Below are 72089 nucleotides of genomic sequence, written 5' to 3'. Positions count from 1 at the left end.
AAGAAAGAAAATTATATGTCAATATTCCTAGTGAACATAGATGCAAACATCCTCAACAAGATATTAATTAGCAAACTGAATTCAGCAATACATTGAAAAAGATCATACACCACGATCAAGTGAGATTTATTCTTAAGATACAAGGTTGATTCAATACCCACAAATCAATTAATGTGATACACCACAAAAACAAAATGAAGGATAAGAATCATATGATCATACAAATTAATGGAGGAAAAGCACTTGATAAAATCCATTACCTACTTATGATAAAATCTTTCACTAAAATGTGAATAGAAGAAACATAATCCAAGATAATAAAGGCCATATGTGACAAACCCACAGCAAACATCATACTCAATAGGGAAAAACTAATAGTATTTTCCTTAAGATTATGAACAAGACAGGGATGGCCACTTTCACCACTCTTATTCAACATGATATTGGAAGTCCTAGCCATGGCAATCAAACAAGAAGAAATAAGAGAAATTTAAATTGTAAAAGAAGTGGTAAAATTGTCATTATCTGCAGCTGACATGATACTACATAAAGGGAACTCTAAGTATTCCACACAAAAAACTACTAGAACTGGTAAATGAATTCAGTAAAGTAGCAGGACACAGATATTCACAAATTCTTGCACTGTTATACACCAATAACGTGAACTATCAGAAAGAGAAACTAAGAAAACAATCTCACTTATAGCTGTATCAAAAAATAAAATACCTAGAAATAAATTTAACCAAGGAAATGAAAACCTGTACTTGGAAAATTATAAGACATTGAAGAGAGAATCTAAAGAAGATACAAATAAATGGAAGCATATATTGTGCTCATGGATAGGAAGAACATTATTAAAATGTCCATACTACCCAAATTATTCTATATATTCAACTGAGTCCCTATCAAAATACCAACAGCATTTTTCACAAAACTAGAACCAATAATCCAAAATTTTATATGGAACCACAAAAGACCCTGAATAGCCAGAACAATCTTGAGAAAGAAGAACAAAATTGGAGGTATCACATTACCTAATATCAAACTATACTATAAGGCTACAGTAATCAAAAAAGCATGGTACTGGCATAAAAACAGACACACAGATCAAGGGAACAGAATAGAGAGCCTAGAAATAAGCCCACGCCTATCAGGCCAATTAGTATATGACAAAGGAGGCAAGAACATACAACTGGGTAAAGAAAGTCTCTTCAATAAATGGGGTTGGGAAAATTAGATACTTGCAAAAAAAATGAAACCAGACCACCTTCTTACACCATAAATAAGAATAAACTCAAAGTAGATAAAAAAAAACTTAAATATAAGACTTGAACCATAAAACTCCTAGAAGAAAACATAGGCAGTAAACTCTGTGACATTTGTTAGCAATATATTTTTCTGATATATGTCCTGGGACAAGGGAAACAAAAGAAAAATAAGAGAATGGAACTACATCAAACTAGTAAGTCTTTTAAAGCAAAGGCAACCAACAACAAAATGAAAAAACAACTGATAACCCACTGAACGGAAGAAGATATCTACCAATGATACATCCAATAAGGGGTTAATACCCAAAATTTATTAAAACAAACTCATACAACTCAACACACACACACACACACACCCCAAAAAACAAAACCCCCAACAATCTAACTAAAAAGGGGGCTGAGGATGTAAATAGACATTTCTCCAAAGACATACAGATGGCCAATAGACATCTGAAAAGATGTTCAATGTCACTAATCATCAGAGAAATGCAAATCAAAACCACAATGAGGTATCACCTCATACTTGCCAGAATGGCTATCATCAATAAATTAACAAACAACAAGTGTTGGTGAGGATGCCAAGAAAAGGGAACCCTAGTGCACTTTTGGTGGGAATGTAGACTGGTACAACCACTATGGAACACAGCATGGAGTTTCCCCCCCAAAAAAAAAACAAAACAGGAACTGCCTTTTGACCCCTCATTCCCACTTCTGGAAATATACCCTAAGAATCCCAAAACACCAATTTGAAAGAATTTATACACCCCAATGTTCACAGCAGCATTATTTACAATAGCCCGAGTGCCCATCAGTAGGTAGATAAGTGAATAAAAAGCTGTGGTCCATATATACAATGGAATGTTACTAGGCCTTAGAAGGAAGGAAATCTTACCATTTGCAACAGCATGGATGGTCCTAGACAGTATTATGCTAAGTGAAATAAGTCAGACAAAGAAAGACAAATACCACATGATTTCACTTATATGCAAAATCTGAAGAACAAAATAAACAAAACAGAAACAGACTCATAGATACAGAGAACAGACTGATGGTAATCCGAGGGGAGGGGGTTTGGGGATTGGGTGAAGATGGTGAAGTAATTAAGAAGTACAAATTGGGAGTTATAAAATAGTCATAAGGATGTAAGGTACATCATAGGGAATACAGTCAATAATATTGTAATAATTGTTTACAGTACAAGCTGGGTACAGGAAATATTGAGGACAACTTTGTAAAGTATATGATTGTCTAACCAATGCACTGTACACCAAGTCTAATATAAATAATATTGAATGACAACTGTTAATTGAAAAAATTTTTAAATAATAAATATTTAAAAAACAGAAAAAGTTAGGACTTGTCAGACTGGATAAAATACAAAGATCCAACAATATTGCTGCCTACCAGAAATACACTTTAAATATAAAGCAGAAATATGTTAAAAGGAAAAGGATAGAATGTCTGATTGTCTTTCTGCAGGTAGTATACAAAATGTTTTAACTTAACAAATATTTACTGAGCACATACTATGAACCAAGAATATGTAAGAAAAACTGTTAAGAGAACAAAAGAATTGTGAATATGTATTTGCACATGGTGTACATGTGCAAATACATATTCACACACACACATGTACACCCTGAAATCCAAGTTTAGGTTGTGAGCAAAATTTGAATTTATATTGATCCTTACCTTGATTTTATAAGTACATACTACCATAACTTTTAAATTAAAAAGTAGAAAAAGATATAAACTGTGCTTCTGCTATTAAAAAGAAAGCTCAAGTGGCTACAATGATATCATACTAAGTAAATTTCAAAGCAAAGAATATTACCATGAATGAAGACGGTTAATCAATAATATAAAGTCATCAATTCATCAAGAGGATATAATAATTATAATCATTTTTACTCCTGATAACATAACTATTAGAAGTACAAGGAGAAATAAACAAATCCATAATTACAGTCTGAGATTTTTAACACTTCTCTCTCACTAAATGACAGAACAAGTAGACAGAAAGTCAGTAAGACTATATAATATTATAACAACACTATCAATTAACTTGACCTAACTGACATTTGTTAAATATTCTACCCAACAATGAAACTAACACGTCGTTTTGAAGCACACGTGGAACATTTAGCAACACACCCCATATTCTGGCCCGTACAGCAAGTGTCAGGTTTAACAGCATTCGAGTCATACAAGTTCATTCTCCATCTACACTTCACATCACTTACAAGAAGTAACTCAACATCAAATACGAAACTGTATGTTTTACTGTGTTATGTAAGACCTAAAACAATAAAACTTCTAGAAGAAAACATAGGTTTAGGCAAAGCCTTCTTACATGTGATATGATTCATAAAATAATCCAAATTGATAAGCCATACTGCAAAATTACAATGTTCTGCTCTTCAAAAAGACACTATTTAAAAAATAAAGACAAGCTACAAACTAGGAGAAAATATTTTCAAATCATACATCTGAAAAAGATCTGGTTTCCAGAATATATGAACTCTTAAAAGTCAGAAAATAAATGACCTAATGAAAAAATATGGATAAAAACTTGAACAGATTTGCATCAGCAAATATGGCAAAAGATATGCCAGATAAGCACATGAAAAGATACTTAACATCATTAGTCTTTATTCCTAACATAGTAGAATTCCATCCCCAAACTATCAATTAAGTATGAAAGTAAAATAAGGGCATTGCCAGGTATGTAAAATCTTGAAAAGCATTTAGCCCCAATATACTTTTCTCAGGAAGCTACCAATATAAACACATCACCTAACGATGAAATAAAAGAATAAGCCAAGAAAGAGAAAAATGTGCTCAGGACATAAGAGACCTGACATTGAAAGGGAGACGAGACCAATACGATGGTGAAGGAAAGTGCCAGGGTAGCAGCTGTGCAAACCGACTGAAGTCAGAGTCTGAAGGTTCCAGGAAAGACATTTCCAAGGACAAAAATGCAACCAATAGAATAGATGATGAATTTGGCTCTACCGAGTGAAATTTTATGGTTCTGTCAAAATGAAGTCAAGTGACTTACAGACACGTCATTTTCTTAGGATTTTATTTATTTATCTCTAGAGGGGAAGGGAAGGAGAGAGGGAGAGAAATATCAATGTATGGTTGCCTCTCATGTGTCCCCTGCTGGGAACTGGCCTGCAACCCAGGCATGTGCCCTGACTGGGAATCGAACCACAATCTTTTGGTTAGCAAGCCCGCACTCAATCCACTGAGCTACACCAGCCAGGGCTAGACATGTCATTTTAAGGAAAGAGAAGAATCATTATTTCTGAGGAAAATAAAAAAGTGTGATTTACAAAATGTATTTGTAATAAATGACTCAGCAGTGAACTACACTATACAATGTGGAATTTTACAATTCCACAACTCACTGATGCTCTAAACGTGAACTCATTAAACTAGGTCTCTGCCCTTTAAAAAGTGATGAAGGGTGGCAGCAGGGTGTGTCCTAGAAATGAAGCTGTTTAACCACAATGTTCATGACACCATATTCGGACTGCCTAAAGGTAACATGGAAGTCTACAAAGAAATGGCCATGGTCGTGCCTTTTATGTGACTTGTTTCACCTTAAACATCTGTCTGCCTTGTCTCTAAGATAATACATTTTATTTTTGCAGATACTCTCCCCAACAACGGTAATAAATTCTTCTCAATGAAAGAATCTCTACTTCATTTAAATCAAAACCCAATGCAAAGCTTGGTGGTAGGGGGAGAGGAAGAATTTATGTGTGTGTGGCATGTAGGTATATAGAGGGTAGGTATTTTAGAATTAAACTTTCATTTTTCATTACAAGAAAGTCATTGGATAATAGGTAGAATAGAAAGTCAAGAAACCGTAGGTACATATCTAAAGATGTATCTTGTAGGCCTCAGTTCCACAGCTTAGAGCATGCCTGAAAAAGCTATATATTAGAAAATATAGTCTCTGTAATTCTCTGGAATAGAAAGTAACTATAGTCAATGCATATTATGACCTGAGTATGAGAGGTGAAGAGAAGATTATAGCAGTAGAAGGTTTGACATGTAATATACACACCATTCTTCCATTCATAGGAAGAGAACTTCTAAGGAACAAGTATGATCCTATTATGTTCTAATGCATGGTAGCACCTTTATCTCAGTGGCAGCATTCAATCTTTAAATACAAAATTTAGAATCACAACAGGACTTAACCACTAGAGGCACTTGAAACAGCTACTGAATATAATGGCAAAGAGAGGTGCTACCTAAAATAAGGTTTCCCTACCTCCCCACTTATAGCCATGGCTATAACTCCTTGAAAACACTTATTACAATTAAATTCTTTTATATAAAAATGAGATTATAAATGGTAATACATGCTAGTGATGATTTTTGTTGCTTTTCAATATTGTAAGTGTTTATTTTCAGGTGACTAAAAAACTGCCTAGAACATAATTGTTTTCTGCATTCTGTATCAGGTGATACAACTCACAGTTTAACATTTATAAAATATTGATAGTTTTCCCTCAACTATGGATTGGTCAACACAACCCAGCCTTGTATGTACTTAGGAAGAATTCAGATTTTCAGGTCAGATGGACTAGATTTTTAACTGTGCTTTGCCACTTTGTGCCGTGTAACCACAGACGGTGTAATATCACTGTTCTAATTAACATGAGACTCATCTGCTGAATGGGAGATCAGGATTCTGAAGGAGAAGTTAGGTCATGTATGCAAAACACCTTGGTGCATTACTGGACCTAAAAATAAAAAATAGCTTTCCTAGCAGACAGACATTGCAATACACGTATAAAGCTACTGACTAAGAATTTTAAAATTTTTCCTCCCAAGTTTATTTCAACATCACAGCATATAAATACTGAAGCAAATCAAAGGGAAAACACATAACCAAAGGGCAAGTCATGAGTTATTTCTGCAGCCAGCCTTAGGGAAGGGCACAAGACTTCACTCAGAAAGCAACAGCAAGGAGTCCACATTACTTTCCAGGCCCCTATTCATCTTTTAATAAGGATATTATTCAAAAGTCACAGAGGTGACCAACTATCACCATTACTCAATTTTAGATCATTTTTATCACCTCCAAAACAAATCTAGTACCCACTGGCAGTTGCTCTCCAATCTCCTCTGCCCTCCGGCCCCTGGCAACTACTAATATACTTTTTGTCTGTATAGATTTGCCACTTCTGAGCATTTAATACAAAAGGGATCATATAATATGTGTTTTTTTTGTGGTTAGGCACTTTCACTTAGCATGTTTTAAAAATTCATCCACGTTGTAGCATGTACCAGTGCGTCATGCCTTTTTTTGAGTAATATTCCATTGCATTATTATATCACATTTTGTTTATCCATTCATCCATTGATGAACATTTGTATTGTTTCCTCCTTTTGGCTATTATGAAAAATGATGCTACGAACATTAGTCTACAAATTTTTATGTGGACATATTTTCATTTCTCTTGGGTATATATCTAGGAGTGGAATTGCAAGCTGATAAGGTAACTTTATATTTAACTTTTTGAGGAACTGCCAAACTATTTTGCAAAGCATTTGCACTGTATGAGGAGGGTTCCAATTTTTCCACAAAATCACCAGTATTTGTTATTGTCTGTCTTTTAGATAACAACCATCCTGCTAGGTGTGAAGTAGTATCTCAATTTAGTTTTGATTCACATTTTCCTAATGACCAATGATGTTAAGCATCTTTGAGTTTATTGGCCATTTGTAGCTCTTGTCAGAGAAATGCCTATTCAAATCCTTTGCCCACATTTAATTGGGTTATTTGTCTTTACATTGTTATGAGTTCTTTATATATCCTGGATAAAAATTCCTCATCAGATCTATAATCTGACAATATTTTCTCCCATTCTATAGACTGTATTTTCACTTTCTTGAAGGTGTTATTTGAAATACAAACTTTTAACATACTTTTAATTGAATTTATTGGGATGACATTGGCTAATAAAATTATATGAAGCACAAACTTTTTAATTTTAATAAAGTGCAATCTATCTATTTTTCTTTTGTTACTTGTTCTTTTAATGTTATATTTAAGAAACCACTGCCTAATTTAAAGTCATGAAGATTTACTTCTATGTTTTTTTAAGAGTTCTATAGTTTTTAGTTCTTACTCTTTGGTCTATGATTCATTTTCAGTTAATTTTTGTATGTGGTATGTAGAAGGGGTCCAACTTCATTCTTTTGCATGTGGAGAAAATCAACTGCTGAAAGAATTTCCACTAAAGTTACAATAAGACATGCATACATACATAAAGATATTCATTCAGCAAATACAGCAAAAACAATTATTTTGAGATATGAACTGGTCATTTTTCTGTCTCATTTCCCCCTTTCCTTCCCAACATTCAAGCACATAGCAGGCGCCAGTCTTCCTTGCCTAGGGGAAGTTTATGGCAAGGTAGCTTCCGGACTTTGTTTTCTCAAACACCTAAATTATAGGACCACAGATTCTCGGAGGAATTGACCAATTATATTGTGCAGAAAAACAAGGAAGAGGTGGTTTTCCTCTCTGCCAGGATAGGGAACCCTCAGAAATGGAAGCAGTAGGAGAAGGAAAAAAAAGTCCTGAGAAAGAGGGGATCTGCACCCAATTTCCCAGACACACTGCTGAGAGGAATGGCTGGGGGTATAGCTAAGCATAGGCACCTCGGCCCAGATTCTCAACCCTAAGTCTGGTATGAGGCAGCTAAGACTCACTAAACCATCATAGCTTATAAGGACAGGAACAATACAGCTAACAACTGACAAAACATCAGATGGGATCCCTCCTCCTACCCCGAGACTGGCATATCCTGAATGTCTGTGTATCACGCAGTTTAGGCACTACCCTGGAATTATGTTATATTCTGAAGAAGCAAGGGGCCATGAGGAAACCCAAGAACCACTAAGGTTATATTTTTTACCCACCAGAAAGATGAAATGGCAACTCAGAGTGAGAAACTAGGTATCTAAGAAGCAGTTATATTTCTTGTGAGCTTGATTTAGGGACTGACATTCATACCGGCCACACAAATACTAAGAACCCACTATGTACAGGACATCCTGCCAGGCTACTTTGGAGTGGGAAATATAACAGTCATGATTAGCCAAGGTATTTGCAGTCTGATGAGAGTAAATGTGAATGATGGTAGCTGCTATGAAATACACACTATTTGATTACACAGCTTATGCTACACTCTGGTTCACATTTAATGGAATCTTTCTCCCAATAAGCCTCTAACACTCAGAGTAGGCAAGGGATTTGGGTGAGGATTGGTAGTAACTGGTAGGACTCAGATACGTACCAAGGTATACCTAGCTCCAAGCCCATTTTCATTCCTGAAGTAATGACTCATATTGACTCTCTTCCAAGGAGAGGCCAATTTGAGTGCTGTCCTTTGGTAACCCAGAACCCACTGGGCCTTTGATTCATTTTTCTGAGTTGGGAGGGGCTTAAGTCAAACCAATCTTCTCTAAGTTGGTATACAATGCACCCATTGGCAGATGACTGGACAGGAAGCTGAGGTTGAGCAGGAGACACTGGCCCAATTGGCTCCCATGATGTTGAGGCTCATGGTCTTGCTATATCAAGGTATGTCAACTAGTACCTCTGAACAGCCTGGATTTTTATTACCACTCATATCATTTTTATGTCCAGCAAAGAAGTGTCATATCTAGCTTGGGAAAAAAAACCTCAACTTTTCTATTTATGTGCCAAAGGAAAAGTTTGGTTATATGCAAAATGAAAATTTCTCTTATAAGGAAAAAAAAATCTCATTAAGCTGTTTTGCTTTCAGGTGCAGGCACTTAACTGGGTGCCTAAGAAACTATTTAAAATTCTTATCTGAAGCTTCCTAGAAACAATAAAAGGAAAATAATTTGATTCTGGCAATAAAATGTTAATAGTTTTTCCTTAAGTACTAATCTACTGAACAAATGTTGAGCATGAAAGAACAGGCATATAAATGTTGTAGAGCCATAATTTATGCATTTTCTACTGCTGTTTTTGCTATTTGATCTTGGATAAATGACTAAACCAAATTTCAAATCTCAAAGAGAAACACAATGAACCACAGACCGAAGTAAAAAGCACAGAGAAACCTAACATACTACTGTCTATTCTTTTGTATCCTTGTCTTAGAAATAAATCTCTCCCCATTTGGGACTGGAAAACCATTTTTTGGGAACTTACCTGCCTGGTTTCAGAAGCTGTAATTCCCCAGTGGCTAAGGCTGAGTAAAGGACCTTGAGATCATAAGCCACTTAGGAAACAAAGCTTATCTTCCCTGTAGGGGCAGCACCTCTGCTCCCTTTCTCTTCACCCTGCTTGGGCCCTGGTGGATGACTGATTAGCCAATGACAAGTAATATTCCTCCAAAGAGCCAAACAGGAACGACCTAAGACAGGCATGGTCAAAAAGGGGCCCTCAGGGAAAGACTTGAGGAACTATGGAAAAAGAGGGTAATGGACCCTCACCCCTCGGCACTGACATAGCCTGAGTCATCATTCTGTTTGCAAGAAGTCTCTTAATCTCTTAGCTGCCTTATTTCCCCTGCCTGACTTAAGCCTGAAACAATGCTAGAGGTGGGTATGGCCCTGTGCTAGAAAGGGTGGGTTCCCTAGGAAGATTCTGGCCTAAGAAAGAATGCATAAAATCCTATGAAATCTACTTTGCTAATACCTTCAATTTAAATGATAAGGGCCCAAGCAGGAAGTGAGTCTGTTCCCCAAAGTTTTATGGCCATAACTACCTGACCCTGACTCAAAATAAGCCCTCAGAGTTCTTTGAATATTATCCATCGTTTGATCATTACTCCCTGACAATGACTGATGAGCTTTACATATACACCTGGTATTCCTGTGCAGACTGAACCCAATAAAAGTCTGTCAAAGCGAGGGTTGAGGTGCTTTCCTCTTGAGAGAGTGGTTAAGGTGCTCTGAGGCACTCTCCCATTGAGAGAGAAGCCACACTGTCCCTTTTCCTCCACAAGACTCAGTATTCCACATGAATTTGTCTTGTTTCATCAATAACACCACAGACCCCAGGAGCCAGGGTCCCCGACAACCATTTAACTTGCATTTTCCCATATACAAACTGGACTTCAGAGCTGAGGAAATAAGTTAGTCCAATGTCCCATTTTGTAAATGGGATTCCAAGAGGTTAAGTGACTTGAAGTTCCAAAAGGTTAAGTGACTTGTTCGATGTCATGTGTTCATTAGCACAAATAATATTATTATTTCAACTAAGTAGGAAGGATACTGACCTAGGAGTGAGAAGACCTACTTTATATTTCCCACTCAGTCATTAATGTCACTCTGTTTATAAAACTAAAGTGTTAGATAAGATGGTTTTTGAAATTCCTTCCCTGTCTGAAGGGATGGACTATAATGCTGTGAACATGAACATCAGCAGTTTTTGTTTGTTTTTTGACACTTAATAACTTTCTTTGCAGTTATGATAAAGAATCAATATGTATGGAGTTATGAATGTGAGCTCTAGGGCCAGATATCTGCCTTGTAATCCCAGTTCTCATTTACTTGTGATGAAAGTCTCAATAAAGTACTTAACATAATCATCTCATCTGCAAAATGGAGATTGTACCTACACACTACACATGGCCCTTAAAATGATTAAATAACACATGTCAAGGATTCAACACAGTGCATAGCGCATAGGAAGTGCTCAGTAAATGGAGACTGCCATTAGTATTATCATAAAGGAACCAGAGTCAGTGTCTTTGTGTGGATTATAAGAAGGCACCCCTTCCTTTGTGCAGAAGCAACCTAAGTGCTAAGGTCCACATCAAGGCAGAATCTCATATTCTATGACTATGTGTCAGAGAAACCATTTCCCAACCCCCCTTTCTGAATGGTAGCCAATGTCGTGTAAGTGTTTGTTATAATGCAGGACTTCTTAAAAGCTCTCCAGAGGATGCCTACTTGGATGGCAGGAATACTTTTCCCTTCTTTTCCTTCTTTCTGCCTGGAATGCAGAAGCAATGGCTGGGGCGCCAGTAGCCTACTTACTCATCATGTGGGAAGGGCTACAGATTTTCGGAGACTCAGTCCCGAAACCCAACAGTTTCAAGCCAGCAATCACTGACCTCCAGATTTCTATTTCATGAGAAAGTAAACTGATGTACATTTTTAGCTATTATCCAAGTGCTATCTTAACCAAAATGCCCTCCAAATGGATTCCTCTTTTCTGTCAATAAATATTTACAGACCTGCCTAATCAGCCACTGCCCCTAGCCACTTAGGGGTGCTAAGTCAGATTACTATTGGCTGTCACCTACATTTCTGCAAAATGTCCACTCTGCTCTTGAGGTTCTTGCTATTCAAAGTATGGCCTATGGACTAGCAACATTAGTGTCACTGAGGAACTAGTTAGAAACAAAGAAATATCTGTCCCCATTCCACACCTACAGAACCAGAATCTGCATTTCCAGGTAGTGGTTTCTGTGCACTTTGAAGCTGGCGCCTCTAGACGACACTTTCAGGCTCTGCTGCCATTCCTCTTAAAGAGCACTGCCAAGATCTTCCTGTAGCACAGCTCTAATCACGTCACTCTCCTAAAAAAGCCTTCAGGGCTCCTATCTACACACTAAAGTTTAGATTCCTTAAGCCTGATGACCCAGGCCTTCTATGATCTTGTGTTGTCCTGGAAATGCCCATCAAAGTGCTTGCCCTGAGAATAGTAGGTAGACAATAAATACTGTTCTAGTCCTTAATTCTGGCTTTACTATGCTAGAAATTTGGGATACAATGGTACCCCCCCCCCCAAAAAAAAAAGACATGGTCCCTCACCTTCATGGAGCTTGGAGACTAGTGGAAAGAATATGTTTGAAAAGAAATCAAAATATGTGATGGTAAATTATAAGTGCTATGAAGAAAATGAATGGGCAGTGCTACGTTCTGGTCAGAATGGCCAGAACGGGAGCTGTGGGGCTGGACCAGGCAGAGGGAGCCACACCTGCAGAGACTTAAGAGAACTTAGTTTGTCTAAAGCCCAGAATAAGGGCTGCCCTTTCAGGCTTACCCAGAAAACAGATATCTTGGGAGGAAGCTGTCATGGGGTTCACTTTCCAAGTCACTTAGGAAAAAAGGCTGAATTTCCCCCCCCTGACTTACGTCTTCACTGGGACCACAGGTGAGGCAGAGATCTCGGCCTGCTGCACAATCACTGTGAGTCCAGCCCTGGAACTGACACCTAGCGAATTAATCCCAGCTCCAGTGCTCACTCGTTCCCAATTCCCTTGACCTACAAGCTTCTGCTTCCTCCGTACAAAGTGGGGTTAAGATTAGAACCAACTTTGTAGTTACGGTGAACACTGAGCAAGTCGACGCCGCCGATAAAGCTCCCAGAACACTGCCACACATATCAAGGCTCACCTGAACGTTAGCGGTTATATGATTATGATTAGTACTACTGTTAATTATTATTAACTTTCGGACAGAAAGCTCATCCCAGGTATTCCTGCCTCGCTGAGGCCTCCCGACCCCGCCATTCCAAGCAGCAGCCCCTTGCCCCGCGTGACCCCGCAGCGCGGGCGCCGACCGCTGCCGCAGGACCCCCGTTACCTACGGCCAAACACGGCTTATCATCACCTCGCGTCCCGAGCCCTGCCTCCCTACCCGATGCGCAGGTTCCACGGCATCCGCAGCCTAGCCTGGCCAGGGTGGCGGCCACGCGGCGCGCTCCGGCGGAGGGGAGGGGGCTCCACGGCGGCGGCGGCGGCGGGGGGCAGAGCCAAGAGGCGCGCTGCAGCAGCGGAGGAGGAGGAAAAGGATGCTGGGGACTGCGGGCAGCCGGGCGGCGGAGAGGCCCTGCTCCTAGAGAAGCCCACGGCGCCCTAGGTGCAGGGAGTGGCCCTTGCCTCCTGTGCGCGTTATTGCCGAGATGGCGGCGGCGGCAGCGGCTGCGGCGCGTTGGCACGGGGAGCCCCAGAGGCGCCAACCCGGCGCAGGCTGAGCCGCGCCGGCCCGGGAGCTCGTGCACGTCCCACGCCGCGGTGGAGCCAAGGCCAGGCGGCCTGAGGAGCGGCGAGGCCGGGAGCGGCCCTTGAACGGAGCGTCGGGCTGGGGAGGCCACGATGGCTAACGCCAGCGAGCCGGGCGGCGGTGGCGGGGAGGCGGCCGCCTTGGGCATTAAGCTGGCTACACTAAGCCTGCTGTTGTGCGTGAGCCTGGCGGGCAACGTGCTGTTCGCGCTGCTCATAGTGCGGGAGCGCAGCCTGCACCGCGCCCCGTACTACCTGCTGCTCGACCTGTGCCTGGCCGACGGGCTGCGCGCACTCGCCTGCCTCCCGGCCGTGATGCTGGCGGCGCGGCGCGCGGCGGCTGCGGCCGGAACCCCGCCAGGCGCGCTGGGCTGCAAGCTGCTCGCCTTCCTGGCCGCGCTCTTCTGCTTCCACGCCGCCTTCCTGCTGCTCGGCGTGGGCGTCACCCGCTACCTGGCCATCGCGCACCACCGATTCTATGCCGAGCGCCTGGCCGGCTGGCCGTGTGCCGCCATGCTGGTGTGCGCCGCCTGGGCGCTGGCACTAGCTGCGGCCTTCCCGCCGGTGCTGGACGGCGGCGGCGGTGAGGAGGAGGACGCGCCTTGCGCCCTGGAGCAACGGCCCGACGGCGCCCCCGGCGCGCTCGGCTTCCTTCTGCTCCTGGCCGCGGTCGTTGGTGCCACGCACCTCGTCTACCTCCGCCTGCTCTTTTTCATCCACGACCGCCGCAAGATGAGGCCCGCGCGCCTCGTCCCGGCAGTCAGCCACGACTGGACTTTCCACGGCCCTGGTGCCACTGGCCAGGCGGCCGCCAACTGGACGGCTGGCTTTGGCCGCGGCCCCACGCCTCCTGCTCTCGTGGGCATCCGGCCCGCGGGGCCCGGCCGCGGCGCGCGCCGTCTACTCGTGCTCGAGGAGTTCAAGACAGAGAAGAGGCTGTGCAAGATGTTCTACGCCATCACGCTTCTCTTCCTGCTGCTCTGGGGGCCCTACGTCGTAGCCAGTTACCTGCGGGTCTTAGTGCGGCCCGGCGCCGTACCCCAGGCCTACCTGACGGCTTCCGTGTGGCTGACCTTCGCGCAGGCCGGCATCAACCCTGTAGTGTGCTTCCTCTTCAACAGGGAGCTAAGGGACTGCTTCAGGGCCCAGTTTCCCTGCTGCCAGAGCACCCAGGCCACCCAGGCCACTCTCCCTTGCGACTTGAAAGGCATTGGTTTGTAAGGGCTCTCCCGCCGTGTGCACCCCAATCCAGCCTTTCCCTTTGGCTTGGACACTGACGTTGTTTCTTCCCCTCTGCCCCTCTTTTAATGGTCTAAGCTGCCTTCAAAATGACTCATAGCGGATTAGCACTTGAATTGTATAGACTCCCTTTAGGGAGAGGAGAGGGGTTTCCAGTTCCATCCCCGCTCGAGCTCCAGGCATTGTCCTCTTAAATATATTTTCATCCCGAAAATAGGTCCTGGAGTCTTTGTATTGGTACTGCTGTCTTTTATTCCATGTTATTACTTTTGAAAATAAAGACTAAACTAATTTTCTTCATGCAACGTTTCCTAAAGACTATGGCCAATTTTCTAACAGAAGCTATTTTTGACAACCTCAAGTGGCATTACATTTTGCAGTGAAATAGAGGAACTCCGGGGGACTTCACAAGTTTGATTTCTTGGCGGTCTTCTGTTGGAAGCAGGAGAAAGGGGAAGGGAGGATTTTCTTAACTTCTCTCTGAATTGCCAGCCGTGGGGTCAGTTGTGCTGCTCTCCTTCTCCTTCGAAAGTGTTGAACACTTTGCTCAGTTTTGAGATTGAATTTAAAGAGCAACTAGCGAGGCAGTCGATTTTTTAAGCAGCAACAAGATTTGTTTCCTATGTTACTTTAATACCACTACACAATACAGGTCAGTGACAACCGCTGTCTGCATTATACCAATCTTGACTGGAAACATTTCTATAAAACTGTAACTTAAAAGTTAGAAGGTGTTTTGGTTATTAATGGTGTGGAGGAAATACAGTATTGCATGTTTTTTGTATGTACTGATTGCTGTTCACTGGGGGTCTCTGGAAATCAGAGTACTGAATCAAAATTGTTTAGCTGTTTTTTGCCAATAAAAATTAAAATAATTTTATGGAGACAGCTTGTGCTTTGAGGAGCCCAGTTATATTCTGGCTCACGAAACTAACTTCCACTTTGAAAATTGTTCTTTTGTTTATGGTATTAGTGAATGGCAAATAATGATACTCTACTTCTAGGAGACAACGTGTTTCCTTAAAATGTTTGCTAGTTTAAGCTGTGCTGTTCTATGATGGTTATTTTAAATTAATGAGAACTATCATTTTAAATAATGTTTCTTCGTTAGACACATTGTAATCTTACATTGAGAGACTAAATTCTGCAAGTACTGTGTAATTTTTGCTTATAATGCTACATTTTTATTAATGTACCTTCTGTTTTGAGGATTTATATCTGTATTTCTCTTTGCATTATACAAATATACCAGTATTTTCGCTCTGGAGTATTTTATTATTGTTGTGTGAGGCAGTCAGTGATTGGTTCTAATAGGCACCTAACTATGGTACTCCCGTTCTGCTAGCCTTTAAGTGTGTGTTCTTTAGTTGACCATCAGCATATCTAAGGTATTCGTAGGCTTGCCAACTTAAAATGCAAGATAAAACTCTTCAAATTATTTTAAGGGGAAGGGCTGCATTAAAACTGGTTTTAGTGAACATAGAAACACAAAGTAATCATTTTATTTAAAACAAAAGTAGGTGTAGTAAATATGTTGAAATTTATTTTACTTGAGCATCACATAAACTATTAATAATGTTCAGTCCAAGAGGGATGTTATAAGAGGGTATAGCCAATTTATTTATTTTAAGTTAAATTTTATTTATTTTTTGTTGTTCAAGTACAGTTGCCTTCATTTTTCTCCTATCACTCCCACCCACCCCAGCCATCCTCATCTCCCAAACTTGATCCTACCCCTTTGACTTTGTCCATGTTCCCTCTGTACATGTTCCTTAGCGACCCTTCCTCATTCACGCCCCCCCCACCCCGTTATCCCTGCCCCAACTACCCTCTGGTTACTGTCAGTTCTCTCTTTATTCAATGTCTCTGGTTATATTTTGTTTGCTTGTTTTTGTTATTGTTGTTGATTAGGATCCACTTATAGGTGAGATCATATGGTATTTGTCTTTTACCAACTGGCTTATTTCACTCAGCATAATGCTCTCCAGATTCACCCAGGCCGTTGTGAAGGGTTGTAGTTCCTTCCTTCTTTCTGCTGCATAGAATTCCATTTTGTAAATGTACCATAACTTTTTGATCCACTCATTATTGATGGGCACTTAGGTTGCTTCCAACACTTGGCTATTGTGAATTGTGCTGCTATGAACATTGGGGTGCATAGGTTCTTTTGAGCTTGTGTTTAATGACTCTTAGGGTATAACCGCAGTAGTGAAATAGCCAGGTCTAAAGGCAGTGTCATTTTTAGTTTTGTGAGGAAATTCTATACTGTTTTCCAGGGTGGCTACACCAGTCTGCATTCCCACCAAGAATGCACTAGGGTTCCCTTTTCTCCACAACCTTGCTAGCACTTGTTGTTTGTTGTTTTGTATATGATGGCCATACTCCATAGTGTGAAGTGGTATCTCATTGGGGTCTTAATTTGCATCTCTCCGGTAACTAGTGATGCTGAACATCCTTTTATATGTCTTTGGGCCCTCTGTATGTCCTTCTTGGAGAAGTGTCTGTTCAGGTCCTTTGCCCATTTTTTAACTGGATTAGTTGTCTTCCTGGAGTGAAGTTGTGTGAGTTCTTTATATATTTTAGAGATCAATCCCTTGTCCAAGGTATCATTGGCAAATATATTTTCCCATATGGTTGGTTCTCTTTTTATTTTACTGCTGTTTTCTTTAGCTGTTCAGAAGCTTTTTATTATGATGAGATTCCATTTGTTTATTCTTTCCTTTATGTCCCTTGCTCTAGGGGACATATTTTGGTGAAAATATTGCTGCATGGAATATCTGAGGTTTTCCTGCCTATGTTATCCTATAGATATTTAAGTCTTTTATCCATCTTGAGTATATTTTTGTGTGTGGTGTAAGTTGGTGATGGAGATTCATTTTTTGGCATGTAGCTATCCAGATCTCCCAACACCATTTGTTGAAGAGGCTATTTTTACCCCATTTTATGTTTCTGCCCCCTTCTTTGAATAATAATTGACCCTAAAGACTTGTATTTATTTCTGGGCACTTTACTCTGTTCCATTGATCCATGTGTCTGTTCTTATACCAGTACCACACCGTTTTGATTACTGTGGTCTTGTAATATTGTTCCATATCAGGTATTGTGATCCCTCCTACTTTGTTCTTCTTCTCAAAATTGCTGAAGCTATTCCGGGTCATATATGGTTCCATATAAATTTCTGAAGTGTTTGTTCTATATCTGTGAAATATGTCATGGGTACTTTAATAGGAATTGTGTTGAATCTATACATTGCTTGGGGTATTATGGACATTTTGATGATGTTAATTATTCCAGTGCATGAACACAGTATATGCTTCTATTTGTTTGTGTCTTCCTTAATTCCTTTCTTCAGTGTTGTGTAGTTTTCTGAATACCGGTCTTTTACCTCCTTGGTTAGGTTTATTTCTAGCTACTTTATTTTTCATGTTGCTATAGCAAATGGATTTTTTTCCTGATTTCTGTTTCTGATATTTCATCATTGGTGTACAAAAATGCCTTTGGTTTCTGAATATTGATTTCGTATCCCACTGTTTTGCCAAAATCATTTGTTAGGTCAGGTAGGTTTTTGGTGGAGTCTATAGGATTTTCTGTGTACACTGTCATGTCATCTGCGAACAATGACAGTTTTGCTTCCTCCAATTTGTATGCCTTTTATTTCTTTTTGTCTAGCTGTTCCTAGGACTTCCAATACTGTGTTGAATAGAAGTGGCGAAAGAGGACACCCTTGTCTTGATCCTGATCTTAGTGGGAAAGTTTTTAGTTTTTGTCTGAGTTTATGTTGGCTGTGGGTTTCTCATATGTGTCCTTTATTATATTGAGGCATTAATGCTCCCTCTATTTCCACTTTGCTGAGCGTTTTTATCATAAATGGGTGCTGTACCTTATCAAAAGATTTCTCTGCATCTATTGATATGATCATGTGATTTTTGTGTTTTGTTTTGTTTATGTGATGTATTAGGTTTATTGATTCGCAAATATTATACCATCCTTGCATCTTTGGAATAAATCCAACTTGATCACGGTATATATGATCTTTTTAATCTATTGCTAGATGTGGTTTGCCGATATTTTGTTGAGAATTTTAGTGTCTTTGCTCATTAGTGATATTTGCCTGCAGTTTTCTTTGTTTGTTGTGTGTTTATCTGGTTTTTGGATTAGGATGACACTGGCTTCATAACAGGAGTTTAGGGGTCTTCCATCTTCTTGGATTTTTTGGAATAGTCTGTGAAGGGTAGAGGTTAGCTCTTTCTTAAATGCTGTGTAAAATTCTCCTGTGAAACTGTCCAGTCCAGGGCTTTTATTTGCTGGGAGTTTTTTTTATTACTCCTTCAATTTTGTCAGCTATTATTGGTCTGTTCAGGCTTCCTGCTTCTTCATTCCATTTGAGGAGATTATATTTTTCTAGAAATTTGTCGATTTCATCCAGGTTTTCAAATTTCTTAGCATATCATTGTTCATAGTAATTTCTTACAACCCTTTGTATTTCAGTGGTGTCAGTTGTAATCTGTCCTCTTTCATCTCTGATTTTGTTTATCTTTTCAGAGAGCCAGCTCCTGGATTTATTGATGGTTAGAATTGTTCTTTTACTCTCTACATAGTTTAATTCTTCTCTGATCTTGGTTATCTCCTTCCATCTACTCACTCTGGGCTTTGTTTGTAGTTGTTTCCTCCAGTTCTTCTAGATGTAGGATTAGGTTGTTTATTTTAAATATTTCTCTTTTTTAGGTAGGCCTATATTGCTATGACTTCTATCCCAGGAGTACCTTCACTGTGTCCCATAAGTTTTGGACTTTTGTAAGTTCATCTTTATTTGTTTCCAGAAACTTTTTTATTTCTTCCTTGATCTCATTCTTAACTCATTCATTACTTAATAGCATGCTATTCAATCTCCATGAATTTGAGCATTTTTTAGTTTTTTCCTTGAGGTTGAGGTTGGTTTCTAGCTTCAGGCCCTTGTGGTCCAAGAAAATGATTACTTAGAATTCAATTTTCTTGATTTGGTGGAGGCTTATTTTGTATCTTGTCATGTGGTCTGTCTTTAAAAGTGTTCCATGTACATTTGAAAAGAATGTGTATTTTACTTCTTTGGGATAAAAGGCTCTCTCTATATATATATATCAGTTAAGTCCACTTGATGTAGGACATTGTTCAATGCCACAATATCTTTTTTGACATTTTGTTTGGAAGATCTATCCATTTCTGACAGTGGGATGTTAAAATCCTCTAGTTTAAGTATGTCGATGTCTATATCTTTCTTGAAGTCCTCCAAGATTTTAGTTATATATTTGGGTGCTCATTATATTTAGTTATATATGTTGTGTGCATATATGTTTTCATAATGGATTCTTCCCTTGAGCATTATAAAGTGTCCTTCTGGGTCTCTTTTTATGGCCTTTGTTTTGAAATCTGTTTTGTCTGTTGTAAGTATTGCTTCCCTGGCTTTTTTTTTCCCCTGTCCCTTAGCTTGGAATATTTGTTTCTAGCTCTTCACTTTAGTCTTCATTCTAGTCTGTGTAGATCTTTTGTCCTGAGGTGGGTCTCTCAGGCAGCACATGTATAAGTCATGATTCCTTATCCATTCAACTATCCTATGTCTTTTGATTGGAGCAATTAATCCTCTTACATTTAAGGTCATTATTGATAGGTACTTATTCATTGCCATATTACTTCCTTCTTACCTGTGTTTTTCTCTCTCACTCTTTTTCTTCCTTTTCTTAAAGTAGACATGTTAGCATCTCTTGTACCACTGGTTTGGAGGAGGTATGAGGCTTTTTTTCTAGGAAGTTCCTTAATTTGCCTTCCATTTTAATTGAGAGCTTTGTTGGTAGAGTAGTCTTGTTTGCAGGCCTTTGATTTTCATTATTTGCAATATTCCTTGCCTTTCCCTTCTGGCTTGTAGCGTTTCCACTGAGAAGTCAGCTGCTAGTCTTATTGGAGTCCCCGTGTCTGTCACTTTCAGTTTCTCCCCTGCTGCCTTTTATTCTCTCTTTTTCTTGGAATTTTGCCATTTTAATTATGATGTGTCTTGAAGTGGGCCTCTTTGGGTTCCTCTTGATTGGGACTCTCTGTGTTTCCTGGATTTGTGTGACTTTTTCTTTCATCAAATTAGGGAAGTTTTCTATCATTACTTTTTCAAACAGTTTCCTATCCCTTGCTCTTCTTCTGCTTCTGGTACCCCTATTATATGGATACTGCTATGTTTCACATTGTCCTGCCATCCCCTTAACACCTCTTTGTTCTTCCTGAGTCTCTTTTCTCATTTCTTGCTCTTTCTGGGTGTTTTTTCCTACTTTATCCTCCAGCTCATTGATCCGATCCTCTGCTTCATCTAGCCTGCTTTTGATTCCTTCCACTGTGTTCTTCAATTCAGAAATTGTATTCTTCATTTGCTCTTGTCTCAGGTTGATTGTTTCTGTCATTTTTCATGCTGGTGTAATTTGTAGTAAGTTCTTGTAGCTTCCCTGTAGTTTTTGGTAATTCTCAGTGAGCTCTTTGAGCTTCCTTATTACCATTGCTTTGAACTCAGTATTTGATAGTTGACTTGCCTCTGTTTCATTTACCATTGTTTCTGAGGATTCCTCCTCTGCTTCTTAAATTGATCTGTTCTGACTCTATGTTTTTATGGTGTGAACTACTATGGTAGGGGGCCTGTGAGATTCAGTGGTGCAATCTCCTTGATCTTCTGAACTTGTTGCTCTTGGGCTGTCATTTATATTGGCTCTCTGGATGTTTTGGGATTTTGATTTTTGTTGGGTCTTTCTTTTGTGGGTCCTTCCGTCCAACCGGTTGACTGAGGGTCACTCCACTTACCATGTCTTGTGTGCTGTTGTGCAAGTTCTGCAAGAACAAAACCACAGAGTCCAAAAAACAAGCCCACATCCACAAAAATATCTCTCCCGCTGTAATCCCACTGTCAACATCAAAATTAACCAGTATTAGTAAGGGTGTAGAGATTAAGACTATTTTAAGAAAAGAGGGAAATAAACTATAGTGTAAATTCTAGTAACTTAATATGCACAAACTTGATGGACAAGAAATGAATGTTAAAAAACTATGCAGGAAAGAAAATATCACTAATCATGGAGAAAGCCACAGTGGATTTTGTATTGGTAGCCTCTAGTATTTACCACTGTTTTTCCTTTCTGGATCTGCCTCTGGTGATGTCAGATGTTGACCTGGTCTGACCTTAAGCTGCCTGCTGCCAGACTGGCCGGGATCTACTCTCTGTGGCCATCACCTTCAGTTATTAATTTAGGCACTCTGCTCTTAGCAGTCAGGCTTCATAGGCTTAGCAGAGAGGGTGGGGCAGAATCACTCCTGGCATTGCGGCTATTGTTTCTCTTCAGGCCGATGCCTCTTTGTAGGGGAGTGGTCTGCCTGAGCAGGATGGCTGCTGCTGTATGGGGGAATACTCAGCCCCTGGATCCAGCTGCTACTCTCTCAGCTCTTTCTCCAAAGCTTCCTTCTCCAGCCCACTCTGCCCCTGCCTTTGCCGGTGCCCTGGATAAATGGCTGCAAATGAAAATTTGTGTGTTGGCCCTTTAAATGTCTCTGAGTCTCCAGCCATCTTTGGCAGAAAGAAACCCTGCCACTTTTTGCTGCCTGTTTTCAGTGTGCTGTTCGGAGTCTGGTGCTCTAGGCTGGGGGTAGGGTTTAGACTCCACACTTCTGAGGGTGATCCAACCAGTTGCTTAATTATCCCTCTGGCATCACCACCTATGGGCACTCAGCCAGCCCCCTTGAGTCTCCACTGTACTCCTCATCAGTCAGTTAGTGCTGGAGATGATTGTTCTGTCTGTCCAAGGTTATAAGACTTCTCTTTTGTTATTGTTCAGTTGTTTGTTCTGGGTGATTCCTCCACACTTTAGTTGTAATTCCAGATTGGTCCTGGGAGGAGGTTAATGTGGTTCCCATTTACTCCTCTGCTATCTTGCCTCTCTTAGCCAATTTAATTTATCTCTGGTAAATGGTCAGCATTATTTTACTTTTTAAAAGTCAATCAGTCTTTTCAGACAGTCTCATATTTGGAAAATTTATGAATAACAATGACCCTATTTCTCCCAGGGTCATAGGACAGGTAGATGTTAATTAATTATTCAAGAGCCATTCATCAGAAGTCTCAGCTAATCTAGAAACAGAGAGGCACAGGATATACATCTCTCATCATCTAACACCCAACCCCCCCCCACACACACACCTCCACCGAGTGAGCCCAGTTCAAAAACTAGAAGTCAGTCAGCCCATGTGGTATGCAGGTTATTTAGTACCTGGCCTGGTACAGGAAACAAGCCACCAGGGCCTAGTTCTGACAACTCCGGCCTTAAGCAGCAGCTTGGTGGCCCAGAGACAGCCTGTTGGCTGTATGTGGCCTTAAGTTTATGGGTATATTATCAGAGGACACTCCATAAGCCAGTGAGTCTCAAATTTTAACAGTATTACCTTATGTGCTCATGAAGTTGAGAGATTCTTATTAGGAAGAATTAGGGTGGAACCCAGGAAAGAGCATTTTTAACAGACTCCCCAGATGGTTGGAGGTATACCTCCAGGCCTTTGTTCAGACATAATTTACTTCAGACAACATGTGAACACACTTGGTTATCTGGTTTTGTTTTGTTTTGTTTTATTGTGATTAGATGGGAAATTTCTAATGAGGGTTGAGTTGAAGAGTAATGAGAAATGACAGTCAATAGTGAAGGAAAAGGAAAGGAAAGAAGAACCAGGAGAGGCAGAGGAAATGAGCTATCCACGGGAAAAAAACCCTCACATCTTAACAGCTTCTTGGATCAACGAATCTATTAAGATGTACTTTGATTGTTAATTATATTGATAAAAACCATCAAGAAAAGGTTAGTTGTGCTTCAGAATACTCTATCTGTTGTACCAGGACAAATATAATTTTCATGGGGAAGATTTCCATGAAAAGAGTTTTTTGTTTATTAAAGGAGTTAATTAGCATTCCTCCACCTATAACCAGGGTGAAAAAAGTCACTATACTTGAGGCAATTAAAGTAGATTTCTTGCAAATTAATTAATGCATGTTCTCAAATGAAGCTATTGGGTCTAAAATGAGCATTTTGGGATCTTTTGATACCTTACATTAAATATCTTTTCAAAAAAGATCATATCTGTATACATTTCCACCTGACCATGTTTATTTTTTTAGAAAATGAAATAGCTCAAGCAAAGTGGGGAAGCATATAACAAATCAGTAACCACAGTGATAAGTAAGATCTTTGTACCCACTATTCAGTCCTGCCAAATTTTGTCACTTTGCCATATTGGTTTATACTTTTTCCCTTTCTCATTTTTTCTTTCCTTTTTTTCTTAGCTCCCTCCTCTATTCTCTCCCTTCTTCATTGTTCTTTCTTCATTTCTTCCCCATGCCCTTTTTTTTCCCTTGAAGAAATAAAAGTTATGAATATTGGTGTGTGCCATGGACTCCTGGCTCTCTCTCTAATCTTACTTTCTCCCACTCCCTTCTTAACCCTGTACTCTAGCCACTCCCAGTCACTGGAATTTTCCTGAACAGGTTATACTGTGGCACCCAAACATACCTTTGCATTTATTGTTTCAAGTGCCCCAAGTCTTCACTCCCTTTTTACCAGCTCAACTGCAGTTAAGCTTTCAGGGAGTGAACTCCTAGACAAAAATGTGAACTAGCCCCTACAGATAAGGGAAGATTTTTCCAGGGCAGTCCCTGTAAAATTTTTAAGGCTTCAAATTTAGCCATTAAGTTTGAGTGCCATGGTGGACTGAGTAGCAGATTTAATGTTTTTGTGTTTTTTTAAGTTGTCTGTGCACCGAAGTGGCTGGGGTTATCATGCAGTGGATCCAAAATAGTGTTCTTTATTCACCATGAATGTTACTCTGTGTTACTCTGTGCTATCTGCCTCAAGATGAGTGGCCTTCAGGACTCCCTCTGTGAGGGGCAAAGTAGGTAAACTTCCCACCTTTTAGGCCCATATCAATATCCTTCACATGGTTTATTAGCTGCTTCTGGGGTAAATAGAAGTAAAAGCAAACTTGTTCTGAGTCCACTGGGTTCTTTATGCTTTCTTCCCCAACCTGGACAAGATTTTGGGGGTCTAACCCCGTCCATAAAGAAAGCCCTTTTGCCTTGCCTCTTCCTTCCTTTGGGGATGTTTTTGGTGAGGATGTGGTACTTGGAATCACAGCAGCTGTCTTGCAACTATGAGAAGAGGTACTGTCAATACAGTAAAGATAGCAGACAGGAAAGATGAAAGAACAGACATCTATTTTAATTAATATTATTGAACTGTTTAATCAAGCAGGCAAACCCATATCTTTAGCCTTCTGGTTTTAAAATAAAAACTACTATTGCTTCAGGAACTAATATTCAGGGAACCTGTCATTTGAAGCAACAATTAACCACAACACTACTTAAAACTATTCTATCCTCTCCATTCCTTTGATAGGTATGCTTGATATTCCAGAACTGTACTCACAGATTTTTAAAAATCAGACTTAATTTACTTTTTTCCACCTATCAAATCATTCAGCCTGCCATTAACCATTAAATTAACCTGGCTCTAGAAACATAGGAGAGATATGACTTAATTTCTTAGACTGAACTAAATCTAGAAGATTAAAAAGATACCCATTACTAGGCCAGTACTGTTTAATTAATTATACTTTATAAAACTTCTTACATCATAAATCTAGTTATAGTATTCTGGAAAACTACTTGAATGAATCTGTCCATTCAATAGGTATTATAAGCTAAGAAGCAGCCAGTGTCTCTATTAAGCAATGCAGGGAGACACAGCAATAAGAAAGATCCAGTTATCTTGCTAGTAAGTTTAGCAAGCTACTTGGAGAAACTTGGCAAACGTGCCCCAAACTGTAAAGCGAGGCAGATGTGGCAAATGATAGGAAAAGGAGCTACATATACAGCTGGGAACAATGAGATCAGACATCACAACAGATAGTCTGAAAAGTGCCCAGCATTCGCTCTGCTGACCCACCTGACTTGAGAAAAGCAGGAGAAACCAGAAGACCAAACCTGGTCTCCCTCCTGCTTCTCATGTCTCTTTCTGACTCCCCTGATCTCCTCATTCTCAAGTCTGTTTTTTTAATGAATTCTTCTAAGTGCAATAAAAGCTATATTTTTCCATCCAAAGTTTTCTGTTCCAGTTCTATCTGAGTGTTCAAGTGTCAGCAACAAATGTGTTCATATGTTTAATGGAGGAAATTAGTTACACAAAGTCTTGTTCAAGGAGAGCCAGCAAAGATGCTGTTGGGTAGAAATGTCAGAACATCATAGAAATCAAACAGGTAGCCTTCAAGAAAAGCACTGCCCTCCTTTACCCTCCCAAAGGAAGGCAGTGTCATTTTCTGACACTGCAGAAAATGGTATTTTGTGCTTTAGTTGAAGGGAAAAGAGGGAGGGCAGTCTTAATAGGTACTCAACCCACCCTGTATCCTTGATTGGAGGCATTTAAGGTAAATAAACAGCTTGAAATTTATATCCAAAAGCCTGAAGTCTTGAAGTTACTTCCAATTACAGAGGGAGAACATGAAAAAATGTTTTAAATTGCAATGTCAGGCATAAGAACAATCCTCTTATTTTACAGTAACATTAAAGAAACAGGTAAATTAAAGTTGTTACTACAATACTTGGCTTCTAGGGGGAATAATTTAGTCATTTCTGAATTAAGTTCTAAGTGGTCAGCCTTCTCCACATGGAGCACATGAAAATTGTTGGATATATTTAAAAGCTTCCCCAGTGCATTTATGTTATCTGAATTATGCCAATCTGAGTAGGTTTCTAGGATGGAACTCTTTTCTCCCAGGATGTGATATCTGAGAAGCATACATTGTTTTTGGTTAGAACTTATAATACAGTAAATAGTTTTATTATCATTTTCTTGATAATATAGAGGTGCTGTAATTTCAAAAGGCCTTGAAAATTTGTTAACATTCAAATGCTGACTTAATACCTGCCTTATTAAAATATTCTCTAGAGATCACAAAGTTTAAAATGCACAAGATGAAAATTTTCTTTGTCTTTTTCACTTAACATATTTTTCCTTTTATTTCTTCATATATTTTCTCAATATATTTCTAGAGTATTGACCAATTTGTGTGGCAGTGTGCTTGATAGAACGAGATGGAGAAGAGAGAGTGGAGAACCTCTGTCATTGGTATTCATTCTGCAGCGTGACATAAAGAGTACAACTGTACAGTGTGTAATTCTTTTAACCCATACTCATGATCAATTTACTTTGCATATTTATCTTAAGGAATTATGGGATATTCTGAGCTATTTCTAGAATTTGATTTGCATAACTATTCTAATCCTTTATGAGAGTGGTGACAGGTGGTCTAACAAAAGATTTTTTTAAATTTGTAAGTTACCTTGTAAGTTTTATGAGAATGTTAGAATTAAACACCTTTAGAAATATATTTAAAACTTGTCTCTATTGAAAGGAACACAATTATAGAAAGGCATGATTTGTCTGCTGGTAATAGCATAGTACTTTACTTTTTGCTAGTCTGAAAAGCACCTTTGTTCACTGAAACTTTGTCATTGAAAGTTTTTTTTTCTCTTTGTTTAGTTTCTCTTGGTGAGATTAAAATTCATTTAATCAGGTTCTGGTCAAGATGGAGGCGTAGGTAGAAACACTTACTTCCTTGAACAACCAAAAGAAGGATACGACTAATCTAAAAATAATAAACAACCAGAAGTGCCAGAAGACCAAACTGCATGGAACTCCAACAACCAAGGCATTAAAGAAACATTCATCCAGACTGGTAGGAGGGTAAGAGGGGGGCGGAGGTGAGCAGCCAAGCGCAAAGGACACTCGGAAAGGCAGCGGACTTTGGGGGTGGAAGAAGGCGGGGGCTGGCTGAACAGGAAACTAAAGACTCAAGCTAGCTGTAAACTACTGTGGGGGTTGCCACAGTGGGAGAAACCCCTAGTCTCACACAAGAGAGTTTGTTGGAAAGTGAGTGTACAGAGGAGCAAGTGAGCCTTATTGTTCCCTCTCTGACCCCTCCTCTACAGACAGTGCCACAGCGCAGCAAATAGGGTTGCCTGCTCTAGGTTAATACCTAAGGCCTCGCACCCCTACAACATAACAGGTGTGCTGAGACAACAGGCTCAAGTAAAAGAACAAGTCAAAACTCCAGAAAAAGAGCTAAGTGACAAGGAGATAGCCAACCTATTTGATGCAGAGTTCAAACACTGGTAATCATGATGCTCACAGAACAGATTGAGCTCGGTCCCAAGATGAACGAACAAATGAAGTCTACCCAAAGTGAAATAAAGCAAAATATACAGGGAACCAACAGTGAAGGGAAGGAAACTGAGACTCAAATCAACAATTTGGAGGAAAAAGAAGAAATAAATATCTAACCAGAACAGAATGAAGAAACAAGAATTTTAAAACATGAGGAGAGGCTTAGGAAACTCTGGGACAACTTTAAATGCTCTAACATCAGAATTAATAGCGGTGCCAGAAGGAGAAGAAGAAGCACAAGAAGCCAAAAACTTATTTGAACAAATAATGAAGAAAAAATTCCCTAATCTGGCCAAGGAAATAGATTTCTAGGAAGTGCAGGAGGCCCAGAGATTCCCAAAGAAGTTGAATCCAAAGAGGAATACACCAAGGTATATCATAAAGTTACCCAAGAATAAAGATAAAGAGAGAATCTTAAAAGCAGTAAGAGGAAAGGAGAGATTTACCTACAAAGGAGTGCCCATAAGACAATCATATGATTTTTCAAAAGAAACCCTGCAGGCAAGAAGGGGCTGGAAAGAAATATTTGAAGTCATGAAAAGCAAGGAAGGACCTACATCTGAGATTGCTCTATCCAGCAAAGCTATCATTTAGAATGAATGGGCAGATAAAGTGCTTCCCAGATAAGGTCAAGTCAAAGGAGTTCATCATCACCAAGCCTTTATTATATGAAATGTTAAAGGGTCTTATCTAAGGAATAGAAGAAGATCAAAAACTATTAACAGTAAATGACAACAAACTCACAGCTATTAACAATTGAAACTAGAAAAAAAACAACAGAAACTAAGCAAACAACTAGAACAGGAACAGAATCAGAAAAATGGACATCACATGGGGGGTTTTCAGTGGGGAGGGGAAGGGGATGAATGGGAAGGGAAAGGTACAGGGAATAAGAAGCATAATTGATAGGCATAAAATAGATGGGGAGAGGTGGAGAATGGTATAGGAAACAGAATTCGTAGAACTTATATGTACAACCACAGACATGAACTAAGGGAGGGGGAATGCTGAAGGGTTGGGGGGTGTAGGGCAGAGGGAGAATAAGGGAAGGAAAGTGGAAAACTATAATAGCATAATCAATAAAATGTACCTAAAATAAATTAAAAGTTCATTGAATCATTATAAATATCATAAGAGAAATTTACTATTGTCATGGGTCTCAGTGACCTTTCTGTCTCCAAAACTTCTGAATCTGTGGGTGGGTGACGTTTTTCAGATTTTGAAACACTGGCAGCAAGAAATGGATTTAAACATTTTCTTAGTATTTGGAACACTAATCTCTCGTGATGAAAGCTGAACCATTTTATTTTTCAAGATTATACTTCCCTCCATTTTGTTACCAGTTTCTCATTAAGACCTTACTTCAGGACTGTGACAAAAAGGAAAACTCCACTTTGGGTGTTGGAACACTGATAGCGCTCAAGCCTCACCTCCCCTTTCCTTTTTGCCCCACACCTGGGCTAGCCGGCCCCAGCAGCTAGGAATTCCCAACCAAGGCCCTGCTTCCTGGCCACGAAAATGCTAAAACCAATCAAAATGCCTTATTATCGCCACTCAGACTTACTTGTATCTGCTCTCTTCTTGCCAGAAAATCTGACGATGTGACTAATCATTTTTGTCATATCCTCTTGGTGTGTGTGGTATTGTCAGTCCCAATATCCAAACAAATTTCAGGTGGCGGTTTGATCTCACCCTTTGCAGAAACAACCACTAAACAAGAACACAAAAACAATGTTTTAAAGATGTGAGAATGAAGTACAAAGTATAACAAAATGATGCACTTTTGAAAATAAGCATTTTGTTTTCATTGGGTAGGGTAGAGTTGGAAGTTTTAACAGAGACCAAAAATGAGAGTGGCTTGTTCCTGTAGGGTTTAGGTGACTGCTTCAGGGGATTATCGAGAGCAACTCAGCTGGTAAATCAGCTCCATAATCTTTCCCAAGTCCCTTTACGCTATGGGTGTAAAGTAGCCAGTTTCCTTGTTGCCTCTCCCCATTGGAGAGGAAGTGGAGTACAATTTTCTTTTTTTTTAAATTATTTTATTGTTGTTCAGTTACAGTTGTCTGTATTTACCCACCACCAATCCCCACCAACCCCAGCCAAACCCACCTCCCTCCCTTGATTCCACCCTCCTTGGTTTTGTCCATGTGTTCTTTATAGTTGTTCCTTGGAGTGCAATTTTCTTTTCAGCAAGTGGGGCACATCGCTTCTGATCACATTTCATTGCTAAAAAGTTAGTTGCTTGGCCATACATAGCCAAGAGCTTCTGGCAAACATAGTGTCTGGATGTCTAGATGGGTGGCCATGTGTCCCGCTAAACTACTGAGAGAGGTGGAGAGGGAGGAGAGGTGGGGGGAGAATATGAGAATATGAGTGAATGAATTGTGAAAAATGATTAAAGTCCACTAGCCATTTCTTCCCCTCAATGATTTTCTCTCTCCCAGCTGAATCCAGCAAAATCGATAGAGAATATTAGTAGTTGTTGCCCAAAGGTCCAATGGTTGTAGACTTCTCTGCCTGGGTCTAGGAATTGTATCTCGACCCCTTGTGGCTAAGGGCGAAGGACAACCTTTGGAGTGCCAGCCACAGGAGACAAAGCTTGTCTCTGGTAGCAGACGCTGCCTCAGTTTCCTTTCCCTGCCCCCAAAGCTTGGTCAGAAGTCAATGATGAGCAAGACCCCTCACAGTGGGAGGCAACCTAAGCCAGACTTGATCATGTGGGAGGACTTCATGGAAGGACTCCGGGGGCTGCAACAAAGAGGGAGCAATGGACTCTCACCCCCCGGCTTTGACAAAGCCAGAGTCCCCAAGTTCTCTGGGAGAATCACTTCCTGGCTCTAATCCTCTTAAGCCTGAATACCTGTTGGGGAGGGGTGCACCTCCTTGCCTTGCTAGAGTGTGTCCTGGGGAAAAATATGGCACCACAAAGACTTCCTGATAAACCTGTGAAATCTGCTCTGCTAAGAGTGCTTTCATTCATATGGTAAGGGTTTAAGCAGGAAACCCTAAAACTCTGTTCCTGATGGACTGATTCATTGTAAGCCCTCAGATTTCTGTGAAATGTTATCTACTGTTTGATCCTTGCCACCCTGTATTCCTGCATATTACAACCCAATAAAAGGCCCTGGAGGAGGGGGCTCAAGGCCTTTTTCTCCTCAAAGAAACTGGCTGCTGCTGGCCTTTTTTCCCAAGAAACTCGCCACTGCTTACTTCTCCTCCCCAAGCAGATCACATCATGTCTCAGTCATGATTACTCTCAATCCGTGGCACTCGGGGGGACTTGTGAGGAAAGTTGCCCCCACAGCAGACAATATTTGGCTCCCCAGAAACCAATCACAATATCATAGTTTAACAACATTCTTCCGTAAGTATTTTGAGTAGCAAATATTTTCTTTTAAAAATTTATACAGGAGCAAACATTCAGTCATATGAACATTCAGGTCCTGCAATGCTTTGCTTCTCCATTCAAACCCATCTTGAGATTTCAAAAATGTATCTTAAGAATAAATGTTTAAGAATTCAGGTTGATGAGTGAAAGGACTATGGTAACATTTAAGCAGGGAGCCATCATTGAAAGGAAAAGTGGGTTGACATCATTGCTCACAAAAAAGAATGTGGCTGTCTTTCTCAGAGTGGATAGTGATTAGTGGATGCTACCTAGAAGAGACCAAACTGATTTGCTTCAACATGATAACACAACATACCAGTGATGTATCATAGAACTGTACACCTGAAACCTAGAAAATTTTATTAACCAATGGCATCCCAATAAATTCAATAAAATTATAAAAGACAATAAGGAGAGGGGAGGTTGGGGTGGAATTGTAATTTGGTAGAGGTGCAGTAAGACTGGCACTGAGTTGATAAAATACTGGATGATGAGGACTTCTGCCAAGACGGAGGCATAGGTGGAAACGCTGTACCTTCTCGCACAACCAAGTTTAAAGACAACAAAGTTTTAGTAACAAAAAACGCAGCCAAAACACAGAAAATTGAACTAACGGAAGTCTGACAACAACAAACCGTTCAGCCAGACGGGTAAGATGGGGGGAGTCAGCAGCAGAGCAGGGTTGGGCAGGAAAGATCCCCCGACTCAGGCGCACAGGCAGCTGTGGGCGGATCCCAGGCATGGAGTGGCGACAAATGGACCCAGTGAGGGCACAAAGCCGCAGGCTGACTGCGGTCACACATTTTCGGGCAGATAAACCAGCGAAGGAGCAAGCAGTGAGACAGACCGAGCAGGCCCCAGTGGCAGGAAGCAGCAGAGGAGACCACTATTGCCCCTCTTTGACCCCGCCCCCACATACAGCGTCATAAACCAGCGACCTGGGTGGCCCCACCCTGGTGAACACCTAAGGCTCTGCTCCACATAAGTAACAGGTGCAAGGAGACCAAAACATAGCTCAAGAAGAACTCAAAGCCCAGGAGCCAATAACTCTAAGCTACAAAGAAATAGCAAAACTTTCAGATGCACAGTTCAAAACACTGGTGATCAGGATCCTCACGGAACTGGTTGATTTTAGTAACAAATTAGAGGAACAAATGAAGGCTAAACTAATTGAAATGAAGGGAAATGCACAGGAAACCAATAGTGATGGAAAGGAAAGTAGGACTCAAATCAAGGGAGTAGACCAGAAGGAAGAAAAAATGACCAAACAGAAAAATATGAAGAAACAAAAATTCAAAAAAATGAGGAGAGGCTTAGGAACCTCCAGGATGTCTTTAAGTGCTCCAACATCCGAATTATAGGGGTACCAGAAGGGGAAGAGAAGGGGTGACAAGTGGAAAACTTATTTGACAAATAATAAAAGAGAACATCCCCAATCTGGCACAGGCATTAGACTTCCAGGAAATCCAGGAAGCTCAGAGAGTCCCAAAGAAGTTGAACCCAACAAGGAACACACCAAGGCACATCATAATTATATTAGCCAAAATTAAAATGAAAGAGAGAATCCTAGAAGCAGCAAGAGAGAAGGGGACAGTCACCTACAAAGGAGTTCCCATCAGACTGTCAGCTGATTTCTCAGAAGAGACCTTACAGGCAAGAAAGGGCTGGAAAGAGGTATTCCAAGTCATGAAATCCAAAGACCTACAACCAAGATTGATCTATCGAGCAAAGCTTTCATTTAGAATGGAAGGGCATATAAAGTGCTTCTCAGATAAGATCAAATTCAAGGAGTTCATCATCACCAAGCCCTTATTATATGAAATGTTAAAGGAACTTATCTAAGAAAAAGAAGATAAAAAATATAAACAGTGAAAGGACAGCAAACTCACAGTTATTAACAACCATACCTAAAAGAAAAGCAAACTAAGAGGACAGCTAGATCAGGAGCATAACCATAGAAATGAAGTTCACGTGGAGGGTTAGCAACAGGGGAGTGGGAGGAGGAGAAGGGGGGAGAAGGTACAGAGAATAAGTAGCATAGATGGTAGGTAGAAAATAGGGGGAAAGCAAGAATAGTAGGGGAAATATAGAATCTAAAGAACTTGAGACATGTGGTCATAAACTAAAGGGGGCAATGGTGGGGCAGGGGATGTGCAGGGTGGAGGGGAATGAAGGGGGGAAATAGAACAACTGTAATGGCATAATCAGTAAATATATATTTAAAAAAGATACTGAATGATGAGTATATGAGGTTTCTTATACTACTTCACTTTTATGTCTAAAATTTTCCATGATAAAAGTTTTATTGTTTTGCTTTATAAAAGAATGAACCAAATAGGCTCATGCTAGCATCAAGCTTGTCTATAGGGAACAGGTCTGTTCACAGATACACTGACAAAACTCAATGTGTGAAACTTCTCAACAGTTATTAAAATCTAAGTTAATGAAACACATTATCTCTAACTTTTCCTGTAAAGCATTTGGGTTACTGCAACAAAAATATTTTTCATTTATCATATTTTAATCAACATGAGAAAATTTTTGATTTAAATAATGTGAAAATTTGCCCAGAAATACACTCTAAAATTGTGGAATCTTTCATTCATGATTGAAGTTATTTTATATGAGCCTTTTTCCCCCCAGTTTTAAACAGTGACTTACTATAATTTTTTCCTTGAAAGACAGTAAACTACAGAGCTGACATATAACTCATATTTCTTTGATTGACCATAGGTTTACTATCAAATGTTTACCTGGCAACTACTTCAGATACAAAATGATAGTTTAAATGTTTTTTTTTAGGATACTGATATTCTAAAACCTCATTTGAATTCTTTTTTAAATCCTGTCATTTCTAAGTTTGTTTGATACTGAAAAAATGTATCATCAAATAATGTAAGCAGGCACAAAATATCTTTAGACTGAAACAATGGTTCTCACAGGGGTATAATTTACCCTCATTTGTACCTCCAAAGGGCATTTGACAGTTTCTAGAGACATTTCTGGTTGTCACAACTTGGGGGAAATTCTTGCATCTACTGGATAGGGTCAGCAGCTGTTTTGCTAAGCATCGTCTAATGCATAATGCAGTGCCCCACGCCCAATGCAATTATCCAGAAAATCAGCAGTGTTGAGATTAAGAAAGCCTGAACCACAGGGAGAGATTGCCTGGAGGTAGTCTCCACGCCACAGTTACCATTCCATGGAGGAGGCCATCCATCTCCTTGCTTAGCCAGCACAGCCACACTTGTGAGGAAAGTCTACATGGACACCAGGATGTCCACTCAGGATGTACATAATCGAAGTTAGCCTGTGCATTTTACTGGCAGAAATCATGCTCCACCATGATATTCTTCTCTCTTGCTTTCCATCTTTTGTGACATACATATTTTATTGAAATGCTTGCCACTCTTGAGTTATTCAGTTTTAGTCTGCTGAAGTATTGGGTTTTCCGAAGTATTCTGATGATTTGTGAGCCCAGTAAAGCAGAATGCAATTCTGAGGTGTAGGGGAAAGAGGGGTTGGAAGAGGGAAGCATTTACCTGGATGTTTGGAAGATGAGTCACTTGGCAGGAGGCACCTAGAAGACGTGAGAGGTCGTGGAACAAGGACCCACTCGTCCTTGAATAGGCTCCTCACCTGGGCATGTAACTGCCACTAAAATTCTCAAGTGGGACTCTGCTGCAAGCTTCCACCTAGGAATAGTGGTGGGACAAAGAGAAAGCATCAATTTATGCTTGAGGGTCATAGGAACTTTTGAGAGTGGCAAGAAAAGAAAGACGTTTATTTAGCTGCTCTCTTGACTTCTAACTTAATCAGAAAGGTGTTTATAATTTCGCAGGAAAACAGTAGCCTGTCAGTGGCTCTCAGCTGTGGGTGCACCTTGTGACTTCAAAAAGCCCCAACACCCAGGCTTCACCCCAGGCAAGTCATGGCAGACCCTCTGAGGGCAGGGGATGGTGGAGAAATGTAAACAAGATTTAAGAACGGCATATTAATGGCATCTCTAAATTTGGGAAATGTGTACACTGAAAGTACCCTAACTTTCTTTGGGGGTGGGCAGTACAGGATACTAAACTTTACTTAAGGATTATGTTGTTAAGGATTGTCATCTCTGGGTTATGTTAAAAATACTAGAATATGGTTCTCTTTAATGTAGGGAGTACTGAGAATTAACAAATTAGGGGGAAGATATCAGAATGTAAAAGAAATATTTATTCTGAGGATATTACCTGAAATACATGGTATCATGTTGAAACAGAAACATCATAAAATGTTACCAGGGAATTTTAGACAGTGACCCTCATTGTAGCAGTGGAAAATTGTAACCATGGGAAATTATAACCCACCCCACCACTCTTTTGACACTGTTTGTTTGTTTGTTTGTTTGGACTTCAGATAAGTGCTGACTCTAATATGTAGCTTGTAGATGAACGACACATTTGTATAAGAATCCTAGGAACTAACTTCAAAAGACACAAGGTCTGACCATCAGGCACCCCAGCTCCAGAAGATTTGCTGACCTTCAATGGTGGAGTCAGGATGACGTAAAACAAGGATGACGTGAATACAAGATGACTAAACCAGGATGATGCACACTGGATGATGATGCACATCATTTGCCTTATCTCGATGTGCTCACCTGCACATGGAGAACTTTTCAACCCCCTTCCTTGAGCTCTCTCTTCCTTGTTCTGTTTCCCTCCCCCTCCTTCTAAAAACCTCTGCCTCCACTGAGAGGTAGAGATGGACTTTGTGACAAGAGTACCCCCTCTTCCCAGGAGATGGGGCTTTGAGATGTGAGTCCCTCCCATCTTCATAGGAGATGGGCTTTGAGACATGAACCCCCCACCATCTTCCAGATGGCTGGCATCTGAATAAACCACTTTCCTTTAGTCCAGCACTTGCCTCTTGAGTATTTGCTTTTGTAGCAGCAGGCAGACAGACCGCCTCTGGTTATGTCGCTGAATGCCAAAAAATGTCCTTTTTAAAATCAGAATTGTCCCCAAGTTCAACCTTCTAAGAAATAAAGTTAGAAACAAGTGGATGAGATTTCTGATATTAAAACCAATGAAGAAAACTGGTTTATGTGTTTGATCTACCACTGGACTTTGCCATCTTCCAACAAGACAACTATTTTGAAATGTTGGGAAGAAGGTCTTCAGTTACATAGAGAGGCACAAACTTTTCTATGGCTTAATTTTTTTTTATTTTTAAAAAAGTTGAAGTCAGAAACGACAGTTTTCATGAAAGTCAATGTTTGCAATGAAATCTAAAGGTAGACTTGAGTTTGGTCAGTAGCTTCTGGATTAGATTCATTTCTATATTAAAATAGATTCTATCCTTTCACAATACTACATCAAAGTACATTGTTGCCTTAGTTTTTCTTGTGTAAATTCTCGTTTTGTCTTATCTTGTAGAAATTCTGGCCTATGAAGTCCCAACTTCAGTGAGAGACCATCCTAGGGTCTAGAAGAAAGAGCCTGGCATAGAATTATTTGAAAGAATCTCCATGAAGTACAATTACAATGTTTAAAAAGATTTTATTTATTTTTAGAGAGAAGAAGAGGGAAGGAGGAAAGACAGTGAGAGAAACATCAATGTGAGAGAGAAACATGGATCAGTTACCTCTTATATGTGCCCATACTGGGGACAGAACCCACAGCCTAGGCATGTGCCCTGACCAGAAATTGAACAAGTGACTTTTCTGTTTCTTGGATGACACCCAACCTACTGAGACACACTGATAAGGGCTGAATACAAGTTTTTTGGAAAGATTTGAAAGGTGCTAGCTTTGGTAAGAGGTTAAAATAATAGCCAAACAGAACTATACAATAAAAAGGGAATATTATTCTTTAATAAAAATAATAACCAAAAGGAGAGGTAACAAATGACAAAGTTCTGTTTTTCTTTGCATGATAGTGAGTCAGTAGGTACCAGTGCTAAGTTTTCTACACAAACTTCACCTCATTCTTTTAACTATGTACATTCAGTCTACCACTTAAAAAAAACTGAGTTGGTATTTGTAAAAACAAAGTTTTAAAAAAAGGTGATTACATGTTTTCTAAGTTAGATGAAAAAGAATGATTGATCCAATTCAGTTTTGACCACTTATTTAAAAGGATATATTGAACATTATGTGAAAATAACATTTAGCAAAATTGCTGAAGTACCTGATCCTTTGCAGATAATTGCACTTGCTAAAGTCTAATATTTTTTCCAACGACCTAGCAGGGGTGTCCAAACTTTAAGTGCCTCAGGACCATGCTGGAAGAAGAAGAGTTGTCTTAGGCCACATTTTAAATGCACAAACATTAATGAAAACTTATGAGCAAAAAAATTTAAAGGTTTTAAGTAAATTTACAATTTTGCATTAGGCCATATTCATAGCCACCCTGTGCTGCATGCAGCCTGTCGTGGGCTTTGGGTTGGACACCCCTGCTAAGGAATGCTTCTTGAACACAGACTAAACTGAACCAAAAATACTTCTGTGACCAAGTATGGTCATCAGTACAGCAAAATTCCATACATTATGAGCATGTTAGCTCAGGGGTGAAGTTACACACAATGTACAATTCTGAACCCTGGCTAAGTAAATAAATACAAAATGAACACTTTTTAAAAAACAGTTCATAGATTGGCATGGTCATAGTTAGTCAGTGAAACACAGTTCATAAATTGTTTATTTGTGATGCTGACTCCATTTATACCTGGTGGGTTATTCAAGGTCAGGCTACATTAGCATCACTGGACGGCTAGCACCCAGCACCCTGCCTATGCACCCATGATGAACACTCCATCACGTTGGCTGAGTCAAACAGTGAAATCTCATGAGTCCATTTCTGATTGTAATCAGTTTTGTATGTCATAATTTCCCCTCGTGTTCCAAAACTTTACTGATTTACACAGTTTTTTGGCACTACCTCAAAATTCATACAAACAGAACTTTCCTATATGTAAAATAAAAATGCACCATACTACTAGTGCTATATTTATTTTACTAACTGAAGGGTCTTTGCCAATTGTTGGCTATATGAAAATATGCTTGTGATAAAAACTGAAGACAACAGTGACAAAAATAGGGATATAATGTTAAAATCAAATAATATACAATACTGTCATTATTCTGATACAGAATTTGCACACAGCAATATTGATACAGGTACAAATGGCAGGATGTTAGGCAATCCATTATAACAGAACTTTAGATTACAAATGAAGTTTAAATTCAACTTAATACCAACTTAAAAGTGATAACTAGTGTTATGCCAGGTAAAAATCAATATTTCCTCTCCAAGTGACATTTTAGGGAACATCTCTAACTCTGAGACTTTTCTAACAAAATGAACTTCATAAAAAGAAATAAATGTAATACTGTATTGTAGAGATTTTCAACCTTTTTTATTTCATGGCACACATAAACTACTAAAATTCTGTAGCATGCCAAAAATATATTATTGTTTTGCTGATCTGACAAAAATAGATATAATTTTGATTCATTCACACAAGATAGCTATTGTTGTGTTGGCTGTTGTCATTTTTTTTTTATTTGACAGTCTAAGGGGAAAAAGGTCAGGGTCCTTGACTCAATAGCTAGGTACTGCATATTTTTAAAATTCTTACAGCACACTGGTTGAAAATTGTTATTGTACTGGAAACTCTTTAAAAAAAACCCAAGTCTACAAATCTGAACTAAATTAATTTGACTTTCCATTACTTCTGTCCTCATATAGTCATACAGCAGACCTGAGGTCCCCTTTGCATAGACTGGTTCAGTGGAATGTTTAGCAGCACCCCAACCTCCATTCCATGTAAGTTTGGAGTGTCTAGTTCAACTATACACTCTTCACTGTTTAAGTATCAGTAAAAAACTTGATTCCCATCAGTGACTCTGCCAGCAAGCTGAAGGATATGGACAAGACTCCCACCCCTTCTCAATTACATTTTTAAATGCCAGAGGGGCAGGGAGAGAAATGGCAAAGAATAAACTGAGGTCCTTAAAATTCTTTGATGAGTGAGAGACAAGGGACCGAAGGGTAAACAAGGATGTGTGTATGTGTAGTGGGGCAGGATTGGGAGAAAGAGAGTTTAAAAAAAAAAAAAAGGTTTCTGTAACAAGATATCAAATTCTTATTCTCCTCATTTTTGTGAAAATAGATTGTTGGCATTTTAAAAAGCAAAACCAAATCAAAACAAACAGGGAAATGAGAACCAATTCTCTAACATCTTGCATGTTACATTCTATCCAAAATTTAAATTTTTTCAATAAAAAGAGGTCATTTAAAAATCAAAGCTAGAGGGGGGTGGGCTGGGTTGGGAGTAAAAGACAGAAAACTGTACTTGAACAACAATTAAAATAAACTAAAAATAAAAAATAAAAGCAAAAAAATAAAGTAGAATAAGCTTCTGCAAAAGAAATCAAAGCTAGAAAGGTTACTTGAAAAGTTGAGGAAGTAATAGCATTTCTTTCTGGCATACCAATTTTTGGTACAATCACAAAAAAAATAGACTTTACAGAAATCACGTGGCTGTTTACATTTAAAATTTCTACTCTAAAGTGATTACTTTTGGGCTAAACAGACAAATCGGTTGAATGAAGCCCGTAAACAGGCTAAGCCAGGCATACATGGACACATATGATGCATTCTCCGCCCAAAATATGGAACCTAAAATAAAAAAGAAAACCGAGTCAGAGCAGAAAACATTAAAAAAATGTCAAACTATTCTTGAGAAATTTCTTTTACTAACAGCTAGCATTTATTGAGTGCTAATGATTCATCAGGCAATATGCTTAACACTTGTATGTATTATCCTTTTCCATCCTTACAACCACTATGAAGATGGCAACTAATTATACCCATTTATAGATGAGAGACTGAGACACAGAGACATTAGTAAGACATTGCCAAATACCCAGAACTTGAAGCTTTGCTGGCAGCTGGACTAGAGGCTAAGCTTTTAACCATCAAGCTATACTGTCTTTTACTTTTTCTCATTTTAATTCTTTTTATCGTGTCCTGCTACTGAAGCTCCTTAGGAAGAGCATTACACTATGGCATGACTTCACCTATAAATTTGCTTATATAATAAGCAAAGATAAATTCACTGACAATGAGCAATATATAACTTCACATGTTTGCACATGGTGTCAGAGGAATCAAAATTCTGGGGGTGGGGGGAAGGAGGAGGAACAAGAGGAAAGTTAGAGAAGGAGGCAAGCTCCATTTGCTGAAATGGAACTAACTAAACCCTGCCTAGGGACAGCCTGCAGTAAAAGGCTGGCTTCAACCCAAGAGTCATTCAGCTAATGATCTGCGAGCCCTGACCATGTCACCAATGAAGCTGGTTGAGAAGGGTCAACCAACAACTGGTGTGATGGCTTTCTGTGCTAGGAGCAAGTGGAGCACCCTCCAAATATGTATGCTTTCTAGAGGCAGAGTGCAAAAATTATCCTTCCTCCCCTAGGAATGGTGCCTCACGGGAATCTGCCTGCTTTGCAAGTTATACAAAGAAAATTTAACGTCAAGCTTAGAACAGGTGAATCAATGAATTGGGATGGCAAATTAATCAGATTCAGGCTAAAGTGAGAGAGGCAAGCTAGTAGAGACTCATGCCTCAGGTCGTTCTATAGTTTACACATGGCAGGAAAATGCATCCTTCCTGTTTTCCAACTCAAATGCTTTTATTTGGTGCAATGCTAGTGTGTTTTTTATTCTATTTCATCAAAAGGCCATCTTGCACCAATTACATGTCCTTATGAGAAATCTGAGATGCATTTTCCTGATGCCTCCTAGATAATTTTACATATAAAAAGAAAAGAAAGAATAACTGTCTATAGACAGTGGCAGAACCATTCTAACTTTATTTTGGGGTTGAACTGATAAAACAAATCCAACAAGAATCAAGGCTAATTACTCTGAGTGTTAACTTTGAGTTGTACCATGCTCCTGGTCTTCTTACCTGTTTTCCTTTTTCTTCTCTTCTTGTTTCTTCTTTCCTGCCTCCCATTTCCAAAATGGTTCTGGAAGGGCCAGGGAGATGACTGAGATCAATATATACAAAGGAAATCAGGAAGAGGGCAGAGTATGAATGTGATGGACAGGCAGAGACATTCACGTGTCTCTGTCTTTTTGAAAGGGCATTGCTTTCAAGGCTCTAAATGCATTGTATACACATGGGTACCATGGCCATCAGCACCATGCAGACTTATGCTCAGAATGGTTCTGTCACTGTGTGTGTAAAAAGATACACAGATGGTTAGCTCATTTGTTGCCACTGAGATTATGTCAGAGAAGGTGGGCAGAGATAGATTAGTGTGGACAATTACAGGATAGTATGAGAAGTTATACTCCATGAACTTTATGATCCCTTCTGAGACTTTGAGAGCTCCTTTTTTGTCAAGACTAAAGCTACTGCTTGGGCTAGTGGTTCTTTGTTGAGAGTGATGCTTCCCCCACCGCTTTCACCAGAGGATGTAGGCATCCACAGAACATTTTTGTCTGTCACAATTGAGAGGGCAGTACTATTGACATTTAGTGGGTAGAGGTTAAGGATGTTGACAAACATTGTACAGTTCACTGGACAGTCCTCATAGCAAAGAATTATCTAGTCCAAAATGCCAATAGTGCTGAGGTTGAGAAAAATTACCACAGGCAGCAATCTACAAGGAAAAGCAGCCTGAAATAAGTGAACTGAAGTTATAACGAGCAAGTCAAACTCTTGTACCTAGAAAATACTAAGCATATTTCTTTCACTCATTCATTCATTCATTCATTCATCCAACTGACATTTACTTGGTGTCACCAATACGTTAGGTTCTACTTCAGGTGCTGCAGATACAGCAATGAACAAAACCAGGAAAGCCCCTGTTCATCACAGAGATCACATTTTAATGATGAAAGATAAGATAGTTTCAGCTACTAATAGGTTCTCTCACAGTGCTTACAGTCCTGTGCATTACAACACTATGATCGCTCTTTGGCTTGTAACATGAGCTGTCAGTGCCAATAGCAAACAGAAAAGAAAAATAACAGTGTCAGCCTGACATGGGCCAGGCCTTGTAAGGCATTGTGTATAAATGTCAAATAAGGCCCACATGCCAGTCCTCATTTTGACATGAGCTAAGTGGCTTCCTCTTGAGGTGAAGTAATGTCCCTGACAGAGGTCACACCCAGTTAGAAAAGGAAAGTGACATAGTCAAATCCAGTCCCACTTTCTTCTAAATTTTTCTCTCTCCTCAAATACCACCATGCCTGGATTTAGGCTCTTTGAAGAAGGGACAAATCTATGTTATTTATGAGTACATAACACTTAGGAGACACTTAAGAAAGTATTTGTTAAATGCCTATCTCCCTCCTCCACTCCGGCCATCATCATAATCCATGACTTCCCTGAAAGCAAAGGGACAACTATCTCTGGTCCCATGACCTATCGTCACCCCACACACCAACTCCCACATGGAACAGGCCCAATGCAACAAAGACCACAATTTCCAACTTGACATACTCAGTGATCCTTGCCAATTTCTTGACCGGCCCTTCACTTCTAGATCTATATATGTGTACATTGTGTGACAAACCAATAGGTGTCTGATGGTCACCAATGTATAAGCAAGTGCTTACAAAGATGCATATTCAGATGTACAAATATAGTTCAGGGCTAATCATTCAGCCCACACTTGATGATATACTTTATAATCAACTATGTACTCAATCCAATGTTTCTAATGGAACCCTAAACAGCAAATTTTAGAAGACAGCAAGGGAGAACATGCAGCTTGTTGGCGAAGGCATGATCTTTATCCATTTGCAGCATCTTTTAAAAAAGGAAATAGGACTGAGACATAACAAAGGTTTTTTGGTGTGATTCCTCTCAAAACAGAGACAATTTTGTTACAGAAGAAAGTATAATGAAACACAGGAAGAAAAGTCTAGTCATGTGACATAAAAAAACTGGTCCTATTGTAATTTTATTTAAAATAAAACCAGTTTTGTTACAATATTTTTCAATAAAGGTGCTTAGCTTTAAAAAATCAAATGGAAGAATAGTGCATGAAATGAAAATTGAAAGTCTCAGCTCCCACAATTTCTGCTTTTAATAATTATGAAAATCACTATGTATCTTAACTTTGTAAAGTTTTACATTGTTTCTTCAATTCTTTTGAATATGTATACATTCATATAACACTAAATAATGCAATCATTTTTCTAACTCTGTCTTGTGAGTAGAGAGTTAATGTGGGCCTAGGAAACTGGAGGCTGCCCTGACCTTGGCCTTCCACTGCACTGTCTCCTTAGAAAGTGTGACTGAAAACAGAAATGGTGCATTGGCCTCACTGGTGGTGTGGAACTTGGGTTAGGGGAGCTGTTGATATGCAGGCCTTGGGCCTCTTAGGCTACGAGGTCATAAAAGATTTGCAAAAAAAGATAGTAGTTTCTGTGGATCAAGGGGATCCTCCACATAACCTGGCCCTCATCTTTGGCAGCCACAAGCACCCCATGTTGATGAGCAGTCAAAAGAAGCTGTGTGCTTGGGTAGCTGTTGAAGCTACCTCATTTCCCCCAAAAGCTACCTCATTTCATCCCAATGAAATGAGGGTGCTTCATGTTCTATACTGCGTCCTGTAGGCTAGATGTATTATTAGACAAGTGGTGCTCAATGACGGTCATTCTAATACCCAACCCCACCATCCAAATGCCTCCAAACCTGCCAGGGGACTTTTGTCATAGTCTAGAGACATTTTGATTGTCACAACTAGATAGTGGATGGTGGCCAGGGATGCTATTAAACAACTCACAATGCACAGGAAAACCCCCCTACAACACAGAATTATCTGAACCAGATATTGGTGGTGTCCAGGTTGAAAAACTCTGTATTAGACCAAAACATTTATTTCTTGAGCATCTCTCTGCCAATGGCCAATGAACCTGTAATCACAGCTACAATTCTTCCCCAAGAATCAAAAGTAGGGTTTCTTGATATTCATGATATGAAAGATGAGGCAATTAGCATATTATACTTTCTTTCAGCTGTCTTTCACTACATTTTTGTAGTCGTGTAAGTTACATTTTAGTTGCCAATTCAAAAATTTTATACTCCACCCTGAAATTACAACCATGCTTACTTACAATGTTTTGTCACAGGTTGAGCCTATAGTAGAAACAGTTAATAATTTTTTAAATCTTCCATTCTCTTTTTACATAAACAAAAGACCCATGATTTAATTTGAGTTTTTTCCTTCAGAAATTAAAAATGTATTTTTCAAGTTTTACAGTACAGCTAAACACAAAAAGAAAATCTTTAGGAATGAGGAAGATGGTAGCAAAATAGGTAGGAGCGGAGTCCACTTCCCCCAGTGCACAGGTGGAACACCTAGCCATTCTTGTGAGGAACAGAGTGAACAGCCAATGGAATCCCACCATATATGAAGGTTGGAGGCCAAAAATTGTAGAGGACATTGAAAAATTGGATGGTAAGGAGATTGCTTTGGGACAATAAGGTCCCTGAGACCAGTGTGGGGACCAGGGTCGCTGTAGCCCCAGGCCCAACCTCAACTGGGTCTGCCCCAGGATTCTTGGCAGAGAGCCAGGTCAATGGCTCTCTCCCCTGCCAGATGGGGAGGTTTGAGCAGCACCAGAACAGACCTGGATGCTTGAAGTCGCTGGGGAGAATAAAGACAAAATGGCAAACACACAGGGGTGGTGTGCACCTGCTGAGCATATGGGCAGCTGGGAAGAGTTGGGCAGTGATGGATCCTGACCTGGTAGTTTCTGGTCTGGTTAGACAGTTGGGCTATGTGAAAGAGAGGCCAGGTGCTTGTTTGGAGCAGCAAGCTTGAACAGGAGGAGTTTTTACAAAAAGGAAAAAGAAAAAAAGGAGGCACTCAGTGGCTGTTGAGGGAATTCTCCTGCAGCAGCCCCCCAAACTCCCCCTGCTGGGTACCCACAGCCTTGGCCTGGTCCCACCTCTGCTGCCAAGACTGTGGCTGCACTCCTACCCTACCCCTAGCCTCAGCAGCACAGGGTGCCAATCTGCGCCCACAACCACAGTGGTGCACTACTGACCCAGCCGCCCCCCCACCCTCTGTGGCTGCCACCACAGCTGTGGAGGCCAGTGCACACCCAATCCCACTGCCCTGGCTGCAGCAGCAGAGGAGGCACTCACTTGCACCAGCCACTACAGCCATTGGGGCGCCCCCACCTAACAGGGTGACTGGTGCTAAGAAAGTGGAGACTCCTGTAGAGAGGAGAGTAGCAAGGCTCAGGGAGTCAGCAATCCTGAGAAATACTTACTCAGTGGGGGAACCGAACTACCCTGAAGAGACTCTGAGAGTCCCTAGCATTTAAGACAGCAAAGAGCAAGAAGGTGGTATGTGAGTGGCCCCTAACTGCTGCATCTCAAGGGATAGCACAGCTGGTAGACTGAAGGCGCAGAAGGGCACTGGAGGCCTGGCAGCAAACTGAGGAACTGGGCAACTGTGAAGAAGGTGGCTCAGACCTGGCCCCCATCCCTACAAAACCACAGGAAGCAAGAAAAGCAAAACCAATCTCCCTTAACCTGCTGCTGCCAGGAAGACCAGCAGAACTGGCTTGGCTGGTTTAAAGGCAGCAGGAAACTGTTTTTTCTTCTTCTTTCTAGCTTTCTTTCTTTCTTTTTTTTTCAATTCCTGCAAGTGATACAATAAAACATGAAACTGTGAAAGGACCAGAGTTAGACCCAAAGAGGGATCATCCCAATAACTGAGACAGTGAGACTAATATTACTTTGCTATTCCACAGAACTTGCAAGTTATTGTATATTTATATTATTATTTTTCATTATTTTACATCTTTTATTTTATTAGTATGTTTTTACTTTTCTTCTTTCTGTTTAGTCTTCTTTGCTTGGTTTGTTAAATTGCATTGTTTGACTGGTTTTCCTTGTTCACTTCTTCACAGTGTATTTTTAATTTTCTGTCTTTCACTTCACTTGTGTCCCAATAATACACTACTCTGGGTCATGTACTTACTATTCTTGTTATTCAGATCACATAGATTCTATCATATGATTGTTGCTCTATTACTGTTGTAAATAATTGTTATCCCATGCAATTCTAAATACTACACAGCACCACTCCTGGATCTTAGTTCACTTCACTGTTTCTGGGACTTTATTACTGTAGTGGTTAACTTTATTCTCTCATACACTGCACCTATTTACTATCCTTTACTCTCAATTTACCTCATAATGTGACCTCCAACAAACTCACTGCTTTCTAGATCCAATTCAAAATCCCTCCCCCCCAACAAAAGTTTTACCTTTTTTCCACACTTTTAAAAAAGTGGCTGGTTGGGTGAAATATTATGATTAACATTATATATATCCAAAAGCTCTCCTATCTCTTATCTTCGGGTTGGTGCTATAAACCCCACTGCATACACTCCCACTATCCTAATCCATTTTGCCTCCCCCCTCCAACTGATCACAAAAAAGAGTCGGTGGGAGCTGTGAACACCAGGATACCTACTGGAAGAGGAAACCCACCAACATAGAAACCACCAATAGATAACAATGGAAGAAGCTGAAGGAGGGAGTGGAAACCACACTAACCTCCACCCAGGATCAATCTGGAAATACAATTAAATGGTGGAGAAATTTCCCAGAACAAACAACTGAACAAGAGTGAGAGAGAAGCCCCAAAACCTACTACACACAGAAGAATCAGCTTCAACACAACCTGCCTACACTGGCAAAACAGAATGCAAGATGTGGTGGAGGGAGTAACCCTCAGTTAACCAGTTGTAGGAAAGAACCCACCAAAGAAAGACCCAACAACAATCAAAACCCAAAGACATACACAGAGCCAACATACATGACAGCCTAAGACCAGTGAACTCAGGAGATCAAGGAGACTGCACTACTGAATCTCACAGGCCTTATTCCATAGAAGTTCACACCATAAACCCAGGGAATCAGAATGGATCAATTTAAGAATTAGAGGTGAACAAGAAGAATCTCACAAACAATAAGAAGACAAAAAAAAAAATCCCCAAATGAAAGGAAAGGAGGAAGCCTGAGAAAAAATGCTAAATGAAATAGAGGCAAGTCAACTATCTGATATGGAGTTCAAAGCAGTGGTTATAAGGAAGCTCAATGAGCTTACTGAGAATTACCAAAAACTACAGGGAAACTATAATGACTCACTGCAAACTATACCAACATGAAAAAGGAAATAGAACCTATCAACAAGGTTCTTTCCAACAAAAGAAAATGAAGAATATAATTTCTGAATTGAAGAACACAGTAGAAGGAATAAAAAGGTTAGATGCAGAGGATTAGATAGCTAGCTAAAGGACAAGGTAGAAAAAAAACCCAGAAAGAGCACAAAATGGAAAACAGACTCAGAAAGAATGAAGAGATGGTAAGGGAGCTGCAAGACAACATGAAACATAATATTACCTGCATAATAGGCATACTAGAAGGAGAAGAAGAAGAGCAAGGGATACAAAACCTGTTTGAAAAAGTAATAATGAAAAATTTCCCTAATTTCATGAGAGAAAAAGCCACACAAATCCAGGAAACATGGAGTCCAATCAAGAGGAACCCAAAGAAGTCTACTTTAAGACACATCATAACAAAAATGGCAAAATTTCAAGACAGAGATAATAATCTTCAAGCCAGCAAGGGAGAAATAAGAAGTAACATTCAAGGGAGCCCCAATAAGAGTAGCAGCTGACTTCTCAATGGAAATGCTCTAAGCCAGATGAGAATGGTAAGAATATTGCAAATAATGAAAATCAAAGGCCTGCAACCAAGATTACTTTATTCAGCAAGGCTTGCAATTAAAATGGAAGGCCAAATAAGGAGCTTCCCAGGCAAAATCTTGAAAGAATATACCTCTTCCAAACTAGCTCTGTAAGAGATGGGTCTCCTTTAAAACAGGAAGAAAAACAGTGAGAGAAAGAGGAGCACAGGTACAAAAAAATGGCAATGAATGAGTACCTGTCAATAATAACCATAAATGTAAATTGATTAAATGCTCTAACCAAAAGACATAGAACAGCTGAATGGATAAGAAATCATGACCCACATATATGCTGCTTACCAGAGAACTACCTCAGAACAAAAGACCTACACAGACTGAAAGTGAAGGGCTGGAAAAAATATTCCAAGCAAACAGACAAGGAAAAAAAAAGCTGGGGTAGCAATACTCACATCAGATAAAAAAGACTTCAAATCAAGAGCCATAAAAAGAGACCCAAAAGGTCCCTTCATAATACTTAAGGGAAGAATCCATCATGAAAACATAAACACTGTAAATATATGTGCACCCAACATAGGAGTACCCAAATACATAAAGAAAATCTTGGAGGATTTCATGAAAGGTATTGACAGCAATACAATTATTGTTGGAGATTTGAACAACTCACTGTCAAAAGTGGACAACATAGATATTGTGCCATTGAACAATGCCCTAGATCAAATAGACTTAACTGATATATATATAGAGCCTTTCATCCCAAAAGAGCAAAATACACATTCTTTTCAAATGCACATGGAACGTTTTCAAAGATAGACCACATGATAGGACATAAAACAAGCCTCAAAAAATTCAAGGAAGTTGAAATCATATCAAACATTTTCTCTAACCACAAGAGACTGAAACTACAAATCAACCTCAAGAGAAAAAAAAAACAAAACAGCCAAACACTCAAATTTGTGGAGATTGAATAGCATGCTATTAAACAGTGACTGGGTCAACAATGAGATCAAGGAAGAAATCCAAAAGTGTCTGAAAACAAATGAAAATGAACTCACAATAATCTAAAACTTATGGGACACAGCAAAGGCAGTCCTGAGAGGGAAGTTCATAGCAATACAGGCCTACCTAAAAAAGACAGAAACATTTCAAATAACCTAACCCTACACCTACAAGAACTCAAGGAACAACAACAAAGACAGCCCAGAGCAAGTAGAAAAAATAAAATGGCCAAGATGACAGCAGAATTAAATGACATAGAGACTAAAAACACAATTCTAAAGATCAATAAATCCAGGAGCTGGTTCTTTGAGAAGATAAACAAAATCAATATGCCTATAAGCAGACTCATCAAGAAAAAAAAGAGAAAGGACCCAAATAAACACAATCAGAAATGACATAGGACAGACCACAACTGATACCATGGAAATACAAAGGATTGTAAAAATTACTACAAAGAACTAACTATATGCCAAGAAATTTGAAAATCTAGGTGAAATGGACAAATTTCTAGAAAAATATGATCTTCCAAAACTCAATGAAGAAGCAGCAGAAAACCTGAACAAACCAATAACAGCTGATGAAACTGAAGGAGTAATAAAAAAACTCCCGATGCACAAAAGCCCTGGACCAGAAGGTTTCACAGGAGAGTTTTACAAGGCACTTATGGAAAAGCTAACTCCCATCCTTCACAGACTACTCCAAAAAATTCAAGAAGATGAAAGACTACCAAACTCTTTTTATGAAGCCAACATCATCCTAATCCTAAAAGCAGATAAAGACATAGCAAAGAAACAAAACTTAATGCCAGCATTGCTGATGAACATAGATGCTAAAATCCTCAACAAAATAATTGCAAACCGCATCCAGCGATATGTTAAAAAGACCATATACACTATGATCAAGTGGGACTCATGCAAGGGATGCAAAGATAGCACAATATTTGCAAATCAATAAATGTAATATATCACAAAAACAAATGAAAGAAAGAAATCACATGATCATATCAATAGATGTGGAAAAAGCATGTGGTATGGTACAACACCCATTTATGATAAAAAACATTTAGCAGAGTGGGAACAGAGGGAGCATTCCTCAACATAATAAAGGCTATATATGAGAGATCTACAGCCAACATTATCCTAAATGGGCAAAAACCTAGAGCTTTCCCACTAAGTTCAGGAACAAGACAAGGATGCCCCCGTTCACCACTCCCACTGAAGATAGTATTGGAAGTTCTAGCAACAGCAATCAGACAAGAAAAGAAAATAAAAGGCATCAAAATTGGAAAGAAGGAAGCAAGACTGTCATTGTTTGCAGATGACATAATTGTGTACATAGAAAATCCTATAGACTCCACTAAAAAACTACTCAACCCAACAAAAGATTTTGGCAAAACAGCAAGATACAAAGTCAATATTTAGAAATCAGAAGCATTTTGTATACAAACAATAAAATATCAGAAACAGAAATCAGGAAAAAGATCATATTTTATCTAGCTACAAAAAAACCACAACAACCTAGGAATAAACCTAAGCAAGGAGGTAAAAGACCTGTACCTAGAAAACTACACAACACTGAAGAAAGAGATTAAGGAAGACACAAACAAATGAAAGCATGTACCATGCTCATGGACTGGCATAATTAACATAATCAAAATGTCCATACTACCCAAAGTGATTTATAGATTCAATGCAATCCTTATTAAAATACCAATGACACATTTTACAGAAATAGAACAAACATTTCAGAAATTTATATGGAACCATAAACGACCCTGAGTAGCTGCAGGAAGTTTGAGAAAGAAGATCAAAGTAGGAGAAATCACAATACATGATATCAAACTGTATTACAAGGCCACTCTTATCAAAACAGCCTGGTACTGGCACAAGAACAGACACATAGGCCAATGGAACAGAACAGAGAGGCCAGAAATAAATCCAAGTGTTTATGGTCAATTAATATTTGACCAAGGGGGCAGAAACATAAAATGGAGTAAATATGGCCTCTTCAACAAATGGTGTTGGGAGACCTAGACAGCTACCTGAAAAAAAAAATTAAACTTGATCACCAACTTACAGCATATACAAAAATAAATTCAAGGTGGATAAAAATACTTAAATATAAGTTGTGACACTGTAACAGTCCTGGAGGAAAACATCAGAAGGAAAATCTCAGATATTCCAGGCAGCAACATCTATGTCCCCTAGAGCAAGGGACATAAAGAAAAGAATAAATAAATGGGACCTCATCAAATTAAAAAGCTTCTACATGGCTAAAGAGAACAGGATTAAAAAGAAAAGAGAACCAACCATATGGGTAAACATATTTGCAAATGATACCTCAGACAAGGGTTTGATCTCCAAAATATATAAAGAACTCACACAACTCCATTCCAGGAAGACCCAAAAAAAAAAAAAACCAATTAAAAAATGGGCACAGGTTTTGAACAGACACTTCTCCAAGAAGGACATACAAAGGGCCCAGAGACATGAAAATATACTCAGTATCACTAGCCATCAGGGAGATGCAAATTAAAACTCCAATGAGATACCACTTCACAGCAGTCAGAATGGCCATCATAAACAAGTCAACAAACAGGTGTTGGAGAGGATGTGGAAAAAGGGAACTCTAGTGCACTGTTGGTGGGAATCCAGACTGGTGCAGCCACTGTGGAAAACAGTATGGAATTTCCTCAGAAAACTAAAAATCGGCTTGCCTTTTGACCCAGCAATTCCACTGCTAGGATTATATTCTAAGAACCCTGAAACACCAATACAAAAGAACCCAAGCCCAGTGTTCATAGCAGCACAATTTACAATAGCCAAGTGCTGGAAGCAATGTAAGTGCCCATAAGTAAATGAGTGGATCAAAAAACTATGGTACATTTACACAATGGAATACTATGCAACAGAAAGAAAGAAGGAGCTCCTACCCTTTGCAACAGCATGGATGAAACTAGAGAGCATTGTGCTAAGTTAAATAAACCAGGCAGTGAAAGACAAATACCATATGACCTCACCTTTAACTAGAACATAATCAACAAAAGAAAAAAGCGAGCAAAATATGACCAGAGACATGGAAATCAAGAACAGTCTTACAGTAACCGGAGGGGATAATGGGGGTAAGGGTTTTCAGGAACAATTATAAAGAACACATGACAAAATGAAAGGGTTCATGGAAGCTAGGGAGGGAGGTGGGTTTGGCTGGGGTGGGAGGCAGTCATGGGGGAAAAATGTAGACAACTATAATTGAACAACAATAAAATATTTTTAAAAAGAAAAAAGCAACATTTAATTTTTTTAATGTTGAAATTTAAAAATGGAGCAAAATATAAAAAGATTAAATTTTGAGAGGAAATATGGTTTACTTGAAAATTTTCATAAAATAATAAACAATACAAAGTATTAGACTTCCGCCAAGATGGAGGTATAGGTGGATGTGCCGTGCCTTCTCACACAACCAAGTTTAGGGACAACTAAATATTAGCATCAGAAAACACAACCAGAACACGGAAAATTGAACTTTTCAGAAGTCCATTAACAACAAATTCTTCAGCCCAACCGGTAAGGGGCGAAACCGGCGTCTCGTGAGGGGTTGCACAGGAGGACTGAGTCGGACCCGGCGCGGAATCCAGATGCGCGAATCCAGACGCACGGGTTCCAAACGCAGGACTGGACCTAGTGAGCGACCGAGCAACCCACCGGGTGAGCGACTGCAGAGGAGACAGTGGGGAGGCAGTGCTGCGTGTTGACTGCGGTTGCCTATTTGCGGGCAAGCGGACAGGCGAGGGAGGGGGCAGTTGGACCGGGGCCCAGCATCCCCGCAGCAAGCGGCGGTAGAGGGCGCCGCCATTTCCCCGCTCTGACCACGCCCCCACATACAGCGTCACAACCCAGCGACCTGGGAGTCCAAGGCGCCGCTTCTCACATTTAAAGGGCCAGAACAGACCAAAAATGTCGCAGGAAGACCTCAAAGCCCCAGAGATAAATCTAAGTGACGAAGAAATAGCAAAACTCTCAGACGCCAGTTTAAAACACTGGTCATCAGGATCCTCACAGATCTGGTTGATTATAGCCACAAATTAGAGAAACATATGAAGGCTAAACTAATGGAAATGAATGGAATTCCACAGGAAACCCACAGCATTGAAAAGGAAACTGGGACTCAAATCAATGGAGTGGACCAGAAGAAAGCAAATAATGGCCAAACAGAAAAGAGTCAAGGAGCAAGAATTCAAAGAAATGAGGAGAGACTTAGGAACCTCCAGGACATCTTTAAACGCTCCAATATCCGAATTATAGGGGTACCAGAAGGGGGGAAAGACACAACCACCAGTGGAAAACTTATTTGAACAAATAATAAAAGAAAATTTCCCCAATCTGGCAAAGGAAATAGACTTCCAAGAAATCCAAGAAGCCCAGAGAGTACCAAAAAAGTTGGACTCAAGAAGAAACACACCAAGGCATATCATAATTACATTAGCCAAAATTAAAATGAAGGAAAGAATCCTGGAAGCAGCAAGAGCTAAGGGGACAATCACCTACAAAGGAGTCCCCATCAGGCTGTCAGCAGATTTCTCAAAAGAGATCTTATAGGCAAGAAGGGGCTGGAGAGAAATATTCCAAGTCATGAAATCTAAAGACCTACAACCAAGATTGCTCTATCCAGCAAAACTTTCATTTAGAATGGAAGGACAGATAAGGTGCTTCTCAGATAAGATCAAATTCAAGGAGTTCATCATCACCAAGCCCTTATTATATGAAATGTTAAAGGGACTTATCTAAGAAAAAGAAGTTAAAGAAACATGAACAGTGAAAGAACAACAAGCTCACAGTTATTAACAACCACACCTAAAACGAAAGCAAACTAAAAGAACAGCTAGATCTGGAGTGGAAACATAGAAATGCAGATCTCAAGGAGGGTTAGCAACAGGGGAGTGGGAGGAGGAGATGGGGGGAGAAGGTACAGAAAATAAGTAGCATAGACAGTAGATAGAAAATAGATGGGGGGGCAAGAATAGCATGGGAAATATAGAACGTAAAGGACTTGAGACACATGGACATAAACTAAAGGGGGGTAATGGTGGGGATGGGGGGGCAGGGTGGAGGGGAATGAAGGGGGGAATAGAACAACTGTAACAGCATAATCAATTTAAAAAATAAACAAAAAAAAATAAAAAAAACCCCACAAAGTATTAATCACATAATTATAAACTCCAAAGCTAACAGGTAAACAGAATGGAGTAGAATTTGCCTGTCTTCGTAAACTCTGAAAAATATAGGTATTAGTAGGCATTAAAATAATGACCTTTTAAAAATAGCAAAGTATTCCCTCTTGTGATATGATTCAGTAACTTGTGTTAAAAATTTTACTGTTAAAAGATGAAGTCATGTTAAAACTATTATTTATTTGCCAAAAATGTGGTTAGAAAATATATTCTCTTTAGATGGAGTTTATTTTACCTTATTTTTGAATTATCAAATGTAAAGTTAATTCTATATAATTATAAAAGTATAGTCTAGCAGTTAGTGATTGCAAACTTTACCAGTTAGGTGGCACATGTACAATAAAATAGTAAACTGAATTCAGGGCTATCAGCTCCTATCGACAGTTCTCAATTTCACTCATCAACTATTGTTCACTTTATCAACATGAACAGACATTTGTGGCTAATGACTAGGCCAAACCAGAAAGGGAAGTTTAAAATTTAAACGGGTAGTCTTCACCTATTCAGAGTCTTGTGTGTTTAGATCACCGATTCCGGTGACCACGACCAGTTAACCCATTTTTTTCTTTAAAAAAAATGGGGGGCATAATCAGCACATCACATTAAAACAGAATTTTCTATACTGTGTCTCCATTCTTTACCATCTACTAATGAGCCACTAAACTTCAGAGTAGAATTTCACCAGAATATATTTATGAATTTTTCTGAGTTGTTTTGAATAGGATATAATTGGGAGATATTCTGGGAAAATCTTGATTTTTACTAAGGTAATTAGGTTAATTTCAACCAGAAGAAGTAACAAGTGTGGGACTAAAAATAGGTTGTTGAAATGACAAAAAAAATGTATTTTTTCAAAGATTTTTATTTTTATTTATCTTTAGAGGGGAAGGGAAGGAGAGAAGGAGTGAATATCAATGTATGGTTGCCTCTCACATGTCCCCTGATGGGAACTGGCCTGCAACCCAGGCATGTGCCCTGACTGAGAATCGAACCGCGATCCTTTGGTTCACAGACCCGCATTCAATCCACTGAGCTACACCAGCCAGGGCAAAAATGTATTTTTAAGACAGAAAAATAACCAGTATGAAAAATTGTAACACTGAGTTCTAGAAACAAATTTCAGGTGGGCATCTGAATAGGGCAAATGTTCAGATGTGATATAAAATCTTATTTTTAAAAATACTTCATTTCTTGTCCCTTAATTCTACTATGAAAACCATAATCTATTATTAGAGACTTCATTATTAAAACTGTGATAAAAACAAAAGCATAGAGATATACCCAGATTTATGGGAGAATGTTTTGTTTACTTTCAGAATTGGCCTTACATGAAACCTGAACTAGAAGCTATATGGGAACCAGAGAAACAATTTGGTTCTCTTTTTAAAATATCTCAGATTTGGAAAAGGCATCAGAACCATAGTATGAGACAAAATTCTCACTTTGGCCTGTTAACCCTCATCCCAGTGAACCTCTGACCCACACAAACCAGTTTCGGTTAATTGGACTAAAAAATGTTGAAATTATACACAACAACATCTTTCACAGAGAAAGAAAAGTATAGTGGTTAAGACCACAGACAAGAAATAAAATCTGGTGTCTGCCCTCTGACCTGTTACTTTGTGGTACTGGTACTCTGACCTGTTACTTTGTAGTTACTGATGCCATCAGAGGTCTAACGTTGCTGTGTGGAGACTGACAAAACCACCCTACTCCATAGATTTGTTGTGAGCATTAAGAACCATGTATGCAACATTTACTATAGGCTATCTGGCACATGTAGCATTCAGCAAGTGGCAACTATTATTGCTGCTAATACAAAAATGATTCCACAGTATATGACACTCTTCACTTGTTTCAGCAAACAGTGATCCTTACCTAGGGCATGTGAGGTGATGTACAAAAACAACACAGTTCTTGAAGATGAAGACTAAGTTAGGAGTAAGCTTTTCAGTGACAGCAACTCAAATGTACAAAAGATGACTGACATTCAGTAAGGAAGGGGACCAAACAGATCAATGCCAAAGGTGGCTGAGCCAATTCACCTCCTCGTGGGGAGTTTGGCATCGAGACAGATGACTAACGGTTTAAAACCTTTTCTGTTCTAAAATAGCCATGAGTAAAAGGGGCATAATATGTTTAAAAAAATGGCAGTACAGTCTCAAGTGATCAAACCCCTTGGGAGGAATGGTTTAAATGTTACAGGAAGTATTTCTCAAGGAAGCCACAGGAAAGCCACACTCAGTCTTCAGATAGGTCCAAACAACCAGAGTCCCTGTTACATACAGCTCACGGAAATAAACCTAAGCCAATTTATCCCATTACATTTAGTACAAGGAAGTCAAAATATTAAGTTAGCCATGACTGTGAAGTACAGGGAAGATGTTTGATTTTATTAGTTTTAAACTCTATGCACATGTGATAAAAAGTAGAGAAGGAATTCAGTTTGGTTCGATAAAGTGTAGAGAGAACACTGCAGAGACTGAACTCTGCCTCCAACAAGTTACCTGGCCTGGGGCATGTCTTTCTGTGCCTTTGGACTTCACCTTACTGCTGGGTAAGAAGAGGACATGAGACTAGGAGAGCAAGTCACTGCAACCTAGCATCCCTGGTGGACTTTGCTGAGATCATACTGTGCTTCAAAAGTTTTTAATCTGAAGTGCAAAAACTTTCCAAGCTCCCCACCTTCCCAGTTCCCTCTTGCCTCCCATCTACCCCTTCCAGAAGCAGTGTAAACGTGTTTGGCACCTGCAGATGTAAGAATCTGCAACACAACCTCCAGAGTCCTACCCAACCCTGCTATCCTATGATCATAACTCTTACTGCCAATAACTCTTTGAAAGTATGTTGTAGGTCACTCTGATATTAAACTATTAGATAAGATACATTAGAAAATTAACTGTCACCTCTAGGATTGTGAACAATCTATCCTGTAGACAGAGTCAATTACTTTTGTATCTTGAATTAAGATATAAAACTAGTTATATTATTGATAATTTTTTGAAAAACAAAACTGTCTCCCAACTTTGCTCATAGGAATCCAAATCCTTAAGTTCTTAACCCAGAAACTAAAGACACAGCACATGCCTCCACAACACACAACTTCTTTACTTCTGCCTTATCAGTAGGCCTGATATTAAAAGTCTTTTCAAGAACTTCTATACTCTGATTTCTGCAAAGAAGCATACGATGGTATAATGTATATGTATATGTAATGACATGTATGAATTCCTAAATGATTTTAAGCAAATTCATGTGCTTGAAATTATGAAATGTCTCTAATGTCATGAGAATAATGATGTGCAAATGATCACTAGAATAAGAATGTTAGTGGATATAATTCTTTCAAACAGAAGGGGAGAGGGAAGAGCAGGTGGTTTTCCATTATCATCATCTCTAACTTCCAGTTTCAAGTACACTACCCTGGGCTTCATGTCGCACAGACTTTGCTCAAAGTTAGGGTGCTACAACATAAGAGAACTACCGTGAATGCAAACATACATACTAACTTTACGAGTCAGTGGATGGCAGCTGTCTCCCACTTTGCCCATAGGTGTGCAAATCCTTATGCTCTTAACCCAGATACTAACAGCACAGCACATGCCTCCACCACACTGGGGGTCCTTGTCACAAGCCTGAAATGAAACAAGCAAACAGGTAAATACAGATAGCAGAAAAGACTCAAGCTAAGAAAATCTAAAATTAGCAATAAAAATTCATTTTAAATATCCAACTGCTATTCTATTAATAATCACATATATTAAAACTGTAATATTCATATGCTTATACAGATTTACCATAAAATATTATCAGAAGAGATTTTCCTAGTTTTTAAAAAATAGCCTAAAAAATGGCTCACATATTATGAAAATCTCAAAAACAATATTTTTTTAAAAAACCAGCTCTCTTTTTCTAGTGTTTTATTGAATTTGCTTTGAACTTGAACAAAATAAATCTATGTTAGTCTTATAGCATACATGTCCATTAGGAAACACATAAATCAAGTCATAAGATTTTATGACTATTAACTACAGAATACATTGGGCCCAGTTTCCAAAAGGGGTTTAAATAGCTTCTAAATATGCCATGAACTGCTCCAGACCCAGAAAGGCACTGATGTAAATTTTAGAAGTGCTCATTTTCCCTTTTAAATATTTGCATTTTAGTTCATGAGACTTGATGTTTCTCATACCACTGACTTGATTGTTACCATTTTCCTTTTAAAGAAATAAACCTCATAGGTTGAGAATGGACAGACCAAGACTTTCCCTTACGCTACTCTTTTTTCCACATATATCCCCAGTGAGTAACCTGCAAAAAAGAAAATGATTGGCTTAGGATATACATATGTGTACATACAAAATCAGCTGAACTATACTATCAGAGACATCAGTGAGGAAATACAATTATCCGCTACAGAGATTACTCAAGGCACCTGTTCTTGAAAACTGTGAAATAATCAGCTATGGAGGAATTTTCATACACTATTAAATAGAAATAACTAATGAAGTCTAAATTTATATGCATGAAAATAGACCCGAAGAACTATTGTTCTTTCCTAGAATCAATAAAAAATAGGATGCTCTGTTTGAATGGTGTGCAGTAATGTTGTGCTAACAAATTACACACAAGATAAAAATATTATGAACTATACAGTATATAAGATTAAAAAGTTTATCATTTAAGCACAAGTTTAAATCTACAATTATTCGGAACAACTAAAACATGCCTTCAAAAAGTTCATAGTTTTGAGGACAGCCATAACTCCTTAAAATATAAACATGCGTGTATGGGTACACTCTCATTCATTACTTTTCACTAAAAGTGAGCTTGCTTTACAGTTGATTTATTTCCCCCACTAGAATTTTCTCTCAGCCTACTTAAATAAGTAATTGGGTGGACAAAAACCTATAATTTCCACATTGGGGTGTTTGGACATTTATAGGAAAATATTTAACATTCCCATTTTCCAACTTTTATCTATATGCCAGATACCATGTATACATGGCCAGTTCATTCCATAAGTGAGATGTTCAGTACATGATCTTTTCAAATATGCTTTTAACGAGTTGATGTAACATATAAATCATTTTTTAAAAGACTACACATATTACAAAATAAATATTTAAAGTGGAGGTCTCAGGCAGTATTTTATTTCAACAGATGCTCAAGACCTTGAATTCTGAAACTCCACCAACTCTTTTTATAAGACAGTCAAAATCCAGCCAAAAATCTTTTAAAATTCAATCAATTACTTGGATTTTAACATCCTATAGACAATATATCTAGATAAGTTACTTAGGTTTTCATTTGACTCCAGATGGTTCCTGTCATGGAGACATAACTACGTTTCTTTGTTACCATGTAGCTTCAGAGAATTTTAATGGAATTCTTTTTGTAACACTGAGTTAAAATGACAGTGAGGACACAGCCCCTGTAACTATATAACAAGCTTTAATCTCTGTAGATAAACATCCAATGTGATAAAAATTTCATTTTGTAACAAGAAGTGTCAGTTCTTGGAAATATTTACAAAGAATTGCACAGGTTTATATATTTTTAATTAGACAGCTGTTTCCTAATGCCCTTCATCCTTAATCCATTGCACAGCTATTCAAACTCTATTGTCCCATGAATGGAACAAAAAGATACTTACATTGCAAAAGAATTTGGGGCTCAGAGGATTAGGAGAAATTTAAAATGAGCCAGCAGGAGAAGAGGGGAAGAGAACTATCATGTTTCAACCCTCATGTACTAGAAAGCCCCATATTTTTTTTCAACCACATCAGCTGGCTACTGACAAAACTATTCAAATACATTTGGTAAAAAACAAAAACAACCCCCCCACCCCAAACTACTCTAATAAATATCACAATGCTATTAACTAAGTATCTCCTGGATAGAACCAAATATTGTTGGGCTTAACATATGCTCTAAGCCTACTAATTAACATGGGTACGATAGAGTTTTATGTTCTCAAGGCATTGACATTATCTATATATCATCATTTCACACGCAGAGGTTTTATTTAAATCCTATAATGTGCACTTAGATATTTGAAGAAATTTAATGGAGACGTAAAATAATTTCAGACTTGAGAAAAGGGAGTAAAGCGGTTGAACCAGGAAATGATAGCGGTTTTGTGTTGTTGATGTAAAGTAGATTAGACTTTTTAATTCTGTGCTGTAAATGCGTCCTTTGGATCCATAGAAAAAAACTGGTGAGAGTGGGGAAAAAAGTGAATTGGTTCCTACCTCCAAATGAAGACGTCTTCTCTAAGCTAAAACATTTACATGACCGCCTACTCCATAATCATGCCCGAGCACTGGAGATGCTTTATCAGGAATTGGAAATGGAAACTTTTAGAGGGAGAACCTCAATAGGGTGGGGAAAAAAAATAAAAAAGCCTTGGGACCCAGAAGAAAGCATCCACATCGCTGTTCAAAGCGCACATACGGCCTGGGACCAAGTTATTTTAAAGGGTTTCTGCGGACGGAGGATGCGTGGATTAAGACTCGGGATGTGGGGTGTTCACCCTGCCCCTTTGCATTTCAGGAAGGGCCCTTCAAATTTCAAGATTACAGGCTGGAACGTCTTGAAAAAGTGCTTGAGAAGACTTTGAAAAATATCTTTCATCTGAACAGAAAAACGGACCAAACAGGAGGAGAGAGGTTGTGGGGATAAAGAAGAAGCAGGCGGGGGGAAAAGTGGCGAGAAAGGTGGGAGAGTGGTACTTTGGTGACTTTTTCTTCCAAGGCGCACGCAGTGTCCCGTGCCGTCAGCTGCTTCCTGAGCAGGGCACTTTTCTAAGTGTGCCATGGGGTGTCCGGGGCAGGTGTTCCGTCTCAGGCGATCCTCCCCGCGTCCCTGGCCTCCCCTTCTCTATCCCCTTCCCCAGCCCCCTTGGGCGCCTCCAGCAGACAGGTGCGCTGGGTTGCTTACCCCGGTGATGACGGCGGCGTCCCCCGCGGGGGGCGTGAGCAGCAGCGGCGACAGCAGCAGCAGGAGCAGCAGAGGGGCGCAGCATCGGTTCCTCATGGCGCCCTCGGAACTGGAGGCGTTCGGCGGCCTTTGGGAGCGCAGGGCCGGGCGCTCTGGTTGGAGCGTGGAGCTGCGGGTTTGCGGACTGCTGGGCGGCTTCCGAGTCTCCAAGGGTTTATAAAAGCGAGCTCGGCCGTGACTCAGCCCGCGCCCGCCCCGCAGCCCCCGGGCACTCCCGGGGCACACCCCTCCCCAGGTCACACACGCACCCTCCGGCCTGCGCCCGAGATGACACGTGCCGGCGCCCTGCGCCCCGCCTAGGACGCCACGCAGGCAGCTCCCGCGTAGTGCCCGGAGCCCGGCGGCTGTCTCCGCGTGAGACTCGCCGCCACCGTCTTTAGCACGCTGGGAATCACTGTTGTGGGCTGAGACTCTCTGCTGTCCTCGTTTCTAAAGTGACGCTGCTCAGCACTGACTTCTTGCAGCTCGTTTGTTCTACAGATGTTTAGGGAGCGCCTATTACGTGCCAGGCGCTGTGGACAAATTGGGGGGTGGGGTTGGGTGTAGAGGGATAGGAACCCCTAAATGTGTCCCAGCAGGTCTGCACAGAGCGCGCGCTGTGTGCCAGGTACTACCCGGGTCTTTTCTCGTGGTCCAACTACAGAAAAGGCCAACATCAAACAAACAAACGTGAAACGTGGAAAATGGGGGAAGAACAAAGGGAGAGCAAAACCACTCATAATACCACAGCCTTGATGCCATTAGGGGTTCGTCCTTCCAGCTGTGCGAGTCCAATGTATTTCTTTCATTTCAAATGCTTTCCCTTTATGTTCACATCTGTTCAGACCCCCTCTCTCCGACTTTTCTCACGAGCATTTCCTCTCTCTTTAGATCTTGCCAGAGTCGGGCAGAGCAGTTTTGGATACTGCCAAAAGGAAATGAGTACTCCTGCCTTGGTGTGCCAACCCCTGGAGCCCAGTGAGGCAGCTCTGTCTTCTGTTACTTTCCAGCCCAGGAAAACCAGCCTTCAGCCTTACAAGATGCCACACAGCGTTGCTGTGTGTCATTCCTTCATCTGGGCCTCCTAGGCTCCAGGCCGTCCATTGCAGGAACAGTGATAAATTTGCCCTCCATCTTCCACCCAAGCCCAGTTAAGAATCCCAGTCTGTTTTCCCTCAAGGAATATGACTTTAAGAACGTGTGACCACACCAAACTTGCTTGCGCCAAAATTTTGAGATACCCAATTTTCTTTTTAAATCTTCAGAACCGCAGGCTTTCCCTGGTCCCTTAAGGACCACAAACTATTGAAAAGCAGATGTGTCTTTCAGCCTCTTTAATAAATACAGTGAGGAGAGTCGGGGCAAAGTTACTTTCAGACTGTGGGGCTCCCTCATGCCAAAGCATTTAGACTAAATGTGTGTGTGGCAGGGCGTTTTGGGGGAGCAGGCAATTATCTGAATGTTAAATGGCTGACTATTTGGAAAACTAAAACCTTTACTGATTTTTAAAACCTTTTCACCCCTGTTTTCATGTTTCAGAATGTGCTCAAAGAAACAAAAGAATCAAACTTATTTAAGTTAAAAAAATAGTTGGAATTGGAGTCAGTAAAATAAGTGGAAACAGTAGCAAGTGACAGATTGGTGGAAAATTTTCTTTTCCAATCTCCATGCCAACGCTAGCATGGGAATGCTGCTGGGTAAATGTAAAAACCAGTCAATATGGATTTTAACATTCCTACAACTTTAAAAAAATTGGTCTATTTCATATTTGCTACTATGGAATGCCAGCCTGGGCATTCCCTGCTTCTATAAACATAAAAAACAGGATATGTCTACATAAGAAAATCAGATTTCATAAGTGGATGGCTTCATACATGGCAGTTTGGAAAATATCCTCTGAAGGCTGTTTTGAAACAACGTTGGAAACACTTAAAAACAGGGTTGGTTTGGTTTCATGTTTCTTTTTGATCATGTTGTTTCTTTTAATTGTTTTAATGCTCTAGGGGAGAAATGAAGGCCCCCAATATGACAAATCTTTGTGTCCATGGCCAAGTTAGAAAATGAAGTCTAAAAGTTAGTTCCATTTTATAAAGGAAAGGTGAGGGTTGAATTTGGATTAGTTCACAAAAATAAGTGACGTCTGAAGACCAGCCTACTAACATTGACAAAGAAATTAAAGAGTAGCTTTTCTGTCCCGTTCTATTCTTTACTGCAGCCTGTTCATATGGCCGCATGATCAATTCAGCCCAGGGATCCCTGTGTGAGGAGAACCCATCTTTGTTTATTTAGTTCAGGGCAGACAACCATTTCCTAGCAGACCATCAGGGTTCAACTGATGGAAGGGGCAGGACGAGAAAAGTCCATAGGATCCCAGGCTTGTGAATCTGACTGACCTGAATTGGAATTCTGAGTGGCCATTGGACAAGTTACTTAACCTTGTTAAGCCTCTGTTTTCTCACCTATAACATGAACATAAAATCCAACTTCATGGGTTATAACTTCCATGGGCTTTAAAGAGTATAATCCCTGTAAAGTAGTCAGCATAGTGCCTAGGACAGACTGGGAGCCCTATTAGAGTGAACTCTTGTCAAGTCTTATTATTGGGTGTCCTCTACAAGTTCAGCCAGTACTGATATAGTTATTTTTGTCTTCCCCACCTAATCTGATAATATACTCCTTAGAATCTTTGTCTTTAGCTTCCCATACATCCCTCTTGGCACATAGCACAATGATAGGCCTATTAGCAGGCACTCTCAGTAAATGATGATCAGCAGGAAGATATCCTTTAGAGGACAGTCAAGAGACAGGTCACAAGCAAATGACATACCATTTAGAGACACATTTAATTTATGTGAATTGATTAAATGTAGTCATCAAAAAGCTAGATGGATAGATTCTTTATCTGGTACAGGTGATTTAGCCTGTTACTCTACTCAATGGACATGGGACTGAAATGACATGAATTGGGAGACACAAACCTGTCTTATTACCACTGCAGTGAGACATGCTGGGACCCAGGCCGGGGAAGGATTCCCTCTCAACACGTGCTTTGTGGTTGCCTGCATAGGGTGGTGTAGTGGATAAAATTGTATCTCCCCCCAAAAGTTATTTTTAAGTCCCAACTCCAAGTCCATGTAAATGTGACCTTATTTGGTAGAAGGGTCTTTGAAGATGTAATCCGTATTAGACGACATGTACCAGATTAGGGTGGGCCCAAACTATAATGACTGCCATAGTTATAAGAGAAGGGAGAGGGAGATTTGGGCACAGAGACATGAAGGAGATACACACACAGGAGTGCACCATGTGCAAATGGAGACAGAGATTGGGGTAATGTGTCTACAAGCCAAGGAATGCCAAGGACTGCCAGCAACCACCAGAGTCGGAAGAGGCAAGGAAGATCCTCCTCTAGAGCCTTCAGTGGAAACGACGCCTTGTTGACACCTTGATCTCAAACTTCTACCCTCTAGAACCATGGGAGAATGCATGTCTGTTGTTTCAGACCACCCATTGTGGTAATTTTTTATGGCAGCCACAGGACAATAACACAGGGTGGAGCTGGAGGGTTGCACACCAGCCTTCAAAGGCCTCTGCCTGGAACTGATGCACATCACTTCTGCTCACACTGTAGTGGCCAAAGAAGCACATGACTAATCTGTCTTCAAGGGGATGGACTTTGCAAGTCTGCAGTACACTCTGACTTCTGAGAACAAGAGATGTGAACAGTGCCACACATTATAGGAAAGTGATCAGTCATGGCTTAGACTCCTTAATGAGCATAATAAACTTTGTATGGTATTAGTAATTATTATAAATAATAATGTAGTATTTCATTTATGTTTTTTTTTAGTTTACTATTCCTTATATAGAGTTATCCAAAGACTCTGAAAGACAGCAAATGTTTAAACTGATTATATATATATTTTTAGGTGAGTAGTAAACCTTCATTCATTCATTTAACTAAGTACTTCCTATGACCAAATGCTGTAGGAAGTACTGGAGGGAGGTACAATGGTGAGCAAACAAACATGAAGCCAGCCCCCTGGAAGTGGACATGAGTCAATTAATCATACAATAATATAATTATAGGACTTCTGCTTTAGATGATAAAGAAGAGGAGTCTAAAGTTTCTCTATTGCTCCTCAGGTCAAATTTGTTATCACAAAATATATTATGAGATATACTTTTGATATCCTTTCTTGTTTACTACTGTAACTCACCTGCTACCTGATGGGTCCCTAGCATGCTCACTTTGTAATACGTGCTTTCTTTCCAACTGCTTGTTACATAGTAGTGGCTCAACAAATATATGTCAGTGGAATTTGAGAAAGAAGGGCAGTACATGCATGTTTGGTCTGACCTTTGCTGGAAGCCTGAAACATTTTCTCTATAAACTGAAGAGAATTTTTATTGTTCTTGTATAGGAAGTTCTAGTTTCAAAAGTGATTCTAGCTTGCTTGAGGATTACTTTTTTATGTGTGTATCTTCATAGGACTTCTAACTATTATTGCATAATAGCTGGGCCTAGTAATCTTATACCTGGGTCCCATTTATATTTGTGTAAATGATTTTCATTTAGATGGGTTCAAAAAAAGTAAAATTGATATTCTTTGATTTTTTTTACCTTTCATTTTTATCACTGTACTATTACATGGTGGCTTTTCTTCTTACCAAACCCATAATATCAGTTCGAAATACATTTTAAAAATAATAACCATGCTTTAAATGTGACATTGAAAATGAAATTGCTTTTGTAACTCTAAATAAGACATCTATTTTAATCTATTTCAATGCTGAAGATTTCTCTTTCTTTTTAAAAATAAATCATCATGCTTCAATTTGAAAGCCAATTATCTATAAAAGCACTAAAATTATTTGGTCTATTCAAGTGATAATGCACAATAAAGTTTACCTATTTTTAATAGTTGAAACATTAATCCAGGAGAAAGAATTTTCTTAAAACAGTATAAAATGCATTTGAAATAATATGAGGGGTTGGGATGAACACTGGGTTCTAAAAGATTTAGGTTTTATTGATTGTAATGCTGAATGTATTTGTATTTATTTTTGGCATTGCAAATGGGCCTTACAGCTAAGGCTTAGTATGTCATATACTTCACTAAAAGAAAGGTTGTTATGCAAATCTGTAGCACATTTGGTAACTTTCTAGAGAGAAAGTCTAATAAAGTAAATAATTTTCTTAAACTAAAAAGCAGGGGTATGGGTTTTTATTCTTTTAGATCAATATTTATTAGTTATCCCCTACAAGTGAATTTCATTTAGCAATTTGTTTTTGTCTCCTAAATTTGGGTCATATTTGTTTTTCTACAAAGGGAAATGATTTGAAATAATAAGGCATCTGGGCATAGAATTTATAGGCACAAATCACTTAACAGAGCCTCAATTTCTGAATGTAAAGGCTGGTTCTGTGTGTGCTTTGTACATGACAAGGGCTCAATAAATCTCAATATATCTTTTTAAAATATTCTTTTTAAGTATTTTTATTGATTATACTATTACAGTTTTCTCATTTTTCCCCCTCTTTCCCCCCTCCACCCTGCCCCCACAAGCCTCCAGCATTCCAACCCACTTAGTTCATGTCCATGGGTTGTACATGTAGGTTCTTTGAGTCCTCTCTTTCCTATACAATATTTTATCTCACCCTGCCTGTTTTATGCCTACTACTTGTGCTTCTTCTTCCCTGTACCTTCCCCCCCACCATTCCTCCCTTCCCCCTCCCCACTGAAATCCCTTTGTGTGATGTCTATTCTTCTGATTCTGTTCCTGTTCTGGTTGTTGGCTTAGTTTTTGTTTTCATTGTTTTTCTTTCCTTTTAGGTTCATTTATTAATAGTTGTGAGTTAGTTATCATTTTACTGTTCATATTTTTTACCTTCTTCTTCTTAGATAAGTCCCTTTAATGTTTTATATAATAATGGCTTGGTGATGATGAACTCCTTTAACTTGACCTTATCTGGGAGCCACTTTATCTGCCCTTCCATTCTAAATGAAAGCTTTGTTGAATAGAGTAATCTTGAAGGTAGGTTCTTGCCTTTCATGACTTTGAATACTTCTTTTCAGCACCTTCTTGCCTGCAAGGTTTCTTTTGAGAAATCAGCTGATAACCTTATGGGAACTCCTTTGTAGGTAACTGTTGCCCTTTCTCTAGCTTCTTTTAGGATTCTCTCCTTATCTTTAATCTTAGGTAACTTAATGATGATGTGTCTTGATGTATTCCTCTTTGGGTCCAACTTCTTTGGGACTCTCTGGGCTTCCTGGACTTCTTGAAAGTCTATTTTCTTTGCCAGATTGGGGAATTTTTCCTTCATTATTTCTTCAAATAAGTTTTCAATTTCTTGCTGTTGTTTTTCTCCTCCTGGCAGCCCTATAATTCGGATATTGGAAGATTTTAGGTTGTCCCAGAGATCTGTAAGATTCTCTTCACTTTTTTGAATTCTTGTTTCTTCATTTTGTTTCAGATAGATTTTTGTTTTTTTCCTTTTGTCCCAAATTGTTGCTTTGAGTCCTGGTTTCCTTCTCCTGTCACTGTTGGCTCCCTGAATATTGTGCTTTGTTTCACTTTGGGTATCCTTCATTCATTTTTTTCATTTCTTGACCAAGCTCAGTCAAATCTGTGAGCATTTTGATTACCAGGGCTTTAAATTCTCCATCAGATAGGTTGGTGATCTCTTCCTCACTTAGTTCTCTTTCCGATGTTTTACTCTGTTCTTTCATTTTGGCCATATTTCTTTGTCTTGGCACAGCTGGTAAGTTGTAAGGGGGAGGGACCTTAGGTATTCACCTGGGCAGGGCAACCTTCTTTGCTGCACTGTGGCACTGCCTGTGGGGGAGGGATCAGAGAGGGAACAGTGCAGCTTGCCTGCTCATCTCTAGCACATTTTCTAAAAACTCTCTTGTGAGACTGGGAGATTCTCCCACCATAGCAACCGCCATAGTCCACAGCCATCTCTGAGTCTCAGTTGCACCTTCAGTCAGCTCTGCCCCTGCAGCCTGCCACCTCCCCATGGTTTTTCTGAGTCGGCCTGCACAGTCTGCAGCCTTCCTGGTCTGATCATTCTGGTTGATTTTTTTTTTAATTCCTTGGTTGTCGGAGTTGCATGCAGTTTGATTTTTTGGCACTTTTGGTTGTTTACTGATTTTAAATTTGGTCGTTATCCTCTTTCTGGTTGTTCAAGGAAGTGAAGGATTTCTACCTATGCCTCCATCTTGGCTGGAATTCTATATTTCTTGTATAATACCCCCCAGTTATCCTATAGGGTAACAACTATCACAGTCCCCATTTTACAGGTGAGAAAAGTGAGATTTGGAGAGCTTAACTATGTTACACAATATGAATTATGTAACTATGGATCGCAGTAACTTTTATGTAGCAGAGCTGGGTGTCACCCTGGGTCAGTTCGATGCCAAATACTTAAGTGTACAGCTTCTTTCTTATTTATATGCTTTACTTAAATATTGCCATAAGAAATTTAGGTAGTAAATAACCAGAAGCAAGAAACAATGACTATGATGCAGGTTTTCCTCAAACTCATCTTAAACCCTCCTCTCTCTCTTTCTCTCTCATATATCTACCTATCTCCATCTTACTAACTCAGAGATCAAGACTTAAAATGGCAAAGAATATGTACAATTCTACACATGTGCCTTTTTGTTTGGGGAGATATTTTTTTCTATTATATTTTTTCTAAAAGAAACAGGCAATGAAAAATACTATTCTGCAGGTTAATTTGTCAGAGTTCTAAGAGAAGGCTGATAGATAAGTAGCCTCTCAAAGGCACCCTGCTTGTCCATTTAGGCAGAAGGGTTAGCAGGAGGTTGATGATTCTAGGACAACATCTGCTAAAGAGTGTTCCTTCTTAGAAAATATTGAATTTATGACCAAAGAATTTTGAAGACCATTTAAGGAGTCATAATTTGTATCAACACAGTAAAAGCCCTGAAAAGTGCTGCAAGAAGAAACCAGCCAACTTGGTGCAACTGAGATTTTCTAAAATATTTAGTCACAGAGCTCTTTTTGCATGTGTCGGGGATACAATTTTATGCAAATTGAAATCCTTTATCTTGACCAAATGTAAGCCTTAACAAAAATTCCACTAAATTTAGATTATATGTTGAATATGTAGTAACCAGACTTGGATGAGCTCATCAATTAAACACAAGGAATGCCAAGATATTCTAATTTATCAAACTTGCTTTACAAAAAACAAAGAACTTGCTTTACATATGAAGAAATTGAGAATTCAAAATATTTTATTTCATTAGGAAGTGATGGATCTCTTGACGCCTAGGTTAAGGTTTTGTGGGGTTTTTTTTTTCCCTATACATGTACCTCTTTGAGGTATGATTACCATCCACAAAACAGTCATAAATACATTTTCCAAAAACAAGAGACTAGTTCATGGAGATTCCTACCCTATAGGTTGAGTCATTGTAATTGCTGGTTCTACTGCTACTGCAGTGAGAGATGGCCACCAACTTGTGCATTTGATGTTAAAGCACCACGGGTTGCTATCCACTGGTGTCATTTGCCCTTCACACATTTCGGCAGAGTTTGGGTTTGTTAAATGTATACAGGAGTATTGTTAAACTTTGGCCCATAGAGTGGCAAAAAGGATAGTATAGGCTTGAGGGGGAGGAGATGGAAAGTTACTTTTGGTGGGATAAACTCTCACTTTTGAGACTAATTGGTAAATTGCTAACTCTTGGTTTGTTTACTTCTAAAATATTTTCAAGCTGGTAAATGGAATTTGCTGTGATGAAATATTTCTAAGCCCGAGCCAATGATCCAATCTATAGTAATTGTAATTTTTTATCTTATTATAGCATTCTCTCCTCCATTTTCTCTTATGGTTGTCTGTATAATAATAGATCTCTATCACAATAACTAGAAATGGAGAAGTGAGGAAAGGGAGGAGGGTCAGAACATGAGTTTACTGGGGTGCTTAGAGCACAAGGGTTTTCCTTACACAGTGGTTGGGGCTCCAAAATCCTATCTTGACTAAGGGGCTCATGGTCTTCCTTGAGGATGATAAAACCCCTCAAATCCTATCCAGGTGATTTCAGTATTTAATTAATTTAAAATTAAATAATTTCCAGTCTAATTTATAAGTTGATATCTCAGACATTCAGTTTGTGTAAACCAATAGATTTCAAATGTTTTTTTTTTCCCTAGTGGATTACCCAAATTTGATAATCCTGTCAGATAAACTTTTTTCTGATTTTCTTTTCTTTCCCCCCTGCCCCAATTCTTTAATATAAAGGTAGGACAGGGAGAGCTATGAAGGAAGAGTGCCAGAGACTCTAGGTACTCTAGGTACTGTGTGCCTGGAGGTACTAGTTGAGAAGTGCTGTCTACACTGAAGGTGGCTACCAAATGGTTATTTTCAGAACAACGGTTTCTTTTCTTTTCCTTTGTTTTCTCAGTTACCAAAAATTTATTACGACTAAGAACAAACACAAATTTGGCAAAGAATGATACAGGCTCCCAAGATCCCAAAGTATTGGTTTCTCTTAATGTTTTCTCTTCAATGCCTTTAGCAACTTTCTTTAAAACAATCATTATTCATATGACATTTATAATTTTATGCAGGTTATAAAAGTTACACATGCTGTATGTGACAGTTTGAAAAATATAGAAGAGAATAAAGAATGAAAACTACCATTATTTTTTTTATTTCATTACCCAGAGATACTCTAAATATGTCTAATATTCCACTGTGTTGAATCTTATTTTTTTCTTCTGTGCATGTCTATATAATATACATAATACATTTGGCTTTGTTATTATAAAGTTTGAGTTATACTATACATATAGTTTTAATAATCTGCTTCTTTTTCTGCTTAGGAATATCATGTAACTGATCTCTATGTTAACAAACATAGATCTACACTGTTTATAGCTAGCCATTAATGGTACTTGATGCATAGCACTCCATCATACAAGACTATTATGATTTAAAATAACTAAGCCCCATTTGTTGGATATTAAAATCATCTCCCACTTTTCTACCCTTAAAATAACAATGTTTATGAATAATCCACTTGATTAAAATAGCCATTTTGTTAAACTTTCTATGGGAATATGTAATGGTCAGATTTATGTGTGTTTAGACAAAAATATTGAAATATAATCTTTTTTAAAAAAAACCTAAGTGCCCATCATTAAATGAACGAATCAAAAAACTATGGTACATTTACATGATGGAATTCTATGTAGCAGAAAGAAAGAAGGAGCTCCTACTTTTTGTGACAGCATGGATGGATCTAGAGAGCATTATGCTAGGTGAAATAAGCCAGGCAGTAAAAGACAGATACCACATGATTTCACCTATAAGTGGAACCTAATCAATAAAAACAAACAAGCAAGCAAAATATAACTAGATGTATTGAAATAAAGAACAAACTGACAGTAACCAGAGGGGAGGTCAGGGGGCGGGTATTGGGGGAAAACGGGGAAGAGTTTCCAGGAATGTGTATAAAGGACACATGGACAAAACCAAAGAGGGGTAGGATCAAGGTTGGGGAGTGGAGATGGCTGTGGTGGGGGTAACAGTGGGGAGAAGACAGAGACCACTGTACTTGAACAACAATACGAAAATATTTTTTAAAAATTACTTTTTGAAATCTGTGATAACACTTTGTAAGGAGGTGAGGATAACAAAAACATTGGATACCTTTATATCCAAATGCAATATTCTTAAAATAAGAAAAATGTAATATGAGTAACAGCAATAGGCATCAAGTGTGTGATAGAATATTTCACAAAGGGCCTAGCTGGTGTAGCTCAGTGGATTGAGCATGGGCTGTGAACCAAAGGGTCACTGGTTCAATTCCTAGTCAGGGCACATGACTGGTTTGCAGGCCAGATCCCCAGTAGTGGGCTCGTGAGAGGCACCCACACATTGATATTACTCCCTTTCTCCTTGCTTTTCTCTATCTCTA

The 72089-nt window shown here is 39.4% G+C and overlaps 2 protein-coding genes across 4 annotated transcripts; one reads left to right on the top strand and one right to left on the bottom strand.

The window, feature by feature from the left end:
• Window positions 1-13050: 13050 nt before the first annotated feature.
• On the top strand, window positions 13051-15672 carry GPR27 (G protein-coupled receptor 27). The gene has a single exon (XM_037150283.2). The coding sequence runs from the start codon at window positions 13385-13387 to the stop codon at window positions 14510-14512; it is 1128 nt and encodes a 375-aa protein (XP_037006178.1). The 5' UTR covers window positions 13051-13384; the 3' UTR covers window positions 14513-15672.
• A 21080-nt stretch (window positions 15673-36752) lies between these two features.
• Window positions 36753-61275, bottom strand: PROK2 (prokineticin 2). 3 transcript variants are annotated; one of them, XM_037150310.2, is made up of 4 exons: window positions 61090-61275; window positions 57657-57782; window positions 41141-41201; window positions 36753-39848 (listed from the first exon to the last, which is right to left on the bottom strand). In XM_037150310.2, the coding sequence occupies exons 1-4, from the start codon at window positions 61183-61185 to the stop codon at window positions 39742-39744; spliced, it is 390 nt and encodes a 129-aa protein (XP_037006205.1). In that variant the 5' UTR covers window positions 61186-61275; the 3' UTR covers window positions 36753-39741. The 3 variants fall into 3 exon arrangements, with proteins under 3 accessions (XP_037006205.1, XP_037006204.1, XP_053510765.1); XM_037150309.2 differs by lacking the exon at window positions 41141-41201 and having other exon boundaries at window positions 36753-39846; XM_053654790.1 differs by lacking the exon at window positions 57657-57782 and having other exon boundaries at window positions 36753-39846.
• Between the last annotated feature and the right edge of the window lie 10814 nt (window positions 61276-72089).

This window comes from Artibeus jamaicensis, unplaced genomic scaffold (genome assembly GCF_021234435.1).
Source record: "Artibeus jamaicensis isolate MK-2021 breed Jamaican fruit bat unplaced genomic scaffold, CSHL_Jam_final contig_886, whole genome shotgun sequence".
Lineage (NCBI taxonomy): Eukaryota > Metazoa > Chordata > Mammalia > Chiroptera > Phyllostomidae > Artibeus > Artibeus jamaicensis.
This window is presented reverse-complemented; position numbering and strand designations above follow the sequence as displayed.

What these genes read in the sequence shown, in the direction of transcription:
- GPR27 (XM_037150283.2), top strand. Translation starts at nt 13,385, where the DNA reads ATGGCTAACGCCAGCGAGCCGGGCGGCGGTGGCGGGGAGGCGGCCGCC.
- PROK2 (XM_037150310.2), bottom strand. Translation starts at nt 61,185, where the DNA reads ATGAGGAACCGATGCTGCGCCCCTCTGCTGCTCCTGCTGCTGCTGTCG. An exon ending in ACGCCGCCGTCATCACCGGG is followed by an intron (nt 57,783 to 61,089) that starts GTAAGCAACCCA and finishes GTTTCATTTCAG; the next exon opens with GCTTGTGACAAGGACCCCCA. An exon ending in GCCATCCACTGACTCGTAAA is followed by an intron (nt 41,202 to 57,656) that starts GTTAGTATGTAT and finishes TGGCCCTTCCAG; the next exon opens with AACCATTTTGGAAATGGGAG.